The sequence below is a fragment of the Cucumis melo genome, chromosome 12 (assembly GCF_025177605.1).
Source record: "Cucumis melo cultivar AY chromosome 12, USDA_Cmelo_AY_1.0, whole genome shotgun sequence".
Classification (NCBI taxonomy): Eukaryota; Viridiplantae; Streptophyta; class Magnoliopsida; order Cucurbitales; family Cucurbitaceae; genus Cucumis; species Cucumis melo.
Genome location: NC_066868.1, coordinates 19,498,943 through 19,571,031, shown reverse-complemented (window position 1 = coordinate 19,571,031; position 72,089 = coordinate 19,498,943). Strand labels below are relative to the sequence as shown.

Genomic DNA, 72,089 nt, shown 5'->3' with positions numbered 1-72,089 from the left:
TACTTAAGAGAAAGAAACATTTACAATTTACGATATTTGTTGACCCTAAACTCTAACCCTTATTACACCCCTTAACAAACAGAAACATGTAAACCAACTCTAATGAATAAATAGTAATTTGCCAAACACAACTATAGTGCAGCCCATATTAAATAACCAAATACAATGGATCTTATATAGACATTACTTAAACAAGCCAAGTCCACTCAAACTTACAGCCCTACCCCTTACAACCCACAACTTACTAAAACAAAACTAAAGATATCCTGTACAAAACTATACACAAAAAACTCGTGCAACATACTGGAATAAGAATTGAGACCCACTATTGATAAACAACAACATTTCAGGCTTCGAGTCTACGATCTCTACCTGGATAGTAGAAAAATATTTTAAAAGGGTGAGCTAAAAAGGCCCGTCAATGACTAACTTTTAAAACGAAAGATGTTTAATGAACTCTTTAAAGAATAAACTCAGCAAAGCATTTAAAACGTTTCCTAAACTTTACTTTTCCTCTCTGTACCACGAATATAATCCTCGAGAATGGTAGAGCTAATCAATACCCTTAATAGAAATAAACCTCGACTATGATAGCAAGAGCAAGATTGATACTATCAGTCCTTCCTCTGAGTGGGGTGTCTTCGTCTCAATAATCCTTTGTCTACAATGTCCTTCCCTATTAGGTTATAGTAAATATAGATACTTCGGTATACAATAAAACATGCTTAGAACCATGCATAAACCTTGAACAACTAAAGCATGCTTAAACAACTCTCTTCATTTTGGCAAATCTTGAACGGTAAATCATGTGCTTTGCTAGAACAATATCAAGTTCAAATACTCAGAAATCAGTATATTCATGCTAGCCTGGAAATACTCCTCAGCAAACTCATGCTTTTCAAAAAACTCCTTTTTATTAGCTAAATCTCATGCTTTTGAAAATAACTAACTAAATAAGAGTGTAAATCAAATAAGTTAACCTCAAGTATACTCAAGACATTTGGCTAGTAAACATGTTTAGGAATCATTCATAAATTCATTTCGTGAGCTTGTTTCTCTTCGGTTTATACATGTCATAAAGCCTTATCCAACCTGAAAAGAAATTCCAAATTCCTTATAAATCACTGTTCAGTTATTCAGCTGGTCTATAAACAAACTCAATTATACTTTTCATGAAAAACATATTATGACATTTGGCTAGTAAACATGTTTAGGAATCATTCATAAATTCATTTTGTGAGCTTGTTTCTCTTCGGTTTATACATGTCATAAAGCCTTATCCAACCTGAAAAGAAATTCCAAATTCCTTATAAATCACTGTTCAGTTATTCAGCTGGTCTATAAACAAACTCAATTATACTTTTCATGAAAAACATATTATGTCCTATTATTCTCTAAACATGGTTACCTCATAGTTAACTCAATTAGTCCCCTCAAATCACCTATATTTGTCATAAGTGGACTTAACCATGGACCGATCTTAACCTTACTCAACCTTTTAAACTCACTTTACAACTTTATTTCTATTCAGATTGGGCTTACTTTCAACATATTTCGTGGTTAATCATAAAATCTCCAAAATTAACAACTCCAAATTCATGTATTTTAAGTAAAAAATATTATAAAATACTTATTTAAGCCTAAAAATAACCGATAAGTCACAAAATAAAAAAATAACGAGTCAACTCACCAAAAATTTCAAAATAAGCTTCAACAGGTGCCATGGAATGGTAACACTTTTATGTGGGCAAGGATTGGCGTGTTGTAGGGCTTAGGGGCGTGCTAAGGCAAGTAACTGGCACATTGGGGGGTGTCTTGACCGTGAGGTGCGTGCACGAGCTGAGAGCAACGTTCCCTACATTTTTCATATTTAAGCTAACTTAAAAAATTCATAACTCACTCAATTCTTAACCAAAACGAAAGATATTTATGTCAACCTCTTCGATTTTAAGTCCTCTACAATATACCTAAAGATAGGAAGACCTAAACACTATTGGATTGTTTGAAATTTCCCTCGAACCAGAGGTAACTTTTGATTAGAGATTTCAGACAACCTTCGACTTCCACCTGAAAATTCACTCAACTCCTATCACTTTGAGCTCAAACACTATCACACCTCATCCTGAACACCTCCTCTCTAGGTCCGAGACAACAAATGAGGCCAACCGATATCGCTCCCGCTTCTAAACAACACTGGTTAACCCTTTAACTTCTAACCTTTTACTGAAAATGCATGCGAAAGCTAGAAACACAAAACTTAAACACGAACTTAAAACATAATTTAAGCAAACTCTTTTCAAACAAACAAACTTTAAATAAGCTTTACACAAACACTTAACAATGACAACATAAAAATTTCTTACAAATCCTTTTTTAGAGAGCCTAACACTACCGAACAACTCATTCTAAAAACTAAGATTTCAAAGAAACATACTTTAACTCCAACCCTTGAACAACTAGAATCAAATTGGCCTAGCAGCAATAAGTCTAGCACCCCGAGTAGCACAATTTGTATCTGGAAAGTAGGAAACATTTGGAAGAGTGTGCGCTAAGCAAGCCTCGTGAGTGATGGGTTTTCGCAACGTACTTGTGAAACATTAATCTTAAAACATAAATAAATCATGAAACATAATCATAAAACATAAAATCTTTAAACCTCTTGCAAATAAACTTTTTCTACTCTTAAAATAACTCTTTCTAACTTGAAATAACCCTTTTTCTTTCTAAAACAAATCGTTACTTTCTAATCTTTGATAGCTCTTTCTTTTCTAAAACAAAACCTTACTTTCAAATCTCTGTGTATCTCTTTCTTTTCTAATTTTTTTTCTCATTTATCTATGTTTATTCTATACCTTGGAAGCTCGATCATGACGACGTCATGTTTATTCTAGCTTGACCTACCGTGCCTGATAACTCTGTCATAACTACAACATGCTTGAACTCGGTCAAGATAGTAGAGCTTAATACATACTATCCTACCCTGGACTCGGTGGTAGCGGCTAAGTGGTTGCATAGCCTTATACCTCTAAAACTCTATGCACATTAATCGTAAAAAACTCTCGGTATATGTAACAACATGGTTTTCTTACTCAAAACCTTTTTCATCAAACTCATGCTTTAGAAATCATTCATAAATCACATAGCACAACATTCAGCTCAAACATTTCTTTAAACAAAGCTCAAACATCATTTTAAACATTTACTTTAAACATAAACTCTAAAATGTCAACATGAAGAACATGCTTTGAAAATATTTCATAAATTCATTTTATCACTTGCTACTTTTGGCTAGATTCTTGGCTTATAGCTTTCTTCTTGCCCAAAATAATAGGGAAACTCAAGTTAAAAACTTTGTTTCAACCATGATAAAATCTCTTTAACTTCTTCCTTTACCCTTCTTTCTTCTCAAGGAAACCCTTTTTTAACTCACCTTGAACTTTCAAAGTCTTGACAACCTTAGCTTGTTCAGAACTACTTCTATCAAGCTTGCCCTAGCTCCAACGAACTCCTAATCAGATTTAGAGTCTAGATTAACAACAAAAAATTGGAAAACTTGCTCTAAATCGTCTTAAACAAGGAAAAGGAGTTTTAACTTACTTAGATCTAAACCTTAGGCTCTTAACCCTTCTTCTTTGGCTCTAAGTCGCCAAAGACAACAACTTCTAGGATGCCTCTTGCTCGAACACTCAAACTAAATGCTGGGTTGAACTACTCTCTACGATGGCTTCCAAACTTCCAAGAACACTTAACTCTCACCACAGTTCTCTTTACTCTTCTCTCTTAAGCTGAAAATGGTGAGAAATGAGAGAAAAGAGGGTCTAATGCATTTAAAAACACCTTTTGCATCTAAAAAATGCTAAACTTATGCGTTGGAAATTTTCGTAAAAATGTTTGTCACGCATCTAATAAGTGATCTCGATCGAGATAGACCCGAGATCCATTAAGATTTTCTACTTTCTCGATCGGGCAAGAATCGAGATCTTGCCCGAGAACCCTAAATGTCCTTCTTTGCTTCCAATCCTAGCAAACAAAGCCTTGAAATGACCCAAGTTTTCTTTACCTATCGCTCCAAATTTTCAATCTCGACCGAACATGACCCCTAGATTGCCTAAGATCTTAAACCCTTAAGCTTCTATTCTTCATCTCGGTTAAACAAGCATCGAGGTTGCCCCAAGATCTTAAACTTTTAAGCTTCTATCTTCATCTCGATTAAACAAACACAAAGATTGCCCCAAGTTCCAACTCTAAAACCTTTATGTCTATCATCTCAAATTGCTATAGCCTTTAGAGCACCGAGATTTTGCTTCTGCCTTTACTCCACCTCTTATCCTAATCGAACAGGACTGAGTCCTAAAGCCTCTGTCTCGAGATTCCTCTTCCAAAACACTTACTTTGGCTAACAACCAACTTTTCTTCAACTTTTCCATCCTTCCTTAGTTTTCCTTCTTTCCACTTGCCAAAACATACTTACGTGACACTTTTGAATCTAGTTTAAACATAAACTTCAAACAACAATTGACTTTAGGACCAAATTTTTTAATGTTTCTCTTTCCTTTACCAAAGCTTAAAAGTCCGAAGGTCTTAGAAATTCAGGATTTCACAAACACTTTCATGAAAGTTGTTAAGAATTGAGTTAGCTTCCAAACTAGATCAATTTGAGCTTTTAATTTTACTTTTTCAGCTCTAATTGCTTAAAAACATAGAGACTATTCCAAATTCGTGATTTGCCCAGTGTTTTGTCTTCTACATAAAATTGCATCACTTTTCCTTCATTTCAAGTTTAAGCATCCTACATAAAAGTTGTTAGAGTTCATGAATGGAACTGATGAACTCTGTTATTAGGTGCCTTTACTTATCCATGTAGGTGTCTTCTACTTATATGACATAGATTGAATCTATCTCTTATCCTACTATTAAAAGTTTACCACTAATTTTTAAATTTTCATAGATTTGACTCTATCAGGTCCAAATATTACGAAGTTGCCTACTAATGTTAGTTGAGATATTGATACCAAATTTTTCTACATTCAAGGCACATAAAGCATGCTTTTCAGTTCCACTTGATTAGAATTGGGACGAGGCGCTATCATAGTTTTGCTAATGTGGGTTGTTGGCAATTTCAAGTTGTTTGCAATACAACAACTTGGCTCCTGTGTACTCTGCTGTGTTTTACAGCTTTCTCTTATCCCCCTATCATATGTTAGAGCATCATAAATCAACAATCCAATAATTTTCATAATTTACCTTTTCTGCATGGAGAGCTAACACTTCATTCTCTATTTTGGATGTTGACTGGGGCTTGGGATTTGTTGTTGCACAACATGAATCTTCATTCCTTTTTTCTTCACTAATCCTCTCAACTTGGGAGGTGACTATGTTGCTTTCTATTGTCTTCTTTCTTTGGCAACATTCTCTGACTTAGTGACCTATTTTTCCACAGTTGTAGCATTCACCATTCTTTCTGTAGTCATGTGTTGATGGTCATTTTTACTAGCCTCCCTACTTGAGAGCGTTTTAGAGTCTCTTCATAACCTTTTAGCCCTACTTTGTTTTGAAATTTTGAACAACCTTTTCTTTGGCAACTAAATAGTGATTCTTCATTGTTGCTTTTTATTTTTACCTTGAACATTTTCTTAGCCAACGATTCTTAAGTGGCAAGCATATTTTCTATGTCAATGAAAGAAAGTTGGATTGTCCAACCTTGAATAGCATCGATAAAGCTTCTATATTTTGGTTTAAGACCATGGATAATAATTCTTCTCATTCTTTATTCTGAAATAGATGAAGTAGGATCTAATTTAGAGATTTTATGGTATATAGTTTTTACCTTTCTGAAATATTTGTTGATAGTCATCTTCCTTTTGAGCAATTGATCATAGAAGCTCATTCTCTATAAACTGCAATCTTACATTAATTCTTCTTTAAGAAAAGTGAGGCGAACCAGTGCCATACTATGTTTGGTGTCTCCATAATACTAATATGCTCCGACATCTCTTCGTCAATAGTAGTTCTAGTTGCAAACATGACTTAACTTGCCTTGATATTCCATTTCTTCCAATAAGCAACATCTTCAGATGGATTAACTTGAGTGTCTCATACAACATCCCACAAATCTTAACCTTGACCTTGACCTTGGAGATATGACTTCATGCATTTGGAACATGTTGTGTAATTTTGAGTGTTAAACCTCTTGATTCCTCCAACAACTTGAAGGTCTCCCATCATCATATAATGATGAATGCACTCCAAGATTAGTTGTATCCCAGACAACGAGCTTCATAGTCCCAGACTATACTCGATCTTTAGCTCTAACACTACAAGCTAAGCTAACATGGCTTTGATACCACTTGTTGAAGAAATAACACAAAAGAAAGAGACGCTCACTTTGAAGAAAGAAATTTTTATTAGAAAAATTTACAGACGATAGACACTTTAGAGAGAATACACTTTTACTCTCAAATCACTTGCTCCCAAAGTTTCTCTCTAACTCTCTTTCTTTCTTCATCTCTTTGCTTGCTTTTCTTTTCTTGCTTGATTCACAAATGAGGATCACACCTCTTATTTTATAGGCATGAAACCTTTGGAGCCCAAACCAAAGATTTCTTTAAAATTCCAACTATTCTAGATATTTTTAATCTCATCATTATCTAAAGGATTTCTCAAATTTCTTAACCTAAAATACTTAGGATATTTTTGAATTTTTCCTTTTAGATATTTATTTACATCTTTCAACATAATTATAAAGAAATCTAATTTACACGCTAATTACATAATTACATATTATGGATAATTAAAGACTTTTGTAGACTAGTTAGTGTTGTTGTGTATTGTAACATTTACTTTATTTTTTGAGCCTTATGACCTTGTTGTACTTTATATTATTTGTTTTTTATTTCCGTTGTTTTAGAAATCATTTGAAAGCTGGATGTTGATTATTTTTCTGATGTCTAATGTAATATATGCCATTCTTTAAAATCAAAATTGTTTTTATTGTTAAACATATACAACTCTAATAAGCATGCTAGATTCTTTGGTCAAAAAGGAGAACGCTCGAATACTTTGATCAAATTGAGAGAACTTTATTAAATAATGGGTCAAGTGGAATATATAAAATTTGTATCCCTAAGGCATGTATTAGTTTGTGGTTCTACCAACAAAAACAACAAACTCTTAACTAAAGTTAGTTAATTAGTTAGGATTTTAAGCTATATAACAAACCACTAACAATAATTAACAAACAAACTAATAAATAATCAAACAATTTTATATAACTAACTAAACAACTTTAACAAATAGATATATTTCCTCAACAAGAGCTAGACTTATTCAAATCAACGAGTGTATATAAAAGGTATTATTGATGCCGTTCAGCCAATTTGTCTAATTCCTTTTTCCTTCTGCTCGTATAATCCCACCACCCCTCTCTCAAACACACCATAAATTGAAGAACATTTATTCTATGAAAGGCATATGCCTGTTGATAGTTGTGATAGTGGTGGTTGTGATCAATGGAACTCAAGTGTCCAAGGCAGGGAAATGCGACCCAGAGGAGTTGAGACCATGCCATTTGTCCTTCACAATGTCGATGGAGCCATCATCAGCTTGTTGCAAAAAGGTGGTGGAGCATAGGTCATGCTATTGTGAATATAGTAAAAATCCAAAGATTCAACCTTATTTAAAATATGATGCCACTCAAAACATCATTTCTCATTGTGGTGTTGCAATCCCAACTTGCTAATTTCCCCCATATGTTTTGGCTACGACTTCTTATGAAGTGATAATATATGTACACACTAGTTTTAAGAGGCCATAATTAATCACACATTCTCTTTCTTAACTCTACTCCTTAATAGTTACACAGTTTTAGTAGTAATAATTAATTAGGTAAGTTTAAAATTTTAGTATTTATCAGCTTATGGTTTTTTTTTTAAGGGATAGAATCCCTATGCAGGAAAATAAATATAAACAGAATCTTAACTTAGATATTATTGGGATCTTAGAAATACCAATGCATTGGAAAAAAAATACAGAGAATAATAGAGGTAATTAAGAGGTAATTACTCTCATTAACGACTCTGTATCTGCCAAAAACGCCAATATTAGGGCACCACTACTTGGGGACCGGGCACCACTACTTGGGGACCGGGCACCACTACTTGGGGACCGGGCACCACTACTTGGGGACCGGGCACCACTACTTGGGGACCGGGCACCACTACTTGGGGACCGGGCACCACTACTTGGGGACCGGGCACCACTACTTGGGGACCGGGCACCACTACTTGGGGACCGGGCACCACTACTTGGGGACCGGGCACCACTACTTGGGGATCGGTGGACCTCCCTTTTCTTTGAGCTTGATATTAGGGGTGTAAGAATAACCCAAATAACCCGACAACCCAATGGGAGTTGGGTTTGGTTGGGTTAGTTTAAAATGTGGGTTGGATTGAAATTTTTGGTTTTTTAGGGTTTGGGGTTGAAAAATTATGTTGAACCTAATCCAACCCGAATTTATATATATATATTAGAAAAAATACATGATCGTATAGGAAATTATAGGTAGTACCAACACGATCGTGTTGACTACGCTAAACGATCAACGATCGTGTTAACTATGGTAAGCGATCATTTGCATCATATCTACACAATCGTATAGTTATTTTTAAACGATGGAAAAAAGGGCTTCAAATCTAAACGATTATGTTGACCATACTAAACGATCGTGTTGACTAAGTAAGTAATCATTTAAATCATATCAACACGATCGTATGATTCTTTTTAAATGATGAGAAAGAGGCTTCAAATCTAAACGATCGTGTTGACTAAGTAAGCGATCGTTTAAATCATATCCACACGACCATATGATTCTTTTTAAGCGATGAAAAAATGGCTTCAAATCTAAACGATCGAGTTGACTAGGTAATCGATCGTTTAGATCATATCCACTCGATCATGTAGTTCTTTTTAAACGATGGAAAAAGGGCTTCAAATTTAAACGATCGTGTTGACTTGGTAAGCTGTAATTCATATGCATACGAGTTCTTTGAATTTATGTATGTTTAAAACTTTGAATTTATGAATATTAAAAAAGTGTAACAATTTTTAACTTTACAAACATGAATGAAAAAAAATAATAATACAACCCGACAACCCATCCCATATTTAACGAGTTGGGTTGGAAAATTAATTTGAGTTATTCGGGTTGTCAACTAAACCAACCCAAAAATATGGGTTGGGTTGAGAATGTCTCCCAACCCAACCCAACCCGTTTACACTCTTACTTGAGATTTTGGTTTGTGGGAACCAAAAGTAGATTGAGAATTTTTGTTTAGAGAGAAAAGTTTTGTGCATGAGTTAATAGAAGCATCATCTATGTCGTACTCTTACCTCCCATTTTCTTCAAACTTAGAAGAAGAGGGAAGTTAGAAAGAATATGGAATATGTGGAAAAACACCCCACGTTCCCTATTAATTTAATATATTAAATTAATATTAAAATTAAAATAGTTAATTAATTCATTAAATTAAATAGCTAATTAAACTAATAATAAATTAAATCATATTTAATTAATATTTTATTTAAATCATATTTAAATGAATATCTATCACATAACCTATAGTTTTAATTTAATTAATTTAATTAAATAAAATTAAATTAAACTATTAATTAATTATCAAATTAATTAATTTCTAAATTAAATATCTTATATTTAATTTAATCAAATATCTTATATTTAATTTAATCAAAGTTTTAATCATATTCAAATATAAATTTCTCTCGGAACTCATATTTTTAATGTGTATCAAATACATATTAAAGTTTAACATATAGTTTTAATATGAATTTAAGCGACATTTTTAAATATAATAAAAAAACTAAAATGTTTACAACATATAGCAAAACTTTGGATTCTATTAATGATAGACACTAATAGACTTTTATTACTGCTTATAAATATGACTGATAGAAGTATATCGGTCAATGTCTATTATTGATAGAATATGAAATCTCGTTATATTTTTTAAATATTTTGTCAAATTTGTAATATTTTACAATTTCCCTTACATTAATTTCCAAAGTAAATTTGAACATTTCAAATTACAACCAATATATATTAATCTCATTACCCTTTCCAAGCTAGGAAGGGGATCTAATAGACCTACAAATCAAAAGCTACAATGATATGAGATTAATTAACTAAACTTATTAACCACATTATTCAATATTTGTTAACTGTGTATACGCGCTACTAAAGACTCATAACTAAACTCTTTTTACTGTAGATATATTTCTGTGCTCATGGATATAGACCAATAAAACAGTAAGTTAGTCCTTCACAAGTGTTTGTAACACGAACTAGGTCAAATTATCGTTTTACCCCTAGGTTATTTCTAGTTTTTAAATACTAGTGTTTCTTTAATGAATAGCCTGTTTATGGTCCAACCACTAAACAGAAATCCCCCTTGTGTCCTAGAGAGGGTAGAGTTCTTTGTTTAAGTCCCTGAGACACCACTTATGGAAACACTCATCTACTTATCCACAAGTTAGGAATGAGTGAATTCATCTTGTGTGATTATGTTTCTAGCTCCCCACTCGGTCTTGTCCCCAAATTAAAATGATAAGCATAATGAGTCGGCAAGCTGGTCACTCTAATCCGTACAAATCAAAGGACAATCCCTCGCAAGCAAGAGTTCATAATACACTCAGAATTAATATTAAGTTACCTAGATCATTCTAATGAAATAGAAACTTATCTAGTTAATGGAGTTACATCTAGTGGTTACTCTTTCGTGGGCCAGTCTTATACAAACTCATTGCATAAGATACTCTTCCTCACATGTCACCTACACGAACACGTTGGATCATTACGTTTGTATCAAATACAAAGTGAACAATATCGATAGTGTTACTAGGATAAGGTATCCAGCCTTATCCCTATACTATAGACCCTTTAAACTGTATCTCGAACATTGATTCATGTATGTCTCTACATATTGTTCATGACTCATCAAATAACTTTGGATATTAGTTTATTGGATTTAGGTTATTAAGACAAAACTAATAATGTAATCAACAATGATTTATTGAAATTATAATAACACTATTAATAACGGTTAACATATTATATTTATTATCTACGAGTTTAGGACATAAAACCCAACAGGTTTGAATCTCTTTAGTTTCTAACTATTTGTTCTAATTTACTTCATATTTTATTTAAGAACTTCCAAATTTGTCACATTCTTTCTCATTTAAACGTTACAAAAAGTGTCCTTAAAACTACCTTTTGCACAAGGGAAAAAAAAACCACTCAGTAATTGACATTTGTCTCAACCTAGTTAAGAAATCTATTTTAGTAAACTAGTTATTATGAATGTAGAATTCATTCATACTGATTTTAGCAATAATATTGAGATTACTTTTCAATAATTTTTTAATCTAAACATGATTATGTATATCATAAAGCCTCGGAGATAATTAGTAACGAATAATTAATTATATAATAATTGATTGTTTATAAATGCAATAATTAATTGTTGATTACATAAAAATCCAAGGTTATTTCCTAGGAATTGAAACAATATGTAATCAAAATACAGGTGGATCATATTTCAAGTAATAACCTAAAGGGTCTATATTATATGGATTAAGGTTTGGTGCCTTATCCTAGAAACACTACGGATATAAACCCCACTTTGTAATTGTTACAAATGTCGTAATTGTTACAAATGATTTGATCCAAACCATTTATGTGAAGACATTCGAGTGAGGGTATCCTATCAAATGTGTTTATATAAGATCAGGCTGTAAACTACATAATCTTTCTTAAATAACGTTGTTGACGGAAGAGATTAGTATTTCACAAGATAACTATATGTAACTCAATTTCAATCTTAATCTTGAGTAAGTTATGAACTTCTGCTTGTGAGGTATGGTTATTTTATCTGTAGGGGTGAGAGTGGCTTAAGTTTCCGACTCAATAAGCCTACTATTTTAGGGATAGGATCAAGTGTTGTAGTGGGAATAGTTTCACAAGATGACATTCTCTCCTTCTCTATAACTCGTTTTTAGAGAAAGAAAGTTCAAGTGCAGCCCATCTTATTTACACACTTTTAAAAGAAAATACTTACAAAGGTTTTGACAAGACCAAACTTCTAATATAGTCAGCTTTCATTACACACAACACAACTACTTTAAACATAGTAACTTTACAAATTCTCTTATCAGACTGATTGGTGTGGCAGCAATAAGCTCAACTCAAGAAAACAAGATCAATATCTGAAAAGTGAGAAAATATTTAAAAGAATGAGCTAAAAATTGGCTAGTGAGTGATGTTTTTCAAAAACATGCTTTCCAAATAATTATACTCAATGCTTAATTTTAAATGTACAGACTATTTTAACCTTCACACGATGAAACTTTAGAAACACTTCATAAATTTCTTAATCATTCTGAACTACATCAAGCTATTGCATACCAGCTTCTACTATACATCCATTATTTAACATAAGTTAGGTTGAACTAACCTTTTCCCAATATGCATTAGGACCTTCACTCATGTAATCGATCTAGACCCCTCTATAAAACTCACATCAGTAATTGGAAATCATATGTGTACATTCAAAGGTAATTTATATAGTACGCATAGCTTAATGAAAAATATTTAAATGCAAGTTGCTTGCAAAGCTTTAAATTTAGCTTGAAAGTCTTAAGCATTTGAGTAAATCATTTAAATGAAAATCACTCACAAGTTGTTGTTTGTATACCTTGAAATTAAACACAATAATTTAAGCTTGGAAATATCCATCGAACAAAACTTGGAAATAATTTAAGCTTGAAAATTGTACATAATAATTTCAGCTTGAAATTATACGTAATAATTTAAGCTTGGAATTATTTAAATGCATATATCACTTACAAGCTTATTGCTTGTGCAAATTGTTGTTGTTTGTAGGTTTATTGATTAAGTTGATTGTTGCTGTAGTTGTTTTTTACAATTTTTCTTGGCTAAAGCTAGGTATTTCCATTTTTCCATTAGTTGTATACTTATAACTGTCTTGTTTTTGTCGTTAGTTTTTTTTTTTTTTTTTTTTTGCGTACAAACAAGTTCACTTTGCTTCTATTATTGTATTTTTCCCTGGCATATTGTTTCAATTTGATATAAAATAGTTTCTTTTAGATATAGGCAGGATGCCTTGTCTGTAAGGGATCGCACCTTTTTATTCCTATTTCACTCTTTTCGTACGTCTAAAAGGAGGAGACGGTCATTCAAAAAAGAGAAAGCCTAGGGTTAGGTTGAAAATGAGACTTCCCTTTTGTCCGACCCTCCTTCATTGAATGGGGATAGGCACGAAGCGAGACATCTCGCAGACAAGAAGAGCAAGGAAAGAAAGAGAGAGGGGGTGTTCTCTCCTCCGTTGGTTACCCACTACTTAGCGTTAAAGATGTTAAAGAAATGATCATTGCAAGACCCGTTGGGGGCTAGGGTGCAAGATAGATAGGATACTAGTGCATGAATGGTTAGAGACAAGGGAAAAGCCATCTTTCCTATGAATTGCCCAATTTGTTAAGAAGGAATGTTTCAAATCACTTGAAAAAAGGAGACATTGGTACGCTTTGAATGCGGGTTTGAGTGCGACTGATGCCCTCCCCTTGTCGATCGTGAAGTTCATTCTGCATGTCGACTAAATCACTTAAATAGGGAAATTACGTGATTCAGGGAAGACTAGGTTCAGGTTTCTAATGGAATCAATACAAAGAAGAAAAAAGATTGGACATGTCCCGTGGGCGTGAGGAAAGAGATCTCTGTGGTCGACTTTCCTTTCTTCCTCCTACCTCTTTTGGTGTGGTTGTCCCTGAACTGATTATTTACTTGTCTACCGAATCCATAGTTCATCCTAGAAGTTCATAATCCATATTTCTGAAATAGCTTATAATAGATAAGACATCTGAGATTGCAACCACTAAAAGAACTACTTCTACAGGGACAAGTAGAATTACCCTCCAGAATGAGACCATTGCTAATTAGTTTCAAAAGCTCTTTCTTGTATAGATAGAAAGGCTTAACGAAAATAAATACGACTAAAACCTACTATTTAGTTTCAAGCCTATGGATTGATTTATGGAACTAAATCCTTGTTGGACTTGAACCCTACTATTTAAATTCAAGCCTATGGCATCAAAATTCAATTCTTTCCAAACCTACTATTTATATTCAAGCCTATAGACTTCTGATCATTTCACTTTCACTTTCTGACTCGTCTATCTGAAGGACTTGTTAATGGAACTGATTATAGTAGGTGAAGAACTTATTCATTCTACTGATTTGTATTTGCTTATTAGCGAAAATGCACAATTTGCAAGGTTTTAGGTATGGTTGGCAATAAGAAATCATTTAAAATCAGTTATTTTTCATCTTTTATCGTTAGATAAGATCATTTTGACTCCTTTGGAGGGGTCCGAAGTGACATATGAATATGGATTTCTCAGTCCCTCGGACCACTAAAAAAGAATCTCCGTAGAGTTTAGACCGTAACCTCCTTCGCTCGCTGAGCACCTCTCCAACCTATGACTCTGCTTGCCCTTTCTACTCCTAACCCTCTGACTCGATTTTCCACCTTATATAGATGAATATAATAGCCACATCCTTCTTATCCCTTGAAGCCGCTTATGGATCTTGTGATGCTTCTTCCATTAAGCAAAGAAAGATCAAGCCTCGCGTAGCGTGAACCTAAAAAATACTCAAATTTTAAAAATTTTCATATTCTTTATTATTAGAATAAATACCATGTATACTTTCCTCTCTAGCTTAAAAAAGCACGCCTGCCTAACCCATAATCATGGAGCTTGGGTTTGTGATTGTGTTTGTCATTTGAATATCTTAAATATGTTGAAAATGATTAATTTGATAGCGTAGAAATGAGTAGACAACATGTTATCCATTTTTTGAATATTGTCATTATTGTACATACTTAATAATATGTGTTGAAAACATGTGCTGCTGAAAACATGGCCTAACCAAAACAAGACTTGCCACGCCCTTAGAGTTCAGCCGGTTAGGTCAGGTAGAATGCGTTGAGCTCCCTCAGTATCATAACTTGTGTGGCAAACTCTTCACTTTTGGCCTAACCAAAACCAGACCTGCATAGCCCTTACAGTTCAGTTGGTTAGGTAAAGTAGAATGTGTTGGGCTCGCTCAATATCAGAACTTGTGTGAGAAACTCTTCACTTTTGGCCTAACAAAGACAAGAATGACCTAGCCCTTAGAGTTTGGTTGGTTAGGTCAAGTAGAATGTGTTGGGCTCCCTCTATATCAGAACTTGTATCGGGAACTCTTCACTTTTGGCCTAATGACAACCAGGCATACATAACTCTTAGAGTTCAGCCAGTTAGGTCAAATAGAATGCGTTGGGCTCCCCCAGTATCATATTTTGTGTGGGGAATTCTTCACTTTCGGCCTAACCACAACCAGACCTGCCTAGGCCTTAGAACTCAAACGGTTAGGTCAAGTAGAATGCGTTGGGCTCCCTCAGTATCAGAACTTGTGTGGGGAACTCTTCACTTTTGGTCTAACCAAAACAAGAACTACTAGCCCTTAGAGTTCAGCAGGTTAGGTCTAGTAGAATGCGTTGGGCTCCCTCAGTATCAGAACTTATGTGGGGAACTCTTCACTTTTGGCCTAACCAAAACCATAACTACCTAGCCCTTAGAGTTAAGCCGATTAGGTCAAGTAGAATGCGTTGGGCTCCCACAGTATCAAAACTTGTGTGGGGGAACTCTTCACTTTTGGCCTAACTAAAACAAGATATGCCTTGTCCTTAGAGTTCAGTCGGTTAGGTTAAGTTGAATGTGTTAGGCTCCTTCAGTATCAGAACTAGTGTGGGGAACTGTTCACTTTTTTCCTAACCAAAACCAGACCAGCCTTGCCCTTAGCGTTCATCCATTTAGGTTAAGTAGAATGCGTTCAGCTCCCTCTGTATCAGAACTTGTGTAGGGAACTCTTCACTTTTGGCCTAACCAAAACTATACTTGCCTAGCCCTTAGAGTTCAGCCGGTTAGATCAAGTAGAATGCATGCAATTCTTATGGAATGTTCTTAAAAAAGATTAAAGTTTGTTGAGTTTTAGATTGGATATAGAAATAACTATCTTTTTTACCTAAAAATTTAGATGAAATTTCATTTCTTTTTTATTTCAGTCAGATTCTTCTTTTGAGTCTTGGAAATTTCCTTGATTCATGTTTTGTGATGTTGAATGGGTGTGAAACAATTAGGGTTTGAGATCTTGGAGGAATGTTGGGATGAGGATTTAGGAATTAATTCCTCTTTTTTAGAAGAATCTAAATCTATATAAAGGTTTTATTCTCTGTTTCCAATCATTTGTGGTAATCTTGTAGGTTCTTTAATTCTCGGTGAAAATTCTAAGATACTCTGAGGTAATTCTTCCTTTCTTAGTAGGTTTTGTTGCTTGTTTTCATGCCATTGTGGAAAATCTTGAGGTTGTTCTTGATTGTTCCCATGCTTGGTTTATCGCAAGAACTTCTTAATTGTTGCTTGGTTGATTATCAACCATTCTACCTATTGGATCTAAAACTTAAATGTCCATAAACAAAGTGAAATTTTCTTGTATAAGAGATTCTTCCACGCTAATTTTTCATTTACCATACAAGTGTTGAATCTTTAACTTCAAAGGACTCAACTTGAGTTACTCTCCACCTTACAGTCATGTAAATCTCATAACTGTAAAAAAAATTCCTCTTTTTTTTCAGGCATTCAAAGAAGAGGAATTTCTCTCTTTCTCTTTTAGTTGTACATAAGAGAAGGGATAGAAAATTTTTGAAGTAGAACGATTAATAAGTAGAAGAAGATGATGAGAAGAAAAGTTAGGGAAAGAAGAAAGAACTATATAGGTTAGCTAGTCCGGTTAGGTTAATCTTCTTTGTTGCTTTTCAATTTGTGAAAAAATTTACAAAATAAAGCTCTCTCAACCTCACTCCTAACTTCTTTTGTATGTAGAAATTTAAAAGATATGTTTCAACAATGAGCCTGATGGTTACATCAGAAAATAGGTATTTTGTTTTTATTTCTTTTCGTCATCCACCTTTACAAGAACATGCAAATCGCTACTTGGGTCTATTTGTCAAGTAGTTCAAATCCGATTACATCAAGGCATCATATGAATTTTTTTCTCTAACGACTTAGTCAACATGTTGAAGCATTGCCCAAGGTATGGATCTTGACAACTTCGATTTCTCTTATCCCAATTTCTCTAATGAAGTGATACCTAAATCTATGTATTTTATTATGTTGTGACATTGATGATTCTTAGTTAGATAGATTGTGCTCAAGTTATGACAACATATTTTTATTTTTACTTGTTTAATTTTGAAATCATTCAATAACCCTTTTTCTCTCAAAGTTTTAAATCCCCACATCACATTTGACTTATTGACAACTAAAGAAACTCTATAAATATTGATTGAGATATTAGGATTACGAATCATGAATATTGCCGAATTGCCCCCTTGGCCACATATCCCATCTCTTGGCTGCATGACATTACTTCTTGGTTGCATGTCAACCTCTTTAAAGCTTCTTGACATTTCCTAAATACCTAACTTCCTTGCCTAGCATACTCTTGGCCATCTAGCCTTGTCTTATAGAGGTTGTCTTTATGCCTCTTAGAACATATCACATCCCAACCTTTGACCGCCCAACTTGTCTTTTTATTGGTTCTCACGACACTTTTGGTTGCCTATAATATGCATCGCCCTAGCCAACACTTAGCCAATTTTCAAAAATTCTGTAGGCCTTCCTTTCTTACAATAACTCTTTTCATTTGTCATCTTAAAAACAATGACACATCTTCTATAACACTTGAACTTAACCATCCAATCATATTAAAATTCATTTCTAATCTATCTTGAAGCAACAATCTTAAATCATCTTTCTCCTGAACTCAACCTCTAATCTCCTCTTGAGTTCCTTAGATAACTTAGGGATTCTTAGGTTTCAGGTTTACAAGCGAGATGCACGTCTTCCTTCTTGAAAATATGTATAGTAGTGTACGAAAGGGGAGGAACGGGTTGTAGATCTTCCTTAGGGTTGGGGAGTTCTTCTTGGCTAACAATACACTTTTGATCAAGTAAGGGCTTGTTAAGGTCAGGTCGCGAGTTAGAGGATGTTGTTATGATGATGGGGGATTCAGAAAGTAGTGAGAGGATAATTGGCAACATAAGTGATAGTGGCCTAGGATAGTTGGATTATGGGAAAGTGGAAGGTGGAGGATGTTGGTATGATTGATAAGGGGGGATTGGATTTTTGTATAAAGAGGAGGAGGACTAAAGGATTTGGATTTTCGAGGAGGTGATGGGAGTGTTCGGGAGTAGGATGGCTAGAGGTTTAGGATTGATGGTTGCACCTAGCTTCCATCTCTTTTCCTTTTTCTGCAAGCTAGAGGCGCCAACATGGGCCTTTTTCCTCTTGATCAGTAGTGGTGGTGGCGGAGAGGCCTCTTCTTCTTCTCCACAATTCTTTTCTTTTCCCTTAACTTTATTAAGGGTATTAAGTCGTCTCTCTTCTTTATTTTGATAAAGCGTTATGGTTTGGTTGAGTGTCACTTGAGAACATACATCGGTAGAAATTGGTGCTTGTAGAAAAGCTACAAGCTCAGAAACAGCTTTCAGACGAAGGGCTTCAATGGTGTAGGGGAAGGACAAAATTTAGTTCAGGTATTTTCGCTGCATTTTTGCATCTACAAACAGTAGAACCCCCTAATAGAATGTATGGTGTATTGTATTCTTAATCTTAATCACCGTATTTTTCCTTTATCAAAAGCAGCATGCTTAATGCCTTTCAGTTTACATCTTGAATTTACATGATGTAATTGAAGGAAGCCGGGAGCTATAACTAATTTTTATTAAGTAATTTCACCTTAGAAATTGTATGTTTCCATAACTTCATTGTTGAAAGGATCAATCAGAGAATCATGTAATCTTTTGTTGCCCTAGGAAAAAGGTCAGTTATCATAGCACACCATAAATCTAGGTTACTGCATTTTTGTTACCGTGCGCTTACTAAATCACTACTAAAAATCCAAAAGTTTTCAGAAGAATGAAGGTGTATAAGAAATGTGCAATTGTTGCCCAGCTTACTGTTTGCTTGCTCATTTGCCTTTATATTTGTTTGTCTATACCAAATTTATATGAAGTATCAATCAAATGTTTTTTTTACCCAATCTCACCCTCACTATATATTATCAATCAAATGTTTCTTTTACTCAAAAAACAAAAAAAAATCATACACCAGTTATAAATACTTACAGGCTATACTAACTCTTAAATGTTACAACTTACATTTTCATTTCTACTCTTCCCTCCCTTAAACTTTAACTTTAAAGCCAATAAGTTCACTAACACCCAGCAACTTAATGCCCAAGTGAAAAAGAAAAGGAAAAAATACAACTTTCAAAAAGGTTGTTAACTGGAGAACATTTCTAAGTTTGCGAAATAATATTTAGTTTTCTTTCCTTTGAAAGCCCTATGCCTACCTGAAAGAGTAGGCCATATTGAGTCAAATTTTCTTCCAATAACTTTGAGGAAGAAGTTTTATTTCTTAAATTTATTCTAAATGAGAAAACAGGAAATGGGTACTGAAGAGACTAAGGGAATTGTCTTTTATTTATTTTTATTTTCTTTTTGGGAGGGATTCCATATGAGCTATGGAGGGAAAAAAAATGGAAACGTGATATTTCAGTATTTGGTGAAATAACTATACTTGAGTTTTTCTTGCTACTGAGTTCATCAACCCAATCATGGTAAATATTCTTTCATACCTCTTTGCTTGTTAGTGATGTTAAAACTTTACTCTCAAAATATCAGAGGTGTTGGAACTACGGAGAAGTGCAAGTGATGTTTTAGCTATGCGGATACAGCTACAGTCCTAGTGACGTTTTAGCTACTAAATGTTGTATGTTCTTGTAGTGCTTGTTAGGATTCTAAAGATTAAATGGTTTATTTTGATATTGTTTGTAGAATGATTGAAGTCATATTGGGTTGAAAGCTAAGCGATTGTGTAGATATATAGCCAGGCGGTCATTGAAGGTTGAAGACTAAGGAGGCGTTTAGGATTTCTTATTTAAGTCTTGTACTAGGATCTTTTTTCATGTACTGTTGTAGAGTGTATATATAAACATAATATTAAGATTTCATTTTGTGTATTCAAATGTTCTTTTTCCACAGGTTCTTCTTCAATACTTTATGTGATTCTTATACCATTGTTTAATTTGGATCAAACCTATCTACTTTTGTAGTACACTCCAGTGCTAATTCCATTTTTATTGGTATACTCATAACACTTTTGATCCTCACTTCTAGTTAATTCGTCTAGAACATTTAGTTTTTCATTAACTCTTAAGATTTATATAGAAGAGATACAATTTAAATCTTAAGATTTATTAGATAACATGAAATTCCATCTCAACGCTTGATTTAGCGTAAGGGGAAAAGTATGCATCTTTTTAAGATTCTAATTTCAAGCATTTATTGATTTTGGAATATGGGATTTTTTAGAGGGATATTCATTTCTCGATTCTTCCGTTCAGTAGACATAAAATTTAAATCCAATTCTTTGATTCTGTTCATGAAAACTATACCGCGATATGAGTCTCTCAACGAGAGAGTTTATCATTAATAGATTTTGTTATATTTGTATTTTTAGAAATGTTGCTATATGCTTAATTATTATATTTCATGCAATTTCCAAACAAAAATAAAAATAGAGGCATGCGTTAAAATAGAAGTTGTACAGCAAAACAAACTCAAAAGTCAAGCCACACCTAACTAATCTGCTGCAAAAATGATGTAAATGATCACAAGTACCTTCAAACTTCAATTCTTAACATTGACAACGGGAAATGTGCAGATTATCCTTGGGGGAAGTCTTTACAAGTAGGAAAGGTATCAAATATTTTGAAAACAAGTTGCGACTCATCTTTCTGCCTCTCTTCTAATTTGTCCCATGCAAGAATCATTCGAATCTATGTGTTATGTAAAAAGCTTTCCAGGAGTGCTGCTCCTAATGACATATCAGGAACCTGGCAGTTCAGAGACATATTCAATTTTGTCCTCTTCATTTTTGCCAGTCATGTATGTTCTTTTTACCTTCCGTGTATCAAAAATGGAGATTTAGCAAAGTATTTTTGATAATTACTATTTATCCCTTGACATCATTGGTAATTACTATTTGTAGAGTTATATACTTTACACATTGAAAGAGTTATATGCTTATTGTCCCTTGACATTATTGGTAATTACTATTTTGTAAATTTATGTATATATTCTATAAAGAGCATCAAATAGATATAAAACACTGTTAAACCAAGTATTTTTGTTGCTGAAATAGAGAATTGAGGTTGAAAATCGATAATTGATACTCTAAAATAGTAAAAATGACAAGTAGAAATAGGGAGGATTGTGTTAATATCATCTTTTTTAATTGTGCAATAATTTTAATTAATAAGAACTTAATATGACATAGAGTGGGAATCATTTATTGTGAACGCATTTACTCATAAATCGTAGATGAATCAATAAATCAAACTTCAATTATAATAAGAACCAAACACCTGATATCATTGATTCTTTGTAGCAAAAATCCCAATGTTATATAAATCTCCCATTTTTTCATTAATTGGGAAACGATTTCATATATCTTCCTTTATTTATCAGTTAATTGGCATACCAATCACCCATGAAAAAAAGCAACAAAAAGGCCCAAATATTTCCCAGAATCTAGAGCTGTTAAAAAGCATAGTCGTTGAAAGTGGGACTCCACAACCTACAGCCGCCACCACAATCCTTCATGCCTCTTGATTTTTGCTAGCATATTACCTACTTTAAATCAAAGAAGAAAAAAAGGGAAAGGAAGCAATGACGAGGCTGAACCTAGAACCAACAATGGCTTGCAAGAACAGAGCAATATCTGAAAAAGATGTGCTTTCTTTCCTTCCACAAAACTTTGCATTCTTGATTGGTAAGTTTTTTATGTTTCCTCTCCAATGAAACACCTTTTCCTCCGGAGTCTTGACATGTTCTCTGAAAATTGTTGAAGTTCAATTTTGTTGAAGTCTTAAATCCCAAATTCAAAGTTCATATATGTATGTGACCATATATTTAGAGTGAACAATCTACCATGAAGATATATGGCTGCAATCCTTAATTACTTTTTGTTTAAATTCATATCCCCATCAAAATAATATATTTAAGATCTTAAATTAATCAACTTTTCAATACCCTTTTAAACTTTTGTTAAATTTACCACTAAAAATATTACATTTCAAAAACTTAAGTGGTGTTTGGCTAACTATCTTCAATAATGTTTGGTCTACCAATTTGAAATGTCGATAAAGTTGAGTTGACTAACTCTCTCCCTACAATGTTTCTAATGACTCCATCCGTCTACAATGTCTTCATAACTCACATCAATAAAACTCTTTTAAATATCTAGCAAATCGGACGCACACTTGTGTATAAAAAAGTAATTTTTAGAAAATGTGAACAAGAACATTAGAAAATAAAAATCATCTTTGAAAAACATTTTTTTCCAATGTCAACCAAATAGGTTGTAATCTTTTTTTTTTATTGTCAAAAGAAAATAAAATTAGATGCTATAAAAAAGGAAGAAAATCATTTTTTTACCATAATCTTTGTCGGTTATACCAATTTTTAACCCTAAAACTTGAACAATTGCATTAATTTTAACCTCAAACTTGAATAGTTGTTTTAACATAACTTATTTATTTTGTTTATGTTCCCATTAGCCCACCAAAAGAGACGCCAAATCCAAACAAACCAACAGAACATGCATAGGACAATTGCAGGATATATAAATGAAACCCATTGAAATAAATAAATAAAAAGAATGGGAGCAACAAACTTAACAAACTCTACCAATCATCATAATCAAATTCAACTAAAAAATTAGGAGATCAACCATATGTAGATATTGTTATAATCTTGAAGGTCCTAATTGTTAACCAATTTTTTTTTATGAAAATTAAGTCTATTTACTTCTCATATTTCTTATAATTGATGAGCACAATTTTTAAACAAAATGGTTGAATTTTTAGATAAATTAAAAAAGACAAAAACAAATTTTTAAAAGTTAAAATCTTTTTTGGTTAGTTTTCAAGTCCGAACTTTGTCTTTTAAATCATTAGTAAAGCGTGAGGAAAAAAAATAAAATTTAAAAATAATAATAGTATTTATAAGTTTATTTTAAAAAATATCAATAAAAACGAAATAACCCAACAAATCTAAGATAAAATCCCAAGAAAAGAGTATTCATTTGGTTTTGGATGCGTTTTCTTGGTACGAAAGGCCAAGGAAAAGGTTGAAGGGGCATACAAACTTTGTTCGCATTGAGAATTCAGAAAGTTAAAAAGAGACAAAATTGATGGTGAGGACACAACATCTATTATTTATTTATTTAGATTTTTGATCGAGTTTTATATGTAACAAAGTATGAGTCACCTTATTTTGAGTGACATGAAAGAGAGCAATAACTTCCGATTGGTCGTCAAAAGAAAAAGATTTTTGTATGGTTGACGAAATCATATCATTTATCAAATTTACGACCTCCAAAACAATCAAAACCAACCTTCACATTTGAGATATTAGGAGAATGAGTACTCACCATCTTATAGCATATTGTCATTGCTTCCAAGAATCTTCAGTTTCTTGCAACGAGAAAAAAAACTTTAAGCCAGTAAGATGAACATATCCCAACGGGTCTTGTAGTACCCAATCCAAACTATGGTTTAAATTTTCCATCAAAATCTCAAAATTTTGAGATTTCAAAGGGCTCAAAATTTTAGTTGGGAGACATTTTTTTCCTCCAATTTTGATGAAACGTCAAAATTTAGAGAATATTTTGTGATACTGTATTTCTCTCCATTTCAACAAATTTCAAGATTTCAAAAAAATTCTACATATCAAGAAAAATTCGATTTTTATGACTAACTACGTTAGTTCATATCAAGATTATTTTTTTAAAATCTATAGTTCTCATACATATTTAAAATTTTATTGATTCAATTTTTTTTATGTATTATATTTTTCTCAAATTTTAGCTTTATTTTTTACCCAAAACTTTAATTTCTAAAATAATTTATTTTGTAAATAACCACAAGCAGAAAAAACCTATATTTATTTTTAACATTATTCAAACTCTTTTCACGAAATTTTCACATTATTGTACCTTTAAATATTTCTAAATTTTATATTACTTTGTAGTATAATTATTTTTTCATTTGTTTTAAATTATGTTCTTGTATCAACGTTCTTAAACTATTTTTACGTTCAAGGGTATCTTTGAAATAAAACTTAACGGTTTCGATCTAAAAGGAACCAATAAAAATGTTTTTGAATTATTTTAAAGTTGACATTTAAAATTCTTTCTTTTGAATTAGTTCTTTTTTTACTCCTATAAATTCTGAATTAAAATAAAAAAAGTGTAATTTAGAGAAGGTGTAAACATTTATTAAACAAAAAGATCACAAAACATTTAAATTTACTTATGTTTACAAATAAATGTTTTACTTTTTATACGGTACAGTCATATTACACTTTTTCAAATTTCAAAAAAAACTTCACTCTCTCTTCTTCTAAACCACCCTCCCTTCACAGCTTCTCTCATTTCTAATTTCTTCATCTCTCTTCTCAACGGCAACTCTCTCTCTCCTCCCCCCCTTCTCTCTCGCTCTCTTGTCTCCTTCGTCTTCCTCATCTTCCTCATCTTCACTCTTCCTATCTCTCAATTTCCATTCTCTAAAATGAAGCATGAACCCAAGAAACCCTATTTTATTCCTAGCGCCGATCCACTGCCATCTTCTATTCCTAGCGCTAACGGCGCCGGAATCAAGGGCGGCAGACCCCTCGGAAACCTACGTCGTCTTCCAAGAAAAATGCTTCACCGTCAGATCCCAACTCCATGGTTCCCGATTCCAAACCCTCGCCATCTAAGTTGAAGAGCCTGCTCCCTCTTCTAACCCACTTAAGCGGAAGCTCAGTATGGAGACCGTTCCTGAGAATTCCATCCCTGGGTAAGTCTGATTCTATTGCGAAGGTAGTTTACGTGGTGTGATTATGGGGGTTTTGGTATTTTTTTGTCTTAATTTGGGTGGTGAAATGACATTTTCCTATAATATGAAAAATTAATTTGGTCTTATACTGAATCATCTCACAGATTAGAGAAGATATAAAATCCGGCGTAGAAAAGCTTTAAATTGCCTTCTGGATGCACCACAAAATCAGCTTCATTCTTTGTGTTTTCTATTTTCTAGCTCACTCAATTCAGCCATGGAAGTATGGAGGTAAGTTAAGTTTCCTTTTGGAATTCAAGTTCTTCTGTACTTCTTGTTGGAGTTTAAGAGACATTTTTGTTGTTGTTGTTGTTCTTCTTGCATAACTGTGGTTGTGGAATTTGGGTTTTAAGTAGTGAAAGAACTTGTATGATAGTTTTCTGTGGTAAAAGGAATTGAACCCACTTGCCATATGTTCACTCAATTTGATTTTTTACTGTAATTTGAGTCAGTTATGGTCATTTTCAAGGGGTTCAATTGCATCTGGGAAGTTAGGAGAGAGTCAAAAGGGATTTTTTAAGCCAGAACTGACTTCTCTCACTTTCTTTCTCTGCACTACTAACTTCCAAAGTTTTTATGGCTGTTAGAAGTTTCATCAAGTGTTTGTGTTTGTGTTTGCTACTTGGCTATGCTTCATAATTGCTTTAGATTCACAAAAATACTATAATCTAAAGCCCTGTAATTCTATCCATTTCAGGAGTTTGAGACCTTTTTGTGTGTAGGAACTAACACAAATTGAACATTTCAAAAGGGAAAAGAAGTTGGGTTTATAGAAAATATAGTGCCATTTGGTTGAGTTATGACTAGTTTTGAAGATGGTTTTATTTTAACTATGACTGCATTCGCTAGTTTGTTTTTTGGTACTTCATTCACTGTCCATTTTCTCTCCATGGTCGAGTTTCTCTCCCCTCATTTATTTTTTATAACATTCATTAGATCACTATTTAAATCATTCAATTACAAAGGAAAGGCTACTTCAATTCATCATCAGTGAACTATTTTTTTTCCTTTAGTAATAATCACTCACATCATATTGTCATTTCTCTATGTATTGTCTATAGACCAGGGTGAATTCTAGTTCTCTTCTAAGATTAAATAATTACCAGCTAATCATTTAGGAAATATTGCAGTTAAATGGCTCTTGGGTTGTCAACTATACTATTTTTTATCTATTTTCTGTGTGCGTTTGAAATTCTTCTGATGTCCCCCATCTCCTGTGATTCTCTTCTTCAAAATCAAATAGTAGAAGTATCTGTTGGTTCATCTGTTCTGCTTGCTTTGTCCTCTGTCCAGGAGTCAAGAAAGTTTTCACCTGCAAAACAGTGAAAGTAAACCTTTGTCTATCAAAGAAACATGCTCAAGGAATTCATTGAGAACATCGAGATCAATTTCAACAAGCTTTACTACTAGTTTTGATAGGCTTACGAGTTTTGGAAACATAAGATTTGATCAAGAAGTTAGGAGTAAAGGTTTGGGATATCTTAAATGTTTGGTTGATAGAAACCCGGTATTTCTTCATTTGTGGAATGAAATACTTGTCATGTTGTGTGTGATTGCTACCTCATTGGATCCTTTGTTCTGTTACACCTTGTTGGTTGATGAAGGCAAAAGATGTTTTGAATTTGACAACAAGATGAGAATAGTAGTTGTAATTGTTCGCTCAATCATAGTCTGTCGATTTTCATTTTGGATACTCCAAATTTTATAATGCAAAACCTGATGAAGCCGATGATGGTGTTTGCACAAGAGCTTGGAGATTCTTTTTATCTTAGTTCACAGTTGATGGTGTTTCAGTTCTTCCACTCCCCCCGGTATGAAACTTCAGCCTCTGCTGGCTTAGATTCTATCAATCCCAAGTTTTTCTCCAATTTTCTAATTCCTTGTATTTCCTTGAAGGATTTGATTGTATGTAGACCCCCAAAGATCCTGGCCTTTTATTTATTTAGGGTGATGGATTTATATACGCAGTGAGGTCATTGAAAAATATTCTCATTGTTCAATATTTGCCGAGGGTCTTTCAAATCTACACATTCTTAAAGAAAATAGATGGACTTCTAACATTCTCCCAGAAAGTGCCGGGGCTCCTTGTTTTGCTCTTCTTTACTTAAAACCCCCCAAGAAAAGGATTTTTTTTTCCAATGGTTCTTCTCTTTCCAACTGAACTCACATTCCCATTTTCACCAAAATGCATTCCAATCACTTGCTTCTTGAGGAGCCCATTCGGATGGCTTCCATTTTGGAGCCTTTCAAGGCTGTAAGTCTTGCTTTTTTCGGTTTTGATTTTACTTCCATCTTTCAATTGCTGCATTTTGTTACAAGTGTACATAGATTGCATTTGTTTCTTGTATTTAAGGCCCCTTGAAGTTTTGTTGTTCGTTGCCCTCTTGTTTTCCAGAGCTTCTTTCCTATAATGACTAAGATTGTTGGTACTCTGGGTCCTGACTCTCGATCTGTACAAGTTATTTCTGCTTGTTTGACGGCTGGAATGTCGGGTATGGTTGGCTTCCTTAGCAACTCTCCTTTTGTTTCTAGTGGGTAATGCGTTTGAGTTAAAGTAGGGAACTTTTGTTTTTCTATTCTTTCTTCGGTGGCTGCTAGTTGCTCGGTTTGACTTTTCATGGAGTAGTCCGGATTACCATCAAGAGACTTTGGAAAATTTGAAGATTGCTGTTAAAAGCACCAAGAAACTTTGTTCTGTATGTTTGTTTTTAATATGTTTGAGTGTATATTTTATCATTTGAACTTTCCTACCATTTTCTTAGTAACTTGGCCTAAGAATAAGTAAGATAGTTCTTCTTTTTTCAAGTTATGCTGGATACAGCGGGTCCTGAGGTGTTGGTTGTAAATAAAGTGAGAAATCTATCTCTCTACAGGAAGATGGGTTTGTTGTTCTAGCACCCAATCAAGGACTAGAGGCATCTTCGGAGCTGCTACCTATAAATTATGGTGGACTTTCAAAGGTTGGGAAATACTATAAAACTTCATACTACTTGTGGAACATTTTAGATTAGGCCAAATCCACAGCCAAACAAGGAAAATCTGTAGCCTTGAAGTTTAGAAAAAACTTTCTATGAATTAAAGTTCTATTTTAAATTGATATTCAAAAGCCCCTGATATATTTCTAGAAGTGGCTATTTGTTCTTGTACAAGAAAATAAAACAAACAAATAAATAAATCCAAACTATTATTTAATTTAAAATCAACTAAACTAATGTTAACTGACTATACTAATTATCTAATTACTTGTCTGCATCGTGTTTGTTGCCTGATGCAATTTATTCTCAGTCAAAATTGCATTGTATGAAGACACATGAGTTTTTCATTAAAAATTGATAAGAGGTTGAGATTATAATATTCTTTAGTTTATGCAAATAAAATATTTTGCAAAGTCAAACTTTGTAAACTATAGGCGTTCTTTCCTTCACTGCATTGATTGTACAGTAATCTCCTTCATATTGCTAAACTTGAAATTTTCTTATATAGGTCGATAAGAAGGAGATACCCTTTTTCTTGGTAAGTACCTCTTTACTGGAAGTGAAACATCTATCTGGTTGGAGGTAATGGAGCATATTGGTAGCGATCATCAATTTTTTTTTTCACCGTAAGGAATCGTGGTAAATGATGTTATGCTAAGTTATGTCTGTTGGGGATTTATCAGGTTTTAGAAGTGAAAGGAGATGATGTTGGTTGTGTGGTAAAGAACTCTGCCACGTTGGTTGGTACAGTGTACACTTTGCATGCTGCTGAAGTTCACATTGATCTTCCAACACCTATTGAGAAAGACAAAGAGGTTAATTCTTCGGTTTCCTGTTTGTTATGCCTGTTAAGGCTCTCTGATTGCTTGCAATTAGCTTATACAACCTTAACATGATTGGTAGCTCATAGTATTTTTTGATGCTGACTAGTGACTTTAGATCATAGCTTCATGGAGAGTAAAAAACAAGATTGACTTCCTCTCTCTGTCACATGCTAGACATGTGGAAGATGTTTGACAAGTATTATTTCCTTGCATTGAGTCTTCACTTTAAACAAATGATCGACTATGGGTGATTTGACTATGTTGATTATTACAATAGAGGATATTGATTGCTAAATTAAATTTTTATGTAGGCTCGACAATTTCTTTCTAAGCTAGGTGACCTTAACCAAACTCAAATATTTGCAAAGATTGAAAGTGTAGAGGTAAGTCATTGTTAGCTCACTTTTTACTCATTCTTTACCATGGTTACCTTAGGATTGATTATTTCTGTTTTCTACATTGTTACAGATGTTTTTGTTTCAGAAAACTGCCATTTATAGATGTAATATGGCTGGAAAGCCTGCTGTTTTAACTCTTGTGGTAGACAGTACGACTAACAACTTGAGACCTACACGTGCAATAGCTACTGATGTTGCCAATGCTGTACTTGATGGTTGGTTATTCAATTTTAAATCTCTATTGTTTAAAGACCGAAGATTTAGGGATTTTTTAAGTCATGGTTCTTTTAAATCCCTCTCTACCTTCTAAAGCCACAGATCTTGTAATAATTGATGTTGAAGATTGGGTTGAACTTTTTAAATTTATCTATTTTATGTTCAATTGTATTATATTTAGTATAAATCAGGGTTCTTTGTTCCATTCCTGACTAGGGGTAGGATTGTATGACGTTTTTAATAACCTGTCTTATCATGAGTGTGTAGGAAGTGATGCAATTCTTCTTGGGGCTGAGACATTGCGTGGATTATATCCAGTAGAATTCGTTTCAATTGTTGGTAGAAGATGTGCTGAATCGTTGGTAGAAGATGTGCTGAGGTAATTTGTGTGTGTATGAGATAGAAACACAATTTTTAAACCTAAGCTTTATGTAGTATAAGGTATTTCCATTCCATCATTCATTACTTTTTCATTAATGAATTAATGAAGGGAAAACTTTCATTTGGAGAAAACGAACATTTAACATGAGGTCATGAGTGCACTAAAAGAACTAGAAAAGGGCCTATTAAAGGGAAGTAGAAGGAAAACCATACATGAAACAAAACACAAACCCTTGATGGGAAAGGATAAAGTTACCAGTAAAACGAAGGAATATATCTAAAAGTGGAGGCTGTTATGGCCAAAGAAAATGCTGCATGCTTTCTGTTATAACCACCATTTAGTGCTGCATTCTTTTGTTACTCTGTTCAGTCTCCTTAGGTAAGTTTCTCCCCCACAAAAAGAACTAAAAAATTTCTTTGATACTATTTAAAGTTAAAAGAGAAGGGGAAACATTCTAAAATCCTGTGCACTAAGAGGCTCGTGAGTTAGAAAAAGTTTACCCAACTGAAGGTGGAACCTTGACAGAGGCCAGAGTTTCTCCCCATCCCCTTTCATTTAATAAGAACTCTTGCATTTCTCCCTATCCGTATTTGTCACATTATTACTTTGATTCGTTTAACTTCGAAACAGAAAACTTTTGTTGATCAAATAAAAATATTACGAAGGAACTAAGGAAGTTACGAAAAGCTTCCAATCGAGGAATTCAAACATCCCAAAGATAAAAACAAATAATTACAGTAAAATCTCAACACTCCACCCAAATGATAGAATAAAACCCATAAGCTACTCAATTCTGAATTTCAAGGAGAGTAAATTCGAAGAAAGCTAACCTACCTAAGAACCATGAATTTATTTCCAAAGGAGCATTTACAATAAAGGCTATTTGCTACATTCAATCTCTTCCTTTATATGCTTGCAAGCCATGTACGTTAACCGCCACTTTTTTTTGCTTGTAAAGCCTTTTCATCTTTTTTTAGATGGATTACACTGCACTCAAAGATCGATTCAGTTAAAATTTTGTAAGAGGAAAGGAGGGAAGATACAAAATGTCATAAACATGAAAAAAACATAAGATCGATCTGTATTCTGGTTTCAAAAAGCAATCTGTGACATGAATGTTTCAAGCTGTGATAATACATAAAGTCATAACCATGCTTGTTCTTAATATAGTATTATGCTTCACTGTGCATTTGCAAGATAATACTAGGATTTAGGTTCATTTATCAACCTTCATTTTTGTTCGTTTTAAAGAGTTAGTAGATGTTTTCAACTGATAATCAATAGGTCAAACTATTAGTTTGTTTTGGTGAAGAACATACAGAAGCATATTCTGTAGAAGTAGATAATTGATACCAACAGTTACTCTCGTGTGCTTTCTAATAAGCTTTTAATAACATTACTCTTTTAGGTTATTGGAGCGTTTTGGTATTTATTCACTGCAGAGAGAAAAACAACTTGCTGGGAAGAAAGCTATGCAAATTGGCCTCTAAACTGCAATTACATAGGCAACTTGGGTGCCCATTTGAGTGCCGACACCTTTTGCTCTCCAAAAGCTGAAAATGCTTTCAATTGTTTTGATTTTGGAATATTCGAAGACGCTCTTCGTATTATGGGATTAAGAAAGATCGTGAAGTAACTGTCTCTCTGTTTTTGGTGGGGTCTGCAGAAATTGAGGTTCGTCTTCAAAAGATTCTCTACCCTCTGATACATTATTTTTTTATTTACTTTTATCAGTTTAGCTCATTGTCTATTATAAAATTGTACTTGTGCTTCTTTGGTATTCTTGTTATATGAGAGACAAGAAAGTACTTACCCTAGTAATGCATATTTTTTGAGCAAGATAAAAGACATTGTTTGACTGAGTTAAGTTATCATTTCACATTTATCCCTTGTTCTCACTTGACATCATTCTAGATCTTACAGGAGAATTCTATGACATTTTCCTTGAAGAGTAGTTTCTGTACTGCAAAAGAAAAGACAGATGAAGTTTATTGATTTATCATGGATAAAAGATTCTTGTCCAAACATGAAAGAACTTTACAAGTTAGAACATGGAAACTTGCCTAATGAATATGGATGATTGCATTTCGTAAGTACTTTTTAAGTTCTTCACATTTGGATGGACTGGGATTTTGAAAGAATAAATTACTTCAGCAATTGTCCACATATGTGACCTAGGATTTTACTTCTGACATGGCTCAATTGTAATGTGTTGCAGTTCCTTGGGAAGTCTACTTTGCAAGTCACCATTACCATTTTTGGTTTGATATTATTTGCTCTTCTTGTTGGGAATTTGTAGGTCAGTAAGCCTAGCTTCAAAATAGGCATTAGGCCCAGTTTTGCATCGACAAGTAGAATAGCACACAATAATTAGTTATTTTGATGGTTAAAAGTTTTAGTTTACATATAATCCCTTTACATTATCCGATTTGACGAGCTATTCTTTTTTTCTTGTGCAATATTTAATAGACATGTCTGCCAACCATAGCAAGATTGGAGGAAATGAGATTGAAGGGGCATATCTTACTTAATAGACATATCTTACTTCACAGTTAACGTTCTTTCAGTTCTTCCACTCCCCCAGGTATGAAACTTCAGCCTCTGCTGGCTTAAATTCTATCTATCTCAAGTTTTTCTCCAATTTTCTAATTCCTTGTATTTCCTTGTAAGATTTGATTATATGTAGACCTCCAAGATCCTGACCTTTTATTTATTTAGGGTGATGATATTATTCTGATGCAGGTGAAAAATACTCGTTTGCAGGTAGTGGTTTTAGTTCTCATTTCAAGCTTGAGAGGAAATGGATTCATATACGCAGTGAGGTCATTGAAATATATTCTCATTGTTCAATATTTGCCAAGGGTCTTTCGAATCTATTCATTCTTAAAGAAAGATAGATGGACTTTTAACATTCTCCCAGAAAGTGCCAAGGCTAAAGCTGCATTCAATCTCTTCCTTTATATGCTTCCAAGCCATGTACGTTAACCACTACTTTTGTGCTTGTTAAAGCCTTTTCATCTTTTTTTAGATGGATTACACTACACTCTAAGATTGATTCAGTTAAAATTTTGTAAGAGAAAAGGAGGCAAGATACAAAATGTCATAAACATGAAAAACATAAGATCGATATGTCTTCTGGTTTTGAAAAGCAATCAGTGACTTGCAAAATGAGTATATATAAATCAATTTTGCTACACAAATCTAGAGTGGATCCCAAGTACACATCGTGAAGGTTGTTAAAATCAAATCTATTAGGTCATATTTGATAACTGTTTAGTTTTAGTTTTAACCATAATAATTTTCATTTTTTCTAGGTAAACATTGGAATTTGACTTTTTTTTTTTGCAATTTCAGGATTGTTCTTTGAAGACGTCTTAAAAGCATGGTGTTGTTGAGTAAGAGCATGATAAGAGGCAAGTGTTTTCCTTCAACTGAAAATAAAGGAGTTTTTCGTTGTTTTACTTCAACTGATAGTATTTTAAAGCTTAACTATTTCTCATTGCATTAAATCATAAATTGTCTCTGATGCTAGGCTTGATTACATTTTAGATAGAATTTAACTGGTTGATGGTTGGAAATAGCATCAAAAGTTCTTTATCTTTCACAAATAATACCCATTTTTACTAGGATATCTTCAAATTGAATATCGAGACCACAACAAATAGAACTTTTAAAAGTGACATGTTTGAACGATCAATTTTGTTCTTGGAGTAAGGACAATGCTCGAATAAGTACAAAGATAAGACTTATGCAATAATAGTTTTGAAGATTTTCTAGGTGGGGTTTGAAAGTATTTGAGAAACCCTTGGTCATTGATCTGGATTGAATTAAGGAAAGTACGGTTGCACGATCGATCTTAAACAATGCAAAATTTCATTGCTTTATTTTAAATTGTACAGATTTTTTTTTAATAAGTTTTTAGTTTATCCTCTCTAATAAAATTTGATAGAAATCCTTGTTTTCTTTATGTAGGAATAAAGGGAAATGGAGTATAACCAAACTTAGAACCTTTGCATACAAGGGAAGATTTTCTGTTTCCTTTCTCCTTTTTACATCTTTAGAATCTTGCTAAAAATGCTTTGAGAACGAAGTAAAATTTTAAGGGGGGGGGGGGGGGTGGGATAACCTTGTACATTCCATGTCCTTTTGGGAAATATTTATTTTGCCTAAAATGTCTAAATTTTAAATATTTTCAAATTCTCTATTCTTCAAATAAATGCCATGTACACTTTCCTTTCTAGGTTAGAAAAACATGTCTACGTAACCCTTAAGCATGAAACTCGGATTTGTGATTGTGTTATTTGAATATCTTAAATATATTGCAAATACATACTTTGATGGCATAGAAATGAGTAAAATACAAACTATCCATTTTTTGAATATTGTGAATACTATACATACTTAATAATATGTGCTAAAAACATGTGCTGCTGAAAAACATAACCTAACCACAATCAGACCTGTCTACCCCTTAGAGTTCAGCCGGTTAGGTCAAATAAAATGCGTTGGGCTCCCTCAGTATCAGAACTTGTGTGGGGAACTCTTTACTTTTGGCCTAACCAAAACCAGACTTGCCTTGCCCTTAGTGTTCAGCCGGTTAGGTCAATTAGAATGCGTTGGGCTCCCTCAGTATCAGAACTTGTGTGGGGAACTCTTCCTTTTGGCCTAACCAAAACTAGCATGCCTTGCCCTTAAAGTTCAGTCGGTTAGGTCAAGTAGAATGCGTTGGGCTCCCTCAGTATCAGAACTTGTGTGGGGAACTCTTCACTTTTGGCCTAACCACAACTAGACCTGCCTTGCCCTTAGAGTTCAGCCGGTTAGGTCAAGTAGAATGCGTTGGGCTCCCTCAGTATCAGAACTTGTGTGGGGAACTCTTCACTTTTGGCCTAACCAAAACCAGACCTGCCTTGCCCTTAGAGTTCAGCCGGTTAGGTCAAGTAGAATGCGTTGGGCTCCCTCAGTATCAGAACTTGTGTGGGGAACTCTTCACTTTTGGCCTAACCATAACCGGACCTGTCTTGTCTATGAGTTCAGCCGATTAGGTCAAGTAGAATGCGTTGGGCTCCCTCAGTATCAGAACTTGTGTGGGGAACTCTTCACTTTTGGCCTAACCATAACCAGACCATCCTTGCCGTTAGAGTTCGGCCGGTTAGGTCAATTAGAATGCGTTGGGCTCCCTCAGTATCAGAACTTGTGTGGGGAACTCTTCACTTTTGGCCTAACCATAACCAGACCATCCTTGCCCTTAGAGTTCGGCCGGTTAGGTCAATTAGAATGCGTTGGGCTCCCTCAGTATCAGAACTTGTGTGGGGAACTCTTCACTTTTGGCCTAACCATAACCAGACCATCCTTGCCCTTAGAGTTCAGCCGGTTAGGTCAAGTAGAATGCGTTGGGCTCCCTCAGTATCAGAACTTGTGTGGGGAACTCTTCACTTTTGGCCTAACCACAATCAGACCATCCTTGCCCTTAGAGTTCAGCCGGTTAGGTCAAGTAGAATGCGTTGGGCTCCCTCAGTATCAGAACTTGTGTGGGGAACTCTTCACTTTTGGCCTAACCTAAACTAGACCTGCCTTGCCCTTAGAGTTCAGCCGGTTAGGTCAAGTAGAATGCGTTGGGCTCCCTCAGTATCAGAACTTGTGTGGGGAACTCTTCACTCTTGGCCTAACCACAACCAGACCTGCCTTGCCTTTAGAGTTCAGCCGGTTAGGTCAAGTAGAATGCGTTGGGCTCCCTCAGTATCAGAACTTGTGTGGGGAACTCTTCACTTTTGGCCTAACCATAACCAGACCATCCTTGCCCTTAGAGTTCAGCCGGTTAGGTCAAGTAGAATGCGTTGGGCTCCCTCAGTATCAGAACTTGTGTGGGGAACTCTTCACTCTTGGCCTAACCACAACCAGACCTGCCTTGCCTTTAGAGTTCAGCCGGTTAGGTCAAGTAGAATGCGTTGGGCTCTCTCAGTATCAGAACTTGTGTGGGGAACTCTTCACTTTTGGCATAACCAAAACCATACCTGCCTTGCCCTTAGAGTTCAGTCGGTTAGGTCGAGTGGAATGCATGCAATTCATGGGGAATGTTCTTAAAAAAATTTAAGTTTGCTTAATTTGAGATTGATATGGTAATAACTGTTGTTTTTACCAGAAAATTTTGATGAAATTGCATTTCTTGCCTTCTTTATAGGTTTTTGTTGCTTGTTTTCATGTCATTGTTGAAAATCTTGAGGTTGTTTTCATGCCATGCTTGGTTTATCACAAGAACTTGTTGAGTGTTTTTTGGTTGATTTTCAACTATTTTTCCTTTTGGATCTAAAACCCAAATGTCCATACCCAAAATGAAATCTTCTTGTATAAGAGATTCTCCACGTAATTTTCCATTTACCACACAAGTGCTTTATCTTGAAATTCAAAGGACTCAACTTGAGTTACTCTCCGCCTTACAGTCATTCAAATCTTATGACTTTCAACAATTTTCTTCTTACGTTTCAGTTGTACATAAGAGAAGGGATAGAAGATTTCTGAAGGTAGAAAAATTAAGAAGTTGAAGAAGATGAAGAGAAAGGTTAGTGAAAGAAAAAAGAAACAAAGGTTACCTTGTTCGGTTAGGTTTATCTTCTTTATTGCTTTTCAATCTGTGTGAAGAATTTTATAAAATGAACTCTCTCAACCTCATTTTTGACTTATTTCGTATGTAGAAAGTTAAAAGATATGTTCCAACAATGAACCTAATGGTTACATCAAAAAACAGGTATTTTGTTTTGATTTCTTTTTGTGTAACTGACTTGGTTAGCATGTCGAAGCATTCCAGAGGTATGGATTTTGACAACTTAGGTTTCTATTTTCTCGATTTCTTCTCTAATGAAGTGATGCCTAATATCTATATGTTTTATTATGTTGTGAAACTTGTGATTCTTAGTTAGATATAGTACGCTCTAGTTATCACAATATATTTTGATTTTTGCTTGTTTGATTATGAAATCATTCAATAACTCTTTTTCTCTCCGAGTTTGAAATCCCCACATCACATTTGACTTATGTGTCAATTAAAGAGCCTGCATGAATATTGATTGAGATATTAGGAAGCTTTTATTTTTCTTTCGTGCTTCAAATTTAGCATTGATTGACAAATTTGCATGGAGGTTATTGTGAGCTCTATTTGAACCAAAGTGTGATTGATCACTTTTGCTTGCTTGTGTTATGGAGTTTTCTTTCTTAGTTTGAACGTTATTTCAAATTTTCAAGTTTTAAAACATGACATAACAAAAGGAAACGTTAACAAGCAAGAAAAACAGTACACACATACATTTATATATGAATATGTGAGTCTAAATTTACGTAGTTTTGCTTTCAAATTTTCAAGAATGAACTAACTCAATTGAATTCTAATTTTGGTCGTTCCAATTACACAATTGAGTTTGACTTCTAAAAGGTGTAGGCTGGAAAAAGAGGTGAGCTAACATGAAGTGGAAGAACCTTAACAAGAGGAGCATTAGATTCGTTGAGAAATGGGAGAGACTTCATGGCTCCCATTTCTGAAACTTTTGCAATCGATATTAATGTCGATCTTGACAGGTAACGTTAATCTGCTTACGTTGAGAGGTTTGGAATACTTCATGAAAAGAAGTTTGATATAGTCCTTAATTTAATGTTGGTTTAGTAGATATACAAATATAAGATCCAATCTTGGTTATTTTTGCATGCCAATTATTGTGGAATGTTCTGAAAAAAAAAAAATTAAAGTTTGTTGAATTTGAGATTGAGTATGGAAATAACTGTCTTTTTTACCTGAAAATTATGATGAAATTGCATGTCTTTCTTGTTTTAGTCATATTCTTCTATTGAATCTTAGAAATTTTCTTGATTTATGTTTTCGTAATGTTGAATGGGTGTGAAATAAAACTAGGGGCTGAAATCTTGGAGGAATGTTGGGATAAAGATTTAGGAATTAATTTCTCTTTCTTAGAAGAAACTGAATCTACACAAAGGTCTTCTTCTCTGTTTCCAATCATCTGAGGTACTCTTGTAGGTTGTTAAATTCTCGGAGGAAATTCTAAGATACTATGAGGTAATACTTCTTTTTTAATAGGTTTGTTGTTTGTTTTCATTCCATTGTTGAAAATCTTGAGGCTGTTCTTGATTGTTCCCATGCTTGGTTTATCGCAAGAACTACTTGATTGTTTCTTGGTTGATTATCAACCATTCTTCCTATTGGATCTAAAACCCAAATATCCATACACAAAGTGAAATCTTTTTGCAATAAGAGATTCTTCCATGCTAATTTTTCATTTACCATACAGGTGCTCTATCTTGAAATTCAAAGGACTCAACTTGAGTTACTCTCTGCCTTATAGTCATGCAAATCTTAGAACTGTAAAAAATTCTCTTTTGTTTCAAGCATTCAAAGAAGATGAGTTTCTCTCTTTCTCTTTCAGTTGTACATAAGAGAAGGGATAGAAATTTTTTGAAGGTAGAACGATTAATAAGTAGAAGAAGATGATAAGAAGAAAGAACTATAGATGTTAACTAGTCGGCTAGGTTTATCTTTTTTGTTGCTTTTCAATCTGTGAAGAATTTTACAAAATAAATCTATCCTAACCTCACTTCTGACTTCTTTTGTATGTAGAAATTTAAAGGATATGCTTCAACAATGAGCCTGATGGTTACATTAGAAACTAGGTATTTTGTTTTTATTTCTATTTTCGTCCTCCACCTTTAATATCTACATGGAAATCGCTACTTTGGTCTATTTATCAAGTAGTTCAAATTCAACTACATCAAGGCATCATATGAATTTCTTTTTTCTCTAACGACTTGGTCAGCATGTTGAAGCATTGCTCGAGGTATGGATCTTGACAACTTCAATTTCTCTTATCTTAATTTCTTCTCTAATAAAGTGATGCCTAATATCTATGTACTTTATTATGTTGTAATGCTGATAATTCTTACATATATTGTGCTCTAGTTATCCCAACATATTTTTATTTTTGTTTCTTTAATTTTGAAATCATTCGATAGTCCATTTTCTCTCAAAGTTTTAAATCCCTACATCACATTTGACTTATTGACAACTAAAGAAACTCCATGAATATTGATTGAGATATTAGGATTGCAAATCATGAATGTTGTCGAATTGCCCTCTTGGTCGCATAGCCCATCTCTTGGCCGCATGACATTCCTTCTTGGCTGCATGTCAACCTCTTTAGAGCTTCTTGACATTTCCTAAATGCTTAGCTTCCTTGCATAGCATACCCTTGGCCATCTAGCCTTGTCCTATAGATGTTGTGTTGATGCTTCTCGAAACATACCACATCCCAACCTTTGGCCGCCCAACTTATCCTTTTAAAGGTTCTCTTGACACTTTTGGTTGCCTAGAGTATGCAACGCCCTAGCCAATACTTAACCAATTTTCAAAAATTCTTGAGGCCTTCCTTTGTTACAATGACTCTTTTCTATTGTCATTTTAAAAACAATGGCACTTCTTCCATAACACTTGAATTGAACCATCCAATCTTAATTAAAATTCGTTTTCAATTTATTTTGAAGCAACAATCTTAAACCATCTTTCTCCTGACCTCAACCTGTAATCTCCTCTCGAGTTTCTTAGATGACTTAGAGATTCTTGGTTTCGGGGTTTATAAGCGAGATGCACGTTTTCCTTCTTGAAAATATGTATAGCAGTGTATGAATGGAGAGGAACGCGTTGCAGATCTTCCTTAGGGTTGGGGAGTTCTTCTTGGCTAATAATGTACTTTTGATGAAGGGCTTGTTAAGGTCAGGTCGTGAGTTAGAGGATGTTGTTATGATGACGGGGGATTCAGAAAGTGGTGAGAGGATAATAGGCAACATAGGTGATAGTGGCCTAGGAGAGTTGGATTATAGGAAAGTGGAAGGTGGAGGATGTTGGTATGATTGATAAGGAGGGGGGGTGGATTGGATTTTTGTACACGGAGGAGAAGGACTAAAGGATTTGGATTTTGGAAGAGGTGACGAGAGTGTTCGGGAGAAAGATGGTTAGAGGTTTAGGGTTGATGGTTGCAACTAGCTTGCATCTCTTTTCCTTTTTTTTTTTGCGAGCTAGACGCGCCAACATGGACCTTTTTCCTCTTGAGTAGTGGTGGTGGCGGAGAGGCCTCTTCTTCTCCTACGCAATTATTTTCTTGTCCCTTAACTTTATTAAGGGTTTTAAGGCTCTTTTTTTTTTACTTTGATGGAGCGTTATGGTTTGGTTAAGAGTCGTTTGAGAATATACATCTCTAGGAGTGGGTGCTTGTAGAAAAGTTGAAAGCTCAAAAACTGCTTTCAGACAAAGAGCTTTAATGGTGTAGGGGAAGGACACGACAACTTTAGGTGCTTCCATCCAAGAGATAAGTTTCTAATTATGGCACCAAGGTTAACTATCATCTACTTTATGTAAAGAAATAAATCATCATTGCATACTACAATGGGATGGTGCTGTTGTCACACCCTCTCTTGGAGTTGCTTTCCTGAACCCCTAACCTAGCTCTAAATGGGGTGCGAGGATTGGTAAGGATTGCTATACCTTGGCAACACTCACCGAACCGATTAACCTGTCTAACTTAACTAGTAGTCACAACACGAATGCATACTCGAAAGGAACAACAATACAAGCTACATGCTTTTACTAATGGACTACTAGTTGTAACTATTGTGATACATCAGTGGAAGCTTTAAACATGACAATAACCTTTTTACTAAACTAACTTATAGCATTGAAACTTTAACAATAAACATAAACATGCTCATCCTAAACTTTTCTTACAGAGTCCAAACTAACTTTTAAAATGACTTAACTATTTCTAATAATTGGTTGGTTCGACAACAGTACTCCCAAACATGAGGGAAAGCAAAATCCATACCTGAAAAGTGAGAAATGATTTGAAAGGATAAGTCGAAAGACTTAGTGAGTGACGGTTTTCACAAGACATGCTTTATAAAACAGTTAAGCATAAATCCTTTGCTTATAGAAATATTCAAGCTATTCGAAATCAATATTATAAGTTAGTTTAGTTTATAAGATCGTGTATAATTTATAAAATCGTGCTTGAAAACTTGGTTGAAGACAAATTTTTACTTTCAAATCACATAGTCATAAACATGCTTTTGACATAACATAAACTTTGGAAAACCAGCTTAAATTTATGCTCTATTTAATCATGAGTTCAACTTTCAAACTTTTTAACACATGTAGCTACCTAATTTTTTCCGACCTTATTTAAAATCAATTTAATTGCTAGATTAATTTTTGTCTTAATTTGATTTATTTTTAATTTTTTGAAATAATGTTAAGGTCTGAAATCTTGGATGAATGTTGGGATGAGGATTTAGGAATTAATTCCTCTTATGAGAATCTGAATCTATATAAAGGTCTTCTTCTCTGTTTCCAATCATTTGTCGAAATCTTGTAGGTTCTTTATTTCTTTGTGGAAATTCTATGATAGTCTAAGGTAATTCTTGCTTTCTTTATAGGTTTTGTTCCTTGTTTTCATGCCATTGTTGAAAATCTTGAGGTTGTTTTCATGCCATGCTTGGTTTATCACAAGAACTTGTTGAGTGTTTCTTGGTTGATTATCAACCATTCTTCCTGTTGGATCTAAAACCCAAATGTCCATACCCGAAGTGAAATCTTCTGGTATAAGAGATTCTCCACGCTAATTTTCCATTTACCACACAGGTGTTGTATCTTGAAATTCAAAGGACTCAACTTGAGTTACTCTCCACCTTACAGTCATGCAAATCTCATGACTTTCAACAGTTTTCCTCTTTCGTTTCAGTTGTACATAAATGAAAGGATAAAAGATTTTTGAAGGTAGAACAATTAACAAGTAGAAGAAGATGAAGAGAAAGGTTAGTGAAAGAAGAAAGAACACAAAGGTTAACTTGTTCGGCTAGGTTTATCTTCTTTATTGCTTTTCAATTTGTGTGAAGAATTTTACAAAATGAACTTTCTCAACTTCATTTTTGACTTCTTTTACCTGTAGAAATTTAAAGAATATGCTTCAACAATGAGCCTAATGGTTACATCAGAAAACAGGTATTTTGTTTTGATTTCTTTTTGTGTAAACGACTTGGTTAGCATGTCGAAGCATTGCCAGAGGTATGGATTTTGACAACTTAGGTTTCTATTTTCTTGATTTCTTCTCTAATGAAGTTATGCCTAATATCCATGTGTTTTATTATGTTGTGAAACTGGTGATTCTTAGTTAGACATATTATGCTCTAGTTATCACAATATATTTTGATTTTTGCTTGTTTGATTCTGAAATCATTCAATAACTCTTTTTCTCTCAGAATTTAAAATCCCCACATCACATTTGACTTATTTGTCAACTAAAGAGCCTGCATAAATATTGATTGAGATATTAGGAAGCTTTTATTTTCCTTTCGTGCTTCAAATTTAGCATTGATTGACAAATTTGCATGGAGGGTATTGTGAGCCCTATTTGAAGAAAAATGTGATTGATCACTTTTGCTTGCTTGTGTTATGGAGTTTTCTTTCTTAGTTTGAACGTTATTTCAAAATTTCAAGTTTTAAAACATGACATAATGAAAGGAAATGTTAACAAGGAAGAAACAACAGTACACACATACATATATATGTGCCTATGTGAGTCTGAATTCATGTTGTTTCGCTTTCAAACTTTCAAGAATCAACTGACTCAATTGAATTTCAATTTTGGTCGTTCCAATTGCACAATTGATTTGATTTCTAAAAGATGTAGGTTGGAAAAGGAGGTGAGCTAACATGAAATGGAAGAACCATAACAAGAGGAGCACTAGATTCGTTGAGAAATTGGAGAGAGACTCCATGACTCGCAGTTGTGAATCTTTCCAATCGCTATTAATGTCGATCTTGACAGGTAATGTTAATTTGTTTAAGTTGAGATGTTTAGAATACTTCATGAAAATAAGTTTGATATATTCCTTAATTTCATGTTGGTTTAGTAGAGATACAAATATAAGATCCGATCTTGGTTCTTTTTGGATGCAATTCTTGTGGAATGTTCTGAAAAAAAAAGAAGATAAAACTTGCTGAATTTGAGATTGGGTATGCAAATAACTGTCTTTTTTACCGGAAAATTTTGATGAAATTGCATTTCTCTTTTGTTTGAGTCAGATTCTTCTTTTGAATCTTGGAAATTTTCTTGATTCATGTTTCTGTAATGTTAAATGGGTGTGAAACAAAATTAGCGACTGAAATCTTGGAGGAATGTTGGGATAAGGATTTAGGAATTAATTCCTCTTTCTTAAAAGAATCTGAATCTATACAAAGGTCTGCTTCTCTGTTTCCAATCATCTGAAGTAATCTTGTAGGTTCTTTAATTCTCGATGGAAATTCTAAGATACTCTGAGGTAATACTTGCTTTCTTAATAGGTTTTGTTGTTTGTTTTCATGTCATTGTTGAAAATCTTGAGGTTGTTCTTGATTGTTCCCACGCCTTCTTTATCGCAAGAACTTCTTGATTGTTTCTTGGTTGATTATCAACCATTCTTCCTATTGGATCTAAAACCCAAATGTCCATACACAAAGTGAAATCTTCTTGTATAAAAGATTATTCCACGCTAATTTTCATTTACCATACAGGTGTTCTATCTTGAAATTGAAAGGACTCAACTTGAGTTACTCCCCGCCTTACAGTCATGCAAATCTTAGAACTGTAAAAAAATTTCCTCTTTTGTTTCAGGCTTTCAACAAAGAGGAATTTCTCTCGTTCTCTTTCAGTTACACATAATAGAAGGGATAGAAGATTTTTGAAGGTAGAACGATCAATAAGTAGAAGAAGATGATAAGAAGAAAGGTTTGGGAAAGAAGAACGAACTATAGAGGGTAACTAGTCCAGCTAGGTTTATTTTCTTTGTTGCTTTTCAATCTGTGAAGAATTTTACAAAATAAATCTTTCTCATCCTCACTCTTAAATTCTTTTGTATGTAGAAATTTAAAGGATATGCTTCAACAATGAGCCTGATGCTTGCATCAGGAAAAAGGTATTTTGTTTTTATTTCTTTTCGTCCTCCACCATGGAAATCACTACTTTGGTTTATTTGTCAAGTAGTTCAAATTCAATTACATTGAGGTATCATGTGAATTTTTTTTCTCTAACAACTTGGTCAACATGTTGGAGCACTTCCCGAGGTATGGATCTTGACAACTTCGATTTCTCTAATCTCAATTTCTTCTCTAATGAAGTGATACCTAATTTCTATGTATTTTATTATGTTGTGATACTGATGATTCTTAGTTAGATAGATTGTGCTCTAGTTATCGCAAGATATTTTTACTTTTGCTTGTTTAATTTTGAAATCATTCGATAACCCTTTCTCTCTCAAAGTTTTAAATCCCCACCTCTCATTTGACTTATTGACAACTAAAAAAACTCCATGAATATTGATTGAAATATTAGGATTGCAAATCATGAATATTGTTGAATTGCCCCCTTGGCCATATAGCCCATCTCTGGGCCGCATGGCATTCTTTCTTGGCTGCATGCCAAGCTCTTTAGAGCTTCTTGGCATTTCCTAAATGGCTAGCTTCCTTGCCTAGCATACTCTTTGCCATCCAACCTTGTCTTATAGATGTTGTCTTGATGCCTCTCGAAACATACCACATTCCAACCTTTGGCCACTCAATTTGTGTTTTTAGGGGTTCTCTCGACACTTTTAGTTGTTTAGAGTATGCAATGCCCTAGCCAACAGTTAGCCAATTTCTAAAAATTATTTAGGCCTTCATTTGTTACAATGACTCTTTTCTTTTGTCATCTTAAAAACAATGACACATCTTCCATAACATTTGAACTTAACAATCCAATCTTATTAAAATTCATTTCCAATATATCTTGAACCAACAATCTTAAACCTTCCTTCTCTTGACTTCAATCTTTAATTTCCTCTTGAGTTCCTTAGAGGACTATGGGATTCTTGGATTTCGGGGTTTACAAGTGAGATACACGTCTTCCTTCTTGAAAATATTTATAGCAGTGTACAAAGGGGGAGGAACGCACTGCAGATCTTCCATAGGGTTGTCGAGTTCTTCTTGGCTAACAATGCACTTTTGATCAAGTAAGGGCTTGTTAAGGTCAGGTCACGAGTTGGAGGATGTTGTTATGGTGATGAGGGACTCGAAGTGGCAAGAGGATAATAGGAACCTGTAAGACCCCCTATCATACATACTTACAAATGTAGGGGAAGAAAACCAAATACCCACATAGATAACCCGACCCAGGAAAAAACGAATAACGAATATACTAAGGGAGGGGGACCCACTAGAGGAAAGGGTAATATTTAAGGAATGTTTAGGGATTGCTGAGGGCATGTTTTTTTGGTAGAGAAAAGGCTGCTGTGGAGGCTGTAGGGAGACACCAGCATCTCAAATTGCTGGAATTCGATTGCTGGTTATTTTGTTGCTTTATTCCTTAGTTAGCTATCTTCTTGTGTTTGTCTAAGCTTTCATTGTGAACTTTCTCCCTTTTACATAAATAAAGATGCCACAGAGTGCTGCCTTTGTTTCTTGCATTTTGTTGGGTTTTTCTGAGTGCAGGGAAGGATCCTTAACAAAGTGGTATCAGAGCCACAAACATCCTGGGGAAGACACGAGCTATGGCTTAGAAGGAGTGGGAGGATAGATTGGACATGAATGAAAAGGAAATCAGAGAGCTGAAGGAAATGATGCTTAGTCTACTTAAAAGCATGGAGAATCTGACGGAGGAAGTTAAGGAAGGCAGTCGGGTGAAACTCAGGGAGGAATCGTGTGCCTCCGATGGGTCCGGACTAAAAGGGAAAGAAAAAAATAAGGGAGATAGAAATGACACCGGGCTTCGCCGTGGGGTCGTCGGACAGGAGTAAGTACAAGAAACTGGAGATACCAGTATTCAATGGAGAAAACCCAGAAACTTGGATTTATCGAGCCGAACATTATTTTGACATCAATGAGTTGGCGGATGAGGAGAAAGTGAAGGTAGTCGTAGTCAGTTTTGGGTTGGACGAGGTGAACTGTTTTTGTCGGAGTAATAATCGGAAGAAGGTGAAGTCGTGGGAGGACCTCAAAAGAAGAATGTTCGAACATTTTAAGACACCAGGAGAAGGAAGTTTAGGAGCGCGTCTCATACGAATTAAACAGGACCACAGGTATGGTGATTATTTGAAGAAGTTTTTGGAGTATTCGGCACCGTTGTCGGAAATGGTAGAGAGTGTTCTCATCGACGCGTTCATCACCGGGTTGGAAACCAACTTGCAGGCAGAAGTTAAAAGCCGTCATTCGGTGACGTTGGAAGAGTGTATGCGGGAAGCCCAAATGGTAAGTGATCGAGACCTGGCCATTAAGTTAGCCCTAAATGATTGGAGAGGTAATGGGCCAATTGTGGTGGGGACCCAAGCCCAGAAGGGAAAACAAGGTCATAACAAATTTAGAAAATAAAGATGGTAAACGGGCCGATTTCGCAATGAAACAGGTTGCGATACCGATCAAGGGAAATTTTGTAAAAAGGGAACCACAACCGCCGGTGAAAAGACTATCAGATAGCGAGTTCCGAGCAAGGCTGGACAAGGGGTTGTATTTCTGTTGTAACGACAAATACTCACCGGGACATCGGTGCAAGGGTAAAACCAATCGGGAGTTGATGTTTTTTTTTCACGAATGAAGACGAAGAACTAGGAACTGAAGGAAGATGATGGAGCTGAAGGGGTAGAGCTGGGATCTCTAGAAATCGAAGGTGGGTCCGAAATATCGCTTCGAACCATTTTAGGGTTCACTTCGAAAGGAACGATGAAATTGCGAGGCACGGTTTAGGGCAGAGAGGTAATTATTCTTATCGACAGTGGGGCGACACACAATTTCATCCATAGAGGGGTAGTGAAGGAGTTAACTTTGCCGCTTGAAAGAAAGAATAAATTTGGAGTGACTATCAGCGGTGGAACAGCGTTGGAAGGAAATGGGATCTGCAAAACGGTTGAGGTCAAATTACCTGAATTAACAATAGTGGCAGAGTTTTTAGTGATTGAATTGGGAGGCAGTTGACTTGGTTCTGGGAATGTAATGCTTGAGCACTACAGGATTTATGGAAATCCATTGGTCGTCTATGACCATAGTGTTCATGGCTGGAACGTCGCAAGTCATATAAAAGGTGACCCGTCACTGACAAAGGCAGAATGTTCTCTGAAAACGATTTTCAAAACATAGGAAGAAAAGGATCAGGGATTTTTAATAGAGTTTCAAAAGATTGAGATTGAAGTAGACTCGGGAGTGGAAAGTGAAAAAGAAGAGGAAGGGGAGGAATCTAAACTGCCCATGATCAGAAATTTGCTGGCAAGAAACAGATCCATATTTGAGTTGCCCAAGGGATTACCTCCGAAAAGAGCAGTGGACCATCGAATAATGATTCCAGAAGGACAAAACCCAATCAATGTACGGCCCTACAAATATGGATATATACAGAAAGGAGAGATAGAAAGATTGGTATCGGAAATGCTTCAAGCGGGTATTATTAGACCCAGTCGAAGCCCATACTCCAGCCCAATGTTATTGGTAAAAAAACGAGACGGAGGATGGCGCTTCTGTGTTGATTATCGCAAGTTGAATCAGGTTACTGTCGTCGATAAGTTCCCCATTTCGGTCATCAAAGAACTTCTGGATGAGTTGCACAGAGCGGAAGTTTTTTCAAAACTAGATTTACGCTCCGATACCATCAAATTCTAGAGGAAGAAGACATTGAGAAAACGACATTTCGCACCCACGAGGGACATTATGAGTTTTTGGTGAAGCCATTCGGGTTGACCAACGCGCCAGCAACCTTCTAGTCCTTAATGAATCAGATTTTTCGGCCATTCTTGGGGAGATTTGTACTAGTATTTTTCGACGACATACTGATTTACAGTAAGGATATTACGGAACATGAGAAGCATCTGGGAGTAGTTTTTAATGTGATGAAGGACAATCGGTTATTTGCTAACGAAAAGAAGTGCGTGATCGGGCATTCAAGAGTTAATTATTTGGGCCATTGGATATCAAAAAAGTGGGTAGAAGCCGATGGTGAGAAGGTGATGGTGAATTGGCCTCAACCCACTAACGTTTCAAAACTGAGAGGGTTCCTTGGGTTGACGAGATACTATCGGAGGTTCGTCAAGAATTACGGAAACATTGCGACGCTACTGACCAAATTACTACAGAAGAATGGGTTCCATTGGTGTGACGACGCTACGATAGCCTTCGAATTGTTAAAACAGGCGATGATATCAGTACCGGTGTTGTCACTTCCGAACTTTTCCTTACCATTCATCATTGAAACCGATGCTTCAGGGACAGGTTTGAGAGCTGTTCTTTCTCAAAACAACAAATCGACAACTTACTTTAGTCAGAAATTATCTCCCTGAGCCCAAGCGAAATCCATTTATGAAAAGGAATTAATGGCAGTAGTGATGGTTGTACAGAAGTGGCGCCATTACGTGCTAGGCAGAAAATTCACGATTCTTTCAGATCAGAAGGCCTTGAAATTCTTAATGGAACAAAGGGAGGTGTAACCACAATTCCAAAGATGGTTAACAAAACTGTTGGGATATGATTTTGAAATCTTGTATCAACCCGGATTACAAAATAAAGCTGCCGACGCCTTATCCCGAGTGAAGCTGCCAGCCGAACTAAACTCTTTAAGAGCCCACGGGCTGTTGGATATCGAAATAGTGACAACGGAAGTTGAAAAGGATGAGGAATTGCAAGACATCATTAACATATTGAAGGAAAACCCGGAAGGAAAAGCAAACTACCAATGGAAATCGGGTAACTTACTCTACAAGGGAAGATTAGTTATGTCCAAAAACTTCACTCTTATTCCATCACTGCTTCACACTTTCCATGACTCGGTGTTAGGGGGTCATTTGGGGTTTCTCAAAACGTATAAGAGGATGAACGGAGAGATACACTGGATGGGCATGAAAAATGACGTTAAGAAGTATGTAGAACAATGTGAAATCTGTCAAAGGAATAAAACGGAAGCACTAGCTCCAGCGGGACTACTGCAGCCATTGCCATTACCCAATCTGATTCTTGAAGACTGGACTATGGATTTCATTGAGGGTTTACCTAAGGCTGGAGGATATGACAGTATCATGGTTATAGTGGACCGATTGAGTAAGATGGCCCATTTCATCACCTTGAAACACCCCTTTACAGCGAAGCAAGTGGCAGAAAAATTCGTAGAGGAGATCATTAGTAAACATGGAATACCGAATTCAATCGTAACTGATCGAGATAAGATTTTCTTAAACCATTTTTGGAAAGAACTGTTTACAGCCATGGGGACATCTTTAAAAAGAAGTACGGCCTTCCATCCGCAGACCGACGGACAAACGGAAAGGGTAAATCGTTGCCTAGAAACCTACCTATGTTGTTTTTGTAACGAACAGCCCACGAAATGGCATAAATGTATCCCTTTGGCAGAGTTGGGGTATAACACCACTTTCCATGCATTGGCGAAGACAACGCCATTTCAGGTAGTATATGGCCGACCACCCCACCGCTGGTGTGCTACAGAGACAGAAAATCTAACAACAATAGTGTCGAACAGCTGTTGAAGGAAAGAGATTTAGTGATCAGGGCCTTGAAGGATAATCTAATGATGGCACAAAATAGAATGAAAAAAACAGGCGGATTTACATCGTAGAGAATTGAAATTCCGGGTAGGAGATGAGGTTTACCTGAAGTTGCGACCCTATAGACAGCGGTCATTAGCACAGAAATGTTGTGAAAAATTAACCCCAAAGTTCTACGAGCCGTACCGAATCATTGAGGAGATGGGAGAAGTAGCTTACCGTCTAAATCTTCCTCCCGGGGCCATAATCCACAATGTATTCCATGTTCGCAACTTAAATTGAAGTAGGGGAATTCTTACCAAGTGCAGCATGTACCACCAGCGCTGACCAAAGAATTTGAGTTATAAGTCGAACCTGAAGCACTTTTGGGAATCCGTTGGAATACAGAAATTGGAGCCAATGAATGGCTAATAAAGTGGAAGGGGTTGCCTGACAGTGATGTGACGTGGGAGTCCGTTTATGCGATGAACCAACAATATCCTTCTTTTCACCTTGAGGACAAGGTGAATTTCGAATCCACCGGTATTGTAAGACCCCCCTATCATACATACTTACAAGCGTAGGGGAAGAAAACCAAATACCCACATAGATAACCCGACCTAGAAAAAAACGAATAACGAATATACTGAGGGAGGGGGACCCACTGGAGAAAAGGGTAATATTTAAGGAATGTTTAGGGATTGCTGAGGGCATGTGTTTTTGGTAGAGAAAAGGCTGCTGTGGAGGCTGCAGGGAGACACCAGGATCTCAAATTGCTGGAATTCGGTTGCTGGTTATTTTGTTGCTTTATTCCTTAGTTAGCTATCTTCTTGTGTTTGTCTAAGCTTTCATTGTGAACTTTCTCCCTTTTACATAAATAAAGATGCCACAGAGTGCTGCCTCTGTTTCTTGCATTTTGTTGGGTTTTTCTGAGTGCAGGGAAGGGTCCTTAACAGAAGCATAGGTGATAGTGACCTAGGAGAGTTGGATTATGGGAAAGCGGAAGTTGGAGGATGTTAGTATGATTGATAGGGTGGGGGGGATTGGATTTTTGTATAAGGAGGAAGAGGACTAATGGATTTGGATTTTTTAGGAGGTGATAGGAGTGTTTGAGAGTAAGATGGCTAGAGGTTTAGGGTTGATGGTTACACCTAACGTCCATCTCTTTTCCTTTTTATGTGAGTTAAACGCACCAGCATGGGTCTTTTTCCTCTTGAGTAGTGTTGGTGGCAGAGAGGCCTCTTCTTCTTCTCCACAATTATTTTCTTCTCCTATAACTTTATTAAGGGTTTTGAGGTGTCTTCTTCTTTATTTTGATGGAGCTTTATAGTTTGGATGAGAGTCGCCTGAGAACATACATCGGTAGGAATGGGTGCTTGTATAAAAGCTGAAAGCTCGGAAACTGCTTTCAGACAAAGAGCTTCAATGGTGTAGGGGAAGGACACGACAACTTTAGGTGCTTCCATCCAAGAGAGGAGAAGTTTCTGACTATGGCGCCAAGGTTTACTACCATCTACTTTATAATGCAATAAATCATCATTGCATACTCCAATGGGATGGTGCTATTGTCACACCCTTTCCCAGAGCTCTTTTCCTGAACCCCTAACCTAGCTCTGAAAGGGGTGCAAGGATTGGCAAGGATTGTCATACCTTTGCAACACTCACCAACCGATTAACCTATCTAACTTAACTAGCAATCACAACACGAATGCATGGTCGAAAGGAACAACAATACAAGCTACATGCTTTTACTAATAACTTAGACCACTAGTTGCAACTATTGTGATACAGCAACGGAAGTTTTAAACATGACAATAACCTTTTTACTAAACTAACTTATAGCATTGAAACTTTAACAATAAACATAGACATGCTCATCCTAAACTTTTCTTTCAAAGTAAAAACTAACTTTCAAAATGACTTAACAATTTCTAATAATTGGTTGGCCTGACAACAATACGTCCAACATTAGGGAATGCACAATCCATTTCTGAAAAGTGAGAAATGATTTGAAAGGATAAGTTGAAAGACTGAGTGAGTGATGGTTTTCATAAGACATGCTCTCTAAAACAGTTGAGCATAAATCCTTGGCTTATAAAAATATTCAAATTGTTCGAAATCATTTGAAAGATATGATACTCGAACTTAAAACATTCGATGATATTTCATAGATCCTTCTTGATCAGAAATTCACAACCCATTCTTAGCATGAGTCTAGGTAGTACTAACACCTCATCGTCAAAAGACTACTTCGGAGTCAAAACACCTCTTTGTCAAAAGACGAACATAGGGTACAATTTTCACCGTATCCTTCTTCTGATAGGCACAACAAAGTATACCTTTCCTGATGGATTTAAGCATAAGCTTGCCAACCTTCCCATCAGTAACGTAGTTTCGAAATGTGCACATAGGGCCATAGAGAGAGTACATAGAACATACGGGCATAAATTTATAAAATCATGCTTGAAAACTTGGGTGAAGACAAATTCTTACTTTCAAATCACATAGTCATAATCATGCTTTTAACCTAACATAAACTTTGGAAAACTAGCTTAAATCCATGCTCTACTTAATCATGAGTTCAGCTATCAATCTATAGTTTTCATATCCCCTACATCCCTTAACCTTCATATCTTCTTAAAAAAAAAAAAAATCAAAAGATCTTTAACATCCATTTTATTTTCTCTTCTAGCAATTCACTATATCTTTCTCTTTAAAATGCCAAGAATCCAACATACAAAAAACCTTTAACTTAGTTGGAGGTGTATAGTAGAGTTTTGGTCCCAATGATCCACACCTCAAACAACAAGTGAAGTTTAGTGTGTTGAGTTATTTTGTTTATTTTTTTCTTCAAAGTTCTTTATTTTTTTTCTTATTCTTACTATTCTCATTATTCTATTTATCATTCTTCAAGGTTCCATAAAAAATGCAAAAATAAATAAATAAATAAATAAATAAAAATAAAAAGACTAAATGATTAAATATTTGGTTATCATTCTTGTTCTTATTTCTCTACTTTACTTTCTCTTATAATTATTTATTTATTATCTTGCGAGTTTCATTTTTATATTTTTTTATGTATTTATTACGTATTTCTTCTTACCTTGTTTATCTCTTTTTTATTTATTATTATGTGTTTAATTTGTTAATTTATTCTTAAGTTTTATTCTCTATATATTGTATTTTTACTTTTCTTTTTAATTAGCATTTTTATTCTTTATTCTTTTTATATCATTATTTATTGCTTCTTTAATATTTTCTCATCTTGATTATTGCTTCTTTAATACATTCTTGTCTTTTATATGTTATTTAATATTTAATTTCCCCCCCTTTTTGTGGTCAATTTAATATGTTATTGCTAATAATTGTTTAAGTTTGTTAATATTTTAAATTATTTTTTCTTTTTACAAAAGACGTCCGACTACGGAATTTAGGAAATTTGAGAGTCCGATTTCTTAGGATTCTTGAGGTGAGAAAATCAATTCTTTGGAAGTTCGAGATAGGTCTCCAATATGTTTTTATTAAAATCTTAATATGTTATTTTATGTTTGCATAATTTGTTATGATGTTTCTCTACTCTTGTTTCTACTTCTCTAAAATTTCTTATTAAGCCCCATTTTGTTTTCTATTTAAAATTTTCAACTCTTTCTAGTTAAAATTTCAATGTTTTAAAATCCTTTTAATTTAAAATTCTCCAAGTTTTAAAATCTTTCACAAAACATTTTTTAAAAAATCATTTTGAATTTTGTCTTTTAATGTTATAATTTTTTATGTTTTTCAAACGTTCAAAATTTAATCTATGCTCTCATAAGGTTTTTTAATCAATCTTTTCTAATAACTTTTACCGTTTTTCTTAACTAAAATCCTATGACGGAATCTAGGAAATTTGGGAGTCCAATTTTTTAGATTTCTTGAGGTGAGGGATCACATCTTTGGGAGTCCAAGATTTGATGAAAAAAAATGATTTTAATTAATCTTTTAAAAAAATCTATTTATTAGAAGGTTATTCCTATGATGGATTTTGAGAAATTGTACTAATTTCTCACTTTCTTGAGGTGGGAAGATTTTCTTTTGATATAGCCTAATTAATGGAATGTTCTCAACTTATTTTATGAGATAATTGCTTCAAATATTGGAGCAATGAGAGGTAAAATAAGACATTATTTTTTAAAAAAATTAAAGAATATTTTCAATTCAAGATTTGAAATTTGGCCACAGTTTTCTAAACGGGTGTTGTAGGGTGCTAACACTTTCCACATACACAAATGACTCGCAAACTCAACTCTAGTTTTCGTAGACCATATTTTTATGATTTATTTAAAAAAGGTTACTTTATTTCGGTGTCCAATCACACCGTAAAAAAAAGATTTGTGGCGACTCCTATTTTGTTTTAAAACTAACCATTTTGAGGACGTCGTCCGCTCCGCGTCCTCTCGGACACGTGGTGACACATGCTTTGCAAATCTCAATAGAAATCAGTAAGTTTAAATACATTTCTCAAACCATGCTTTAAGATATCACTAGTAAAACATGCTTATAAGTTTATTTTGTCACTCACAAACTTGATCCAACACTTGGCTCAGAAATTCTTTCAAATCCATCTTGACTTGAAAATTTCATATGATGTCTTAATTAATCACTTAACTATAGGAAACATCCAAAATTTGCTCAAAATTTTCCAAACCACTTAAACAACCCAAAAAATATGCCATTAGACTACTAGCTGCAAGGCATGAGCCCATGCAGCACGCGTGCATAAAGCATAAGAATGCACAACCACGTGCTTGTCTTGCACACACACATGCAGTGCCCGCCTGGCCGCATGGTGTCAATTTGAGTTAGGCTTTTTTGCTGGAAGGTATTCTCATGTAGGTGCATACTGCTTCTTTTCCTGCTACACTCGGAATATTGTACTCAGGGTTCCAGACCTCTTGTGAGTGACCAAAAAGTTTCAGTAGCCTTTGGTCTTCCTCTTGCATGCTTAGTTTTGGGAATGAGACAGATCGTCAGACCGTTTAGTTATTCAACAGTAAAATCATATACAATAATAGGATTTCTCGGTTAATAACTCAAAGCGAAGAGAAGCCTCTTCAATAAGAGAAAGGGATGTAATCACTACGTGGGGTGGTTAAAGACCGTTAGGGGCTAGGGTGTAGGATAAATAGGATGCTAGTGGCAAGAAGTGGGGAACAAGGGAAAAACCCTATTTCCTTTGAATTACCTGATTTGTTAAGAAGGAATGTTTTAAATCACTTGAAAAGAAAGGCATTGATACCTTTGAATGAGGGTTTGAGTGCGACTGATGCCCTTTCTTTATCGATCGTGGAGTTCATTCTGCATGCTGACTAAATCACTAAAATAGGGAAATTGCGTGATTCAAAGTGAACTGGGTTCAGGTTTCTAATGGAATCAATACGAAGAAGAAAGAAGATTGGACATGTCCCGTGGGCGTGTGGAAATAGATCTTCGTGGTCGACTTTCCTTTCTGCCTCCTAATTTTTTTGGTGTGGTTATTTCTGAACTGATTATTCACTTGTCTACCGAATTTGTAGTTCATCCTACCGAACTGATCATTCACTAGAATATGGATTTCTATGTCCCTTGTACCACTAAAAAAGACTGGGACAGTTTAAGCGGTATGATATCAACATAATCATTTAGAACTTTCTAGATCTCTATTGGGATAGTCCAAGTTTATATTTGCTCAACCACCAACGGGATGACCATGAAGGTTGGCTCTTCTCTACTGAGGCCTTTTTTCAGTTGTAGGGCTAAAATTATTCTCACCCGAGTTAGTTGTTTGATCTTAGCTTGGATTACAGTCGTGTTATTGGTCGTTAATACCATACACTAGGCCAGTGTCATGGGAATGACTTTATATTGCATGAGAAATTCCATGTCGAGTACTACATCAAAGTCATCCATACAGACCACGACTAAAATCAACGTCTCTTCTCGATTCGCCTAATTTTAGAAATACCCTTTTTGATACCCAAAAAATTTGCAAGGCTTCGGAGTTCACACCTTTCATCTGGTCTATGTCCTTCTTGATTTTCAACTCCAACCGACGTGCTTCTTGTTTAGAAATGAAGTTATGAGTTACACCTTAATCCACCATGGTGCTCTTTGCAGTTTTGGAGTTTATAATTGCGTTGACAAACATGACTCCATTTTCAAAAGCATCCTTTTGGTGAGAGGCCTTCTTTTGGATTGTCGATAAGAGTTTTAACACACCCTCCCCTCATCTTCCCTTTTTGCTTTTTTTTCTCCCTCCAAATCGTTAGATCATTGCAAGGAGGCTTGCAAAGTTGTTAGCTAGCCTCGATGTAGTTATTAGGCTACCCGATGGAGGCCTTATCCCACGAGGCAAGAAATAGGTCTTGTCTTATTCGAATTTGACTAGTGTGCTCCTCGTGGAGTACTAGAGCTTAAGGTATGTGGTTTTTTATCGTTTATGAAGTTTGTTGGGGGATTAGGCTTTGAGATCCTATTCTCTGGATTCAGTGTGGTCACATTCTTCTTTTGAGACCCTTGGTCGCCACCGTAGTCAAACAGTCTCTCTACGGTGGCAAGATCAAAGGTAGGATCTTGAACTTTCTATTCGTATAACTTACTCCTAGCCCACGGCCTGAGCCTTTCTACAAAACAAAATATTTTGTGTTTTTCCAACATGTCTTGAATATCCAACATAACACCGGAGAACTATTTCACATACTCTTTGATGGTTGCAGTGTGTTTGAGTTCCCACAATTTTCTTCTAGCAATAAATTCAACATTTTTAGGGAAGAACTAGGTCCTTAATTCTTTCTTAAGATCTTCCCATGTGTCAATGGTACATCGACCATTCTGGACGTCATTCACTTTTGACCTCCATCAGAGTTTTGCATCATCGGACAGATGTATGGAGACTAATGTTACCTTGGTTTCTTCAGAATTGGTTCCACTAACCTTAAAGTATTGCTCTATATCAAAGATGAAATTTTCAAGTTCTTTAACATCGCGATTCCCATTGAAGACTATGGGTTCCAAGATCTTGACCTTACTTGACACACTTCATACTGGATTCAGGGTCTTGTTCCCCACTGTTTGCATCGTTAAATTTACTTGCATTTTCATATCGGCCATTTCGGCCTCGATTTTCTCGATCGTTGCTCTAAAATCGTCTGATAGGTCACTATGAAACTTTAGCATGGTCTTTTGATATCAGTTAAGCTCTTCCATGTGCCCAACAGAGCTTAAAAAGCTACTCCCACGTTTAAATTTAGCAATTCTATCAAATACAAGAGTTGCTCCTCAATCTCAGTCATTTGCTCAGATTGCGACTTCGACAATTGTTTAATGGCCGACATATTTGCATCTCGCTTAACTAAGGAGCTAACAAAGCTTTGATACCACTTGTAACAATCGTAACTTTTCAAACACAGGACGGGTGGTTGTGCGACTCTTGTTCTATCTCGATGAACAAGTCAACCTTTTAAAATCTAGAAGTCACGGACAAACTCATAGTACGATGTAGCCTCCCTTCATGTTTTGAGAGAAAATAGGTTATTAAAACGTGAGAGAGAAAGAAAAACATTGAAAACATCGTTAAAGAAAGCATTAAAGACTGTCAATTGCAAAGAAAGCTTAGATTGCAAAGAGTACAACAAGGCTTGTCGGGGATTCAAGTTTTATGTCTCCCCTATAGTAAATTTCGAACAATTTTAGCTTTGATAGGCTTGAATATGAAAATGCCGAAACATCACACCCTAGGTCGACGACATAAAAAGGAAAGCAATAGACTAAACTAAGTACAAAGCATAGAGATATGGTGATTTTGGGGTATCTGGACGTGCGGCTATAGGCAAATAATGTCCTGGACAAGTATGCTCGTGACATTTTCTCCCACTTAAATTGTTGACATCCCTATCGACTGGCGAAGCTTGAACTCTTCGATCTTCTGCATCTAGTCTTTTAATTAGTTATTTTGATGGTTAAAAGTTTTAGTTTACATATAATCTCTTTACATTATCCGATTTGATGAGCTATTCTTTTTTTCTTGTTAATATTTAATAAACATATCTGCAATCAACCATAGCAAGATTGGAGGCAATGAGATTGAAGGGGCATATCTTACTTCACAGTTGACGTTCTTTCGGTTCTTCCACTCCCCCAGGTATGAAACTTCAGCCTCTGCTAGCTTAGATTCTATCTATCTTAAGTTTTTCTCCAATTTTCTAATTTCTGGTATTTCCTCGAAGGATTTGATTATATGTAGACCTCCAAGATCCTAGCCTTTTATTTATTTAGGGTGATGATATTATTCTAATGCATGTGAAAAATACTCGTTTGCAGGTGGTGGTTTTAGTTCTCATTTCAAGATTAAGAGGAAATGGATTTATATACGCAGTGAGGTCGTTGAAATATATTCTCATTGTTCAATATTTGCCAAGGGTCTTTCAAATCTATTCATTCTTAAAGAAAGATGGACTTTTAGCATTCTCCCAGAAAGTGCCGAGGCTAAAGCTGCATTTAATCTCTTCCTTTATATGCTTCCAACCCATGTACGTTAACCACTACTTTTGTGTTTGTTTTAGCCTTTTCATATTTTTTTGGGTGGATTACACTACACTCTGAGATTGATTCAGTTAAAATTTCATAAGAGAAAAGGAGGCAAGATACAAAATGTCATAAACATGAAAAAGCATAAGATCGATCTGTCTTCTGGTTTTATAAAAGCAATGCGTGACTTGCAAAATGAGTATATATAAACCAATTTTCCTGCACAAATCTAGAGTGGATCCCAAGTACACATCGTGAAGGTTGTTAAAATCAAATCTATTAGGTCTTATTTGATAACTGTTTAGTTTTGGTCTTAACCATAATAATTTTCATTTTTTCTAGGTAAACATTTGAATTTGACTTTCTTTTTCGCAATTTCAGGATTGTTCTTTGAAGACAGACCAAAGGAAGGGTGTTGGTGTTGAGTGAAGGAAAAGCGTGATAAGTGGTAGGGGTACTCTCTCACCACCGACTCAGATGACAAGGAAACTTCCGACTCTCTAGTGTCCACCACGCTGGCCAAGATACTCCAAGTACCATGGTTGAGTAGCATACTGACTTTCAAAGCCGAAATGATTTTGGGTAGGACTACAGTCCCTGTCCCCTTATACTTAAAGCTAGCCACTGAAGGAGGGTTAAAAACTACCATCTTGCGAGAACAATCAATACTTGCATAGTTGGCAGACAACTAATCCGTGCCTAAAATTACATTAAAATTCTGCATGTCCAACACTAGCAAGGCCATGTCCAACACATGGTTCGCTACCTTTACTTGACATGTCTTTATCTGATCTTTAGACAACATGACTTCTCTCGATGGGGTAGAAATAAATAGTATACTACCCAACGGTTCAACTTCTAAACCCATTTGCCGAACAAAATCTAAGGATATGAAAGAATGGGATGACCCAGAGTCAAACAATACAAGTGCATAATGCCCCAAGAGTGGGAGCGTACCTGTCACCACGGTACTAGCTTGCTCTGCCTCCTGACGAGTAATGGCAAAAACTCTTCCCTGCTGGGAAACGGAAGGTTGGTGCGGGGTAGTCTCAATGAGTTTCTGAGGACAAACGTCAGCGGTATGCCCTGGTTGCTTGTACCTGAAGCAAACCCCGCTCCCTACCAGGCAACGACAAGCAGGTAGCTCTCTCAATGTTCTTTCTGCTACAGCAAGCTCCTGACGGTGCCGCTGGAAGACACCTCCCGACCTCAGGTTCCGTTGCGGTGCTAAGGCAATCGGTGGCTCAACCTTCCTCTTCTGACCGAGAGTAAACCATCTGCCTGCAGCCTTGGACGGATTAGCGCTCTCATGCAGACTTGTGTGGGGAACTCTTCACTTTTGGCCTAACCACAACCACACCTGCCTTGCCCTTAGAGTTCAGCCAGTTAGGTCAAGTAGAATGTGTTGGGCTCCCTTAGTATCAGAACTTGTGTGGGGAACTCTTCACTTTTGGCTTAACCAAAACTAGACCTGCCTTGCCCTTAGAGTTAAGCCGCTTAGGTCAATTAGAATGCGTTGGGCTCTCTCAGTATCAGAACTTGTGTGGGGAACTCTTTACTTTTGGCCTAACCAAAACCAGACCTTCCTAGCCCTTAGTGTTTAGTCGGTTAGGTCAAGTAGAATGGTTGGGCTCTCTTAGTATCAGAACTTGTGTAGGGAACTCTTCACTTTTAGCCTAATCACAACCAGACTTGTCTAGCCCTCAATGTTCAGCCAGATAGGTCAAGTAGAATGCGTTGGGCTCCCTCAGTATCAGAACTTGTGTGGGGAACTCTTCATTTTTGGCCTAACCAAAACCATACTTGTCTTGCCCTTAGAGTTCAGTCGGGTAGGTCAAGTAGAATGCATGCAATTCTTGGGGAATGTTATTAAAAAAATTAAAGTTTGCTTAATTTGTGATTGATATGAAAATAAATGTCGTTTTTACTTGAAAATTTTGATGAAATTGCATTTCTGTTTTATTTGAGTCAAATTATTCGTTTGAATCTTGAAATTTTTTTTGATTCATGTTTCTGTAATGTTAAATGGGTGTGAAACAATGTAATGGTATAAAATCTTAGAGGAATGTTGGGATAGGGATTTAGGAATTAATTCCTTTTTCTTAGAAGAATCTGAATCTATAAAGGTCTTCTCTCTTTTCAATCATTTGTTGTAATCTTGTAGGTTCTTTATTTCTATGTGAAAATTCTAGGATACTCAGGGGTAATTCTTGCTTGCTTTATAGGTTTTGTTGCTTGTTTTTATGTCATTGTTGAAAATCTTGAGGTTGTTGTCATGCCATGCTTGGTTTATCACAAGAACTTGTTGAGTGTTCCTTGGTTGATTATCAACCATTCTTCCTTTTGGATTTAAAACCCAAATGTCCATACCCAAAATGAAATCTTCTTGTATAAGAGATTTTCCACACTAATTTTCCATTTACCACACATGTGCTCTATCTTGAAATTCAAAAGACTCAACTTGACTTTCAACAGTTTTCTTCTTTACAGTCATGTAAATCTCATGACTTTTAACAGTTTTATCCTTACAGTCATGTAAATCTCATGACTTTCAACATTTTTCTTCTTTTGTTTCAGTTGTACATAAGAGAAGGGATAGAAGATTTCTGAAGGTAGAAAAATTAACAAGTAGAATAAGATGAAGAGAAAGGTTAGTGAAAGATGTCACGGTTCTGCGTCGGGAATTCAGTTTTTGCATTATTAACACTTAGGCCGACGTACTTATGCGTCGAAAGTTCTCTACTTCTTGTAGCGATTCTTCCTCATCTTCGACAATATTCTTCCTCTTGAACATTCTTTCTTTTCTTCCTCATCTTTGACAATATCAAGATCGTTTATATTCCTCTTTTAAGATCGTTGCAGTGAGTTTGTTTTCGATAAGAATTCTAAATATCGTTTTATTGTCTGGATTGTTTAAATGATTATAAAATTTCCTTAAGAATTCTATATTTCATTATGAAGATCTTTTTGTTTTGGTTTATGGTAAGAATTCTAAATTTCGTTTTCATTTCAAATGTTTAGAAGATTTAAATATTACTGTTAGAATTCTGTATTCCATTATGAAGATCATTAGTTTGAAGTTTTTCACGATCATTTACATTGAACTAAGAATTATATATTTCATTATGAATATCATTAGTTTGAAGTTTTTCATGATCATTTACATTGAACTAAGAATTATATATTTCATTATGAAGATCGTTTTTGTTTTTGTTTGTGGTAAAAATTCTAAATTTCGTTTTTGTTTCAAATGTTTAGAAGATGTAAATATTAATGTAAGAATTATGCATTTCATTATGAAGATCGATAGTTTGAAGTTTGTCACGATCAGTTACATTGAACTACATAATCGTTTACCAATATCAACACGATCGACTACTATATTCAATACAATCACCTTGGTCAGACAATCGTGTACCTAAATCAACATGATCGTTTACACTAAATTTAATACTATCGTTTATCATGGTCAAACGATCGTTTATTATGGCCAACACGTTCGTGTGATTATGGGTGATTGAGTTTGGCTTCTATTGGACTTCTCAAAACGATAATTTATACTTACATAAACGATTGTGCATACATATTCGACGATCGTTCAAGTAACTCTAAACGATCGTTTATATCTAAAGTTTTTTGCCATCGTTTAGGGTTTATTCTCTGACCATTTAAATTTGGGCCTTTTTCGCTCTCATTTATACTAATCTACATGATCGTGTTCAGTTGTATCATTTTCTAAACGATCGCATATAATGATCATTTAGTAGAAGATTACTCGCGTGCGTGAGCGATTAATCGTGTGTTGATTGGGGTATTTTTGGTAATTCTCATTGGTGGGCATGTAGACTTTTTCCATTTTTAGAATTGTTCTATACAGTATAAATATTTTACCGATTTGTTCTATTTTCGAAAAAAATCCTATTTCAATTTAGTTTTAGGACCACTTGCATAAATGACATTTAGAAAAAAAATAATAAATAAGAATAAAACATATATATATATAGCGCAAGGATAAAATAATTGCATATATTACACAAAAATTAGTAAAAGCTTGCGAAAAACCAAGTGCAACCACCATGTTAGGTGCTTCTTCCTGAATTTCTCAAATTAAAAGCTTTTACTAATAGTAGCTATTTTGATAGTAGCTATTAATAGATGTCAATTTGAGAAATGATCATTTCGTACACTATTTTCTGATTTTCTCACGTCGAAATCTATCAATGATAGTTACAATCAAAAAATATCAATGATAGTTGCCATCATTGCTACAAGCAATAGTTGCTATCGTTGCTATCAGTGAAAACTTTCTATTTGCTACCATTATGAGTGCTTCTTTTCGATTTTCTCAAATTGAAAGCTATCAGTGATAGTAGTTAAGCTTAAACTTAAAGGAAAGTAAATAACTAGAGAAATTCACTTTTTTGATGATGCTTCTTGGATGGAACTCGTCGATTTCCTTTTGATGATCAACAACTCAAGATCTCAAACAGTCTCCAAAGTAATTCTTCTCACCCTCTACCTTTCTAGTGTAAAATTTTACTCTTTTAGGTTTGAATTTTGTGTTAAGTATTGTGCTTAAACTGCTAAAAAAGATTCCAAATATATAGAGGATCAAAACTTGAAGCCCAAGAACTTGCCAAAATCAACTTTTTTTAAGTTGCACTCTTGGACAACGTTGTGTCACTCTATATTACGATCGTCACCCTATCAAAGCATTGGGTTGCACTACAACAAAGCACAATAACACTCAATGATAGCACAAACGCGCTCTATCATTTGTTCAAAACTTAAGCTCTAAAGTTTGAAATGTCTAGAGCAACATTGGCCTAGTGTCGTAGTGTTGCCCTAATTCAGTGTTTTCTTGATTTTTCTTCGTTTTTCATCCAATTTTGGCCTGATTTGGTCTTTTTGGCTTCCAATGCTCGACTACTTGATATTTCCTTGAAACCCACTAGCAAACATATTAACTCCCACAAAGATCTTTTCTTTGTTTACCCTTTTCATTTCATCTTTTGTACACTCTTTTACACCAAAGATCCTCGTCATGGACTAGGGCCGAATCTATGAAAGGGTCGGGCAAGGGGACACATGCCCGTTACCTCGTGTCATGACACATAACACGTGTGCATATTGTTTTTTTTTTATTATTATTATTGAATATGAGCTAAATATATAGAAAACAATTATAACAAAAAAAAAAAAGGTTAGGTCATCTTATTTGGACCTAGGTCATACATACAAAAATTCTAAGTTGAGCCTCAAAGACTAATTTATAATAAATTATATTTTTCTTCCTTCCTCTTAAACCCCTTGTTTGGGTATTATGCCACAACGACGACGAACTGAAATTAGATGCAAATAGCTGATCATTTGGGATTTGGAAAGCTCTTCTTGATTTTCTCTCACGCTTGAAGCCTCAACCCATCTCTTTTCTCCTCGTTTGATTTTGCATTAAGCTCCATATGCCTAAAAAGTTATCATGGTACGTCCACGATTCACTTCCTAAACTTTTTTTTTTTTGTAAATTTCCAAGCTATTCTTCAATGGGTTTGATCCGGAGTGGTTGTTAGATTAGACATTGTATTTGCAGTAATTCCTTTACCTTTTGTATTGTCGTTTGTGTTCGTTCTAATGGTTTATAGTCTCTGTTCATCGTGTAGATCTTTCTCACTGTCTCGTGTTGGCCTATTCCCATGTCAATTCTTTGGAAACACGAATGAATTTTGAATTTTTCTAAAAAGATTACCCAATTCAATCACTTGCTATTCTTTGCACCTGTTGTATCTGAAACAATCAGTGCTCAAACTCATACTCCGTCGTTTCTCTGCTTGAAATCTCGATTGTTCTACAAATGCGGAATTGGTTTCACTCCTAGAGCATCTCTTAATGAATCATCACAATCTCCAAGAAAGTGGGCGAGTATCTATGCTTGCTATAAAAGAGGCCCAAGATGTGTTATTTTACTATCTTCATAATACTAGGAACCTCAACTTTGTAGTTGCTGAACACATAAGTAAGAACTCGCCTTATTTTCTTCAAAAATTGATCATGAAACTCGATACTGAACAAGATGTGTCTCGGTCTCTCACTAAGTATCTTAGATACCGTCACATCAATGAATTTGAGCCATTCTTTGAAAGCTTGGGAATGGCCCCGTCAGAGCTCCCTTTATTTCTTGAAAAATTGCCAAAAATAGATTAAAAAAAGAGGTTTAAATGAATTTTGGGACAAGTTTTCAAAAGAAAGACTTTTAGGACAATTTGGGTGTGAATGGACAAAAATACCCTTCATTAAATTTCTATCCCTCTCTATTGAATTTTTCGCCTACCCACATTCGCTTTCCCTTCTCTTTCACGTAGAACACCTGAAGTAAAAAAAAACATCTCCTTTCGTTGGCTTTTGAAATTTCCCGCTCTGCTCTTCGAAAATACTCCAACTGTTCGTCTGTCGTCGGTCCTCCAGTGCATTTCGTCACTTCTCCTTTTCGAACCTAAGAATCAACTTTGAGCGTTTTATCTTATTTCAGTGAGTTTTATCTGTAACCCATTTTCAATATATTTGTTGTAAATGTTTGGTTTTGGAATCGACTTATTTGCTGGAATTTGTTCCTTTTTCTTCAGGCTTCAATCATGACATCGACATCGACCGATGGACCCTTGTACAAGATTAATCCTTCCCATCATTTTTATTCCCTAGTAAGTTGTTTGTCTCATTTAGAAAAGACAACACATAATATTAAGGCCAAACTCAAACCCGATCAATTAGCCTTATTTAGGAAAACAAAGTTTGGGCACTTTTTAGACCTAAATATTGTCTTTAATGGGCCACTCATCCACTACTTATTGTTAAGGTAGGTGGAAGATGAAGGAAAGGATTCTATAAGTTTCTTACTAGGGGGCGTTGTTTGTACTTTCGGTAGGAGAGAATTTAACATCATAACTGGACTATGGGGTCCTAAAGAGGACTATATTCAGTTGGTTGGGAATAATCGACTGTTGGAGAAGTTTTTCAAAGACAAGGAGTGTATTTATGTTAGCGACTTAGAGGATATATTTTTGGAATACGAGGGTGATGACGATGATATTGTGAAATTAGCTTTAGTCTACTTTATAGAGATATCTTTGTTGGGAAAAGATAGGCGAACCAAAGTCGACATTGGTTTTTTCAAGATTGTTGATGATTGGAATACATTTAATAATTATGATTGGGGTCGGATTGTTTTTGTATGCATGCTAAGTGCCTTGAAAAGAGCCTTGGACAAGCAATATGCCAAAGGAAAGAAGAAATCAACACAGACAAAAAAATATACTATCAATGGATTTCCGCATACATTACACGTATGTGACTTCTTACTTCTTACTTCAAAACTTATGCATACATTTAAAATTAAACGATCGTTTAGTTATTTTAAATGATCGTTTAGTTATTTAAACGATCGTTTAGTTATTTTAAACGACCGTTTAGTTGTTTTTAACGATCGTTTAGTTATGTTAAACGATCGTTTAGTTGTTTTCAAACGATGGTGAAACCACTTGTTATCTTGTGGCACTTCCTAAACTTGTTTGTCAAATGTCGAATAGGTTTGGGCATATGAGTCTATACCAAACATCATTGGATGTGGTGTAGATAAAGTAAACGATCATGCCATACCACGAATGCTGAGGTGGGTGTGCCAACAATCACCAAAGTCCCAAACTATAAGCTAGGTGTTTGACTCGCCAATGATAAGTAGCAAGCAATAGTAACTTACTTAAGGATCGCATGATTTTGTGCTTATTTCTTTGTCCTAAATACATTTGCCTTTTTCTATTTGCATTTATAATTAAGGCAGTCATTGAGATGACACTTGAAGAGGAGCAGTTGAAAATTGCTTCAGGTGAACTTTTTGAAAACTTCCGCTCATCTACCATTTTTCAGTCGAAGAATGGTGGTTCAACAAGAGTAAGAGAAGTTGTTAATGATGAAGATGACTTCAAAAAGAGTAAGAAACAGAAGTCCAAGACTAAGATGAAAAAGGCTATTCGGAATCTCCAAGATCGAGTAGCGATTGTTGAAGGGCAGCTTAATAGTATAAAATCAGATATTGACGAATTGAAGGGCATGATGTCAACCATATTGAAGCACATTGGACTTCAAAGAAAGACTAGGAATGAAACTGTTAAGTGTATTGACGTTAGTTGTTTCATATTTGGTAATTACTCATACGTTAAGTTGCATGTTCTCGTTAATTCATTTTGAGGTTCCATAGGATGACGAAGGGAACCGCAAGGTGTCTGAAGGCTTAGTAGATCATACATTAAAAAGTAAAGAAGTGGATAATGCTAAGACCGAAGATGTTGACACAGGGGGTACCCCTAATTGGTTGAGGATGCCAAAGGAGAATGAACACATTGAACTTAAAAAGAAGGTTTGGTTCCATGTTCTTACTAATATTGATGTTTAATTTCTATCATTATCCACACCAATGCATTATGAACTTCCATAGGGCGACGAAGATGTGTTGGAGAAGAAGGTTGATATTGGTTTAGAGGAGCCAATAGATGTCGTTGACGATGACGACGTCACAGAGATAGAACCATTTCTCACTCAACGACCACACGTTCGGCCCGCCCATAGGAAGCGTGCAAGTGTTTGGCAATTTCCCTTGTTTCTTCCGGGAAATTTGACGTTTTTGAGTGATGACCATCTGATGCTTCAAAACTTGCATGTTTTATGCAATTACGGTATCCCATGGAGCAAGATGGGTAAAATGTACAAGGAAGCAAGAGAAGTATTTGCTAACGATTATGGTGTACTAGCCTCAAAACTAAGATCTTATGAGAATTTAGGCCTTGCAAAGGCAAAGTTATTAAGCTTGTTAGTTGCTGCCCTTCACTTTTGATTGATCAGATCAGCATTGAGTTTTTCAAGGTTCTTGAGAGGCTAAGTAGGCTAGGTATTGAAAAAGATTGGATTGGAGGATATATATCTTGTGAAAGTACTTATTACTGGAACAGAATGGTTGACACTATGGACTTTCTAGTTAAAGTGGGTTATACAGAGATACAGATGCACAATTTGTTTAAATTCAAATCCCCATTGCTGTTTGAAGATTGTGGGAAGAAAGTGTATGTATTATTTGGTCGATTAGTCAAGTTAGGTTTTAAGAAGGACGAAGTGTACTCAATTTTTAAACAAAATCCTGAAATTTTGTCAGAGAAGTCTATTAAAAGCATTCAGAAAGCAGTGGATTTTCTCCTTGATATTGGGTTGGGAAGAGAATATATTTTGTGTATAGTAACTCAAAACATTCTACTACTTGGTTCATGCACTCTGAAAATCCCGAAAACCGTCTTTAAAGAACTTAAAGTTGGGAAGCAGGGTTTATGTCTGATCATTAGAGATGATCCGTCTAAGCTGTTTACGTTAGCTTCCAAATTAAAGCCAAAAACCGTTGAGCAGGCTTCTTGCCAATATTTGGAGAAGACTACATTTCTGCTGAAGTTGGGATACCACGAGAACTCGAAGGAGATGGCAAAGGCATTGAAACAGTTTCGTGGAAGAGGAGACCAACTACAGGAGAGATTTGATTGCCTGGTAAAAGCTGGTTTGGATTGTATTGCGTTAAAAGACATAATCAGACGAGCTCCCATGGTTCTAAACCAAAGCAAAGATGTACTCCAAGAGAAGATTGTTTATTTAAGAAACTGTTTAGGTTACCCTTTGAATACAATAATGACATTCCCAGCTTATTTAGGCTACAACAAGGAAAAAATCAGCGCAAGGTTTTCAATGTATAGGTGGTTAAGGGATAAAGGAGCTGCAAAGCCTAACTTATCATTGAGCACTATTTTAGCTTGTTCAGATGCAAGGTTTGTAAAATATTTTGTGAATGTTCATACTGAAGGTCCCTCCTCCAAGTGGGATAGTTTTAAAAAACAGGGTCTTCATATTCATAATTAAACCTTGCCATCTAATCTTTATTTCTTTCCATCTGTTTGGCTATGACATGACGTTTTACTTTGGATAATAATTCCCAATACACAAGTCTTATATTGAGGAATATTCCTTTTCTTTGTTATTTGGTATTGTTTCCCTGCTGTTCAATGCTGCTAGCCGATTTGATCTTTGTTACAACAAATGTACAGAAGTTTGAATGAAATGTTTCTTGTCCCGAAAACGACAAATGTAGAGAAAATGAACAAATGCATTGACTAGTCATCTATTTGTTACCGTTTTTACTATTTAACATTTATCATTTTTTTTGTTTTTTTTTTTTTTTTTTACTATTTACTTATCAAACTAACCTAAAATAGTTTTATACTAATACATATTATTATAATCCAAACTAAAATAATCTATATTTCAGATACAAACTATTCTAATCAAAGTATAATAAGTCACTTTTTGCCTTAAACACTCTTTAAAATATTGAAAAGTGTTAGGTTTCCAATTCTATAGGTGAAAGTTAGTTATATGGTGACCACTGGTTGTATGAAAGTGAGGAGGGCCTGTTTATAAATAGAAGGCTAAATTGCAAAAAACCCCTCAAATTTGAAAATGTCTTAAACTTTTAAAAATGGTTAAAAAAATACCATTCTGGTTACTTTTGGATAAAAATCATTAAAGTTCTGTTTTAGAATACCCTTAAACTATTGAAAAGGTTCGAAAATACCATTTAGCTTAATAAAAGTTAAAAAGTACTATCCAAAATTTAGACCAATTTTCTCACCAACTAAAATCTAAATCAAAATTTTAAGTTAAAATCATATTTTTAAATTTATTTGACTATTAACATACAATGATAGATCACGACCATAACCAATCATAATAGTTATTGTTGTAATTAACATGAATTTTATCGTAAAATAAAAAATGTATCTCTTTTAACACACGTAGACTGATAGATCTATTGAGATTTTTTTGGAGAATTTTTATAAAAAACTTCGTGAGATTTTTTGAAATTTTATGTTTTAATCAAGATTTCAAATATCAATGTTGATTGATACATCGAAGTTTTATTTTTACAGATATTTTGATTTTAAAGGATATTTTTTGAAAATATAAAAACAACAAATTCAAAAAATAATTTTAAATTAGTAAATAAATATTTTATTATTTTCAAATAAGTAAACATATCTTTATTTATATTATATTTATTTTTGTGGATTTGTCTACGATACAATGGAAGCATCGATTCACCTCTTCTATCAATATCGAAACCATGGAATTTAAAAATATTGATAGAAGTATTCGTATATCGATGGAAATTTGGTGTAGAAATTGGATTGATGAAAATATTTTTGAATTTTTTATTTAAGTTTAAGGATATTTATGAAAATTTTCAATATTAACCATTTTCATCCAAAATTGACACTGAGGGTATTTTTGAACAAATTTTGAAATTTAAGGATATTTTTAGAACTTTTGAAAGTTTATGGGTGTTTTTAACACAAACGTCAACATTGAGAGGCATTTTTTGCAATTTAGCCTAAATAAAGACATTGTTATTAGAGTGGGCTTTTTTAGTAATTAGGAAGTAGTTTGATGAAGGGTGGATTAAGTTCTCTATATACTCAAAGTTCTGTAGCCTTCAGATAATCGTTATTATTAATACAAAAATAGTAAGGTAATACCTTACATATTGGTGTCAGAACAATCGTCTTGGACAAGGAGTGAAAGATGGTACAAAAAAGAATTAAAGAAAAGCTAGAAGCAATTGAACAAGAAATTATCAATCTCAAGAGTAGCGTAGATAAGCTACCTATAGGGTGTGGCAACGCTATTAAAGTCAATATCGACATTATTGGCTAAAATAGCAATGATCAGGAGCCAAACAGAGACTTCTAAGATAAAGTGGATCGATCTTAAAGAAAGAGAAGGAGGAGGCAGATCAAGCGGTTGAGTGGACACTTGAACCAGTCGGGGAAAAATTAGTGGAGGAGGTAGCAGATTGCAGTATTTTAAGAAGGTCGAGATGCTTATTTTCGGAGGAGATGATCAGGACTTGTGATTGCTTGTCTGTATGTGTATAAGATGTGTTCTGAGCTATCTAGATGTGGAATGTGGGCTCTAAATATGCGACTAAACTAAGCGATAAAAGTAAAGGTCATGTGATAAAATTAAGGGGCTAACACCTACTTAAGCGTTGCTATGTTTAAACATATGTTGTCACACCCCATCTTCGAGCACCCTCTCACTAGGCTCGAGATGTCGGATAAAATCGACCGATATCGTTCTTCTTCTAACGATACCTGTCGACCTTACTTAACTTATAATTCTTATCTATCCCCTTTAAAGCTTAAACATAAAATTGTGAAACAAAAAATTAAGTGTTTGTCCAAAATCAAAGTAAAATCTTAACTCTAATTTTGAAAAAGAAATTTTTCGGCAACAGTGCCAAAAACTTACTTGTCTTCGCGTATATGTAACATTTAATCATGGATATGTCATGTTAAGTTCTAAGTGAATGACTTAGTAGGCGATTAGAATAGAAGTACGTGATCATAAAAGGTGCTTTCCTATCTACATGTCGCTAATTTTCAAATGATAAACATGTAGTACAAGTTTTCCTCTCGCTTGTCCACGTGTAAGCAAAGTGAGAGGTTTCCAAAGTAAGCGAGAGTCGAACTCATGAAATTTCTATCAAACCTTAGTTATAAAGTTCACTTCTCATCCAGGCAGTATACAAATTCTATATATTATAAAATAAAAGTATAATTGTGTGTATTAAATCTAATATCTATACTAGAGATTCTATAAAAGGTGACAAGAAGTAGTGGGAATGTGGAGAGTGAACTAACTTAAGTGTGAAGGGATGTCACATCGTTATAGGCGATTAAGCCATGCAATAGTCTTTAATGCGATAACAATTACTTAATCAACTTCTAATTAAGGCAAACATTTATAGTGTCTAAATGCCACACTTACTTGCCTCTCGGGATGCAAATGATAAAGAGTAATTAGGCGATAGTTATCTAGAGTTCGTTACTTGTAAGGGTCACATTATCTCTCTTTTAAGGATGATAACCTCTCGGCGCCAAGTTATCACACTTATTCTCCTCTCAGGACACAAATGATGGAGGTTTTAATCACCAGGATGGAGTTTGTTTCAAAACTCCTTCTTGTGCGCGTTTAGTCATGTCCTTGCTACTTACCCTCTCAAGTAGTTGGCGACAAGCGATGGAGTGAGCTTAGCAAAACGCGATAAGTCTTATGAGTTAGTTCTTCTATCAAGAACTTATACAAGCCTAAACTACTTATAACACTTTAACAGATGAAGAGTAAAGAAGTGATGATTGAAAGAGAATAAAGTTGCAATGTTTTGATAAATTTAGGCCTTACGACCATGTAGAATATAAAAGTCAACATTACAATGAAAGTATAAAATGGAAAGTAAAGAAGGTGAGCCAAGCCATAGAATGTCTAAGCATTCCTTGGCTCTTTTACAAGTTAGGTGTAAGAAGTTAATGGCTTCTCTCTCTAATCTCTCTTTAAGCTCTCACTTGGAGAAGAGGTAGAAAATATTTTACAGAAGTCGAAAAGGCTTGTCTTTCTACCGGCTCTCACAGAGCTCTCTAGGTTTTGGTCCATTCAGACCAGACAAAAAAAATGGTAGGAAAGGAGGCTTTATATAGACTACTTTAGGGCGTGAAGCTTCTATTCTTCTAAACATGTCAGCGTCGATTGCAGTCCTATCAAATCACATTAACTCCAACTACCATTCTTGTTTGCTAGTGCATCATCATGGTATGATGATGTGGTTCCTCGTCTAGGGATATTTAATCGCCATACAAGCTTCCTATCGTACAGCTTTTGCACTTGCTCCACTTGTGATTCGTTGTATCTCTTATTTTCTCTATAATCCTGCGATACAACAGTAAAAAGTAGGCTGAAACAAGCATGAGATTTATGCAATTTATATTCTCTAATATTTATGAATTGCAATAGAAGCTACGCGTTTTGACACATATCCTGCGTTTTGGCTCCTTTTGTTCTACCTAAAAAGCCACAATAACTTGTATTTCTACAAGTTATTCGTCATGTACGAGATGGAGCGTGACATAA

General features: G+C 35.0%; 3 protein-coding genes and 1 long non-coding RNA gene across 6 annotated transcripts; all 4 read left to right on the top strand.

Moving 5' to 3' along the window:
• Positions 1 to 24,655: 24,655 nt before the first annotated feature.
• On the top strand, positions 24,656 to 33,347 carry LOC103498302 (pyruvate kinase 1, cytosolic-like). Its single transcript, XM_051080628.1, has 17 exons — positions 24,656 to 25,099; positions 25,243 to 25,369; positions 26,432 to 27,392; positions 27,534 to 27,630; positions 27,737 to 27,834; positions 28,012 to 28,098; positions 28,622 to 28,651; positions 28,797 to 28,928; positions 29,249 to 29,320; positions 29,406 to 29,550; positions 29,819 to 29,930; positions 31,342 to 31,607; positions 31,857 to 32,022; positions 32,152 to 32,232; positions 32,403 to 32,517; positions 32,676 to 32,909; positions 33,288 to 33,347. The coding sequence occupies exons 3-12, from the start codon at positions 27,324 to 27,326 to the stop codon at positions 31,421 to 31,423; spliced, it is 924 nt and encodes a 307-aa protein (XP_050936585.1). The 5' UTR covers positions 24,656 to 25,099; positions 25,243 to 25,369; positions 26,432 to 27,323; the 3' UTR covers positions 31,424 to 31,607; positions 31,857 to 32,022; positions 32,152 to 32,232; positions 32,403 to 32,517; positions 32,676 to 32,909; positions 33,288 to 33,347.
• Positions 33,348 to 34,074: 727 nt separating this feature from the next.
• LOC127144518 (uncharacterized) lies at positions 34,075 to 36,356 on the top strand. The gene is made up of 2 exons (XM_051080630.1): positions 34,075 to 35,308; positions 35,531 to 36,356. The coding sequence occupies exons 1-2, from the start codon at positions 34,986 to 34,988 to the stop codon at positions 36,012 to 36,014; spliced, it is 807 nt and encodes a 268-aa protein (XP_050936587.1). The 5' UTR covers positions 34,075 to 34,985; the 3' UTR covers positions 36,015 to 36,356.
• Positions 36,357 to 36,440: 84 nt separating this feature from the next.
• Positions 36,441 to 59,978, top strand: LOC127144519 (uncharacterized). Of its 3 annotated transcripts, XR_007816305.1 has the most exons (14): positions 36,441 to 36,489; positions 36,676 to 36,737; positions 37,363 to 37,499; positions 37,831 to 37,992; positions 38,551 to 38,767; positions 41,236 to 41,619; positions 41,720 to 41,792; positions 41,927 to 41,979; positions 42,668 to 42,805; positions 43,631 to 43,773; positions 43,879 to 43,931; positions 57,580 to 57,657; positions 57,837 to 58,045; positions 58,425 to 59,978. It is a non-coding gene; the product is annotated as an uncharacterized LOC127144519 (long non-coding RNA). The 3 variants fall into 3 exon arrangements; XR_007816304.1 differs by lacking the exons at positions 36,441 to 36,489; positions 36,676 to 36,737 and having other exon boundaries at positions 36,749 to 37,499; positions 37,954 to 37,992; XR_007816303.1 differs by lacking the exons at positions 36,441 to 36,489; positions 36,676 to 36,737 and having other exon boundaries at positions 36,749 to 37,499.
• A 3,951-nt stretch (positions 59,979 to 63,929) lies between these two features.
• LOC127144163 (transcription termination factor MTEF18, mitochondrial) lies at positions 63,930 to 67,985 on the top strand. The gene is given in 3 exon segments (XM_051079732.1): positions 63,930 to 64,198; positions 66,672 to 66,883; positions 66,886 to 67,985. Coding segments are annotated over 3 exon segments (1,581 nt in total).
• The last annotated feature ends 4,104 nt before the right edge of the window (positions 67,986 to 72,089 follow it).

Coding starts and splice junctions, on each gene's coding strand:
- LOC103498302 (XM_051080628.1), top strand. CDS start 27,324: ATGCATTCCAATCACTTGCTTCTTGAGGAGCCCATTCGGATGGCTTCC. Junction 27,631..27,736: donor TTTGACGGCTGGAATGTCGG/GTATGGTTGGCT, acceptor GGTGGCTGCTAG/TTGCTCGGTTTGACTTTTCA. Junction 28,929..29,248: donor CTATTGAGAAAGACAAAGAG/GTTAATTCTTCG, acceptor ATTTTTATGTAG/GCTCGACAATTTCTTTCTAA.
- LOC127144518 (XM_051080630.1), top strand. CDS start 34,986: ATGCGTTGGGCTCCCTCAGTATCAGAACTTGTGTGGGGAACTCTTCAC. Junction 35,309..35,530: donor CTTAGAGTTCAGCCGGTTAG/GTCAAGTAGAAT, acceptor TCAGCCGGTTAG/GTCAAGTAGAATGCGTTGGG.